The sequence below is a fragment of the Buteo buteo genome, chromosome 8 (assembly GCF_964188355.1).
Source record: "Buteo buteo chromosome 8, bButBut1.hap1.1, whole genome shotgun sequence".
NCBI lineage: Eukaryota > Metazoa > Chordata > Aves > Accipitriformes > Accipitridae > Buteo > Buteo buteo.
Window position 1 is genome coordinate 19,927,802 of NC_134178.1, and position 72,089 is coordinate 19,999,890.

Sequence of the window (72,089 nt, forward strand, 5' to 3'; positions counted from 1 at the left end):
CTTTTCTAAAGCATTTTGAAACCCATTAGTGGATGGTGCTCATTAATACTTGGATTTTATTTCAGAAATCCTGGGAGTTATGTATGAAAGGAGAACACAGCTCAGAGCTCTCTATGCCACCTTCTATGCCACCTTCTGATTCTTTCCTAGATGTGTCCCCAGCATCACAATAACAAGGAAGAACAGAAAGCCAGGTTTGGTCTCTGGCACAGAAGAAACTACACAGAGATCAAGGAAGACTCAGGTCAACCTCCCTTACAGATTAAGTCCCATGACTTTCATATACCAGGAAGCCCATTGTTTCACTGGGGATGACAGTATCATGCTATAAACTGATTGCAAGAGTAGTGTCTTGTTCTGCTTCTTTTGATGTCTGGGATACTCTAATAATCTGAGCAGGATTAAAGAGAGTGCTGTCCCAGAAATCTATGAATGGGAAAATAAACTCCATGGGCTTTCTTACTAACAGTTGGGTGGAGTTTGTGGGTTAGAGGTTAATTTGGTACAGAAAGGAATATTTCTTTTACTGATTGGACAATACTTTTCAGTCTTCACCCATCTGCCTATTGAGTCTGATCAGTATGCATTTTGAAAAATACAATGAAAAGTACAGAATGATAATGCTATATCCTGATATCCTAGATCCTGCAACAGCAGTGGTATTAGTGGAAGATGGAAACAGTAACTGTTTATATGCATCTTGTTAGAAATTAAAAAATGCATATTGGTTTAACATAAGATATAGCCAAGGAAATTTGAATCACTATTTGGCAAATCTAGTATAGGCACAAACCACTTTACTGTAAAAAACTGACATAGAATATTTTAATAACTTTTTTTTAAATTTGGCATTGCCTCTAGTCAGCTGGGGGACTTATAGAATCATAGAATCATAAAATCGTTTAGGTTGGAAAAGACCTTTAAGATCATTGAGTCCAACCGTCAAACCAACACCACCATGCCCACTAAGCCATGGCCTGAAGTGCCTTGTCTACACATTTCTTGAACACCTCCAGGGATGGTGACACCACCACTTCCCTGGACTTGCTTAATTTTTAAATATAATAAATGTTCCTTTTAGTAGCTGCTATTTCTATTTTTACTAATAAATACACACATTTTTTTTTAATCCAACACTGAATGTTTGAATAAAGGCAGGTTTTACCAGGACAATAGATAAAATTTTTTTGCATTCTAGTAAGATGACATGAAGACACAGAGAATGTTTCACTGATAGACTCATATTCATCTATTTTCAGTTGTACTTTAGTATCTTGGCTGATATTTATTATCTTTTATTTCTGCAGAATCAAATTTGCATCCTCCATATATTAACACTTTTTATTACTTTTCTGCTGTGAAGTACCTGAAAATATCTCTATTCTTCTATTAAAAATGTAATCACTGGATATGAAACTGTAGTCTAGGATAGGAGTTCAAAGGTTTCTTTTTTTCATACCAAACAATAAGTAACTCAGGCAAAATTTGCCCTGTAACAGAGCTGAGGCAAAGTCTTCTGACTTTACTCAGAATTCAGCACATCTTTGGACAGAATGTAAAGTTAACAATCCTCCACTGCTAGTGTGAAATCTATTGTTATTGAGCATGGAAACTATCCAAAGATATTCCCACATAGTTCTGAGCCATAAAGTTCACTAGTTGCAAGGGCAACCTAGCACATCATAGGGTTGGATTATATGTGCTTAGAATAAAGTGTTAGATAACATGTGAAAAATCATCATCCTCTAAAGTTCTCTGAAAATACTGTCAGCTACTTAAAGGTACTTCAGAGTTAATAAAGTATTTAGTTTCTGAGCATTATTTACCTAGAATGCTTCATGGTGTGCATAATTTTTTTCTTTCTCTCTATTTTTCTGCCAAACTCCAGCTGAAACTATATCTTTAGCATTTTAGTAAGCCAACAAAATTTCCGTGGCCAGAGCTGTCATATAAAGTAAAGTCACAGAGGAAACTCTACTCATGTAATCTACATGCTACTCAGCATTTAGTAGTAAAATGCAGGTGCCTTGGGATTTTTCTAAAACAGTTAATTCTGAACCCTGATAGGCAAACACTACAAAAAATATGTTTATTTTATGATACAGCTCAGAACATAGCAAATAATTCTTCTATTACTATAGAATGGATACTGAAATGCGAATGTGCTGATAACACGTTTGGAAGACATTGAATGGTATGGATAGAAATGGATGGTCCTGATGACACAGCTATGGTTTTATAATAAGGATGAATAGCAAGAGTTTCTGTACAAACTGGGGTGCTTATTGAAGACACTTTAGAGAGAAAGATGAGGGCTTATTTAATGTTACAAGATAAGTCTGGGTCACCAGTGTGATGTTACATGGGAAAAAAGACAAATGCAAAAGATGCAAGTGCAGAAAAGAAGGACAAATGTAAAATCTTTATGGCTAAAATCAAGAAAATAGTAATTCTTTTGTAAAAGTTGCTGCTATGTTCATCTAGAATGCTGTGGACAATTCTGTTCATCCATGTTCAAGAACAATGTAAAACTACAAACACAAACAATGGGTATGAGGATTTCGGAAACAGAGAGCCTATTCGACATGAGGATGCTACATGAGTTTGGCAAGATGAAAGCTGAAAGGAGATGTTTATCTTGTAAAGGTACATGAAGGCAGGTAAAGATTACAGAAGTAGAAGGACTATTTAAACTAAAGGTCAATGTTAGTGCAAGAAGTGGGTGAAAACCAGCCACTGTTAAAACTCACATTTGGAATTTGATTAAAATTTATAACTCCCAGAGGAACTCTGTTTTGAAATAGCCTTTCTGTATTGGGAGAAGACGTCTGAGTTAGACTTAGTACCTTTGTACCTCATGTATTTATGGACGGAACTGCAGTAAGGTGACCTCTGTAACATCAGAGAACAAGACTGAGTGGCTTGGGAAATTGTTCCAGCTCTAAGTCCTGCCCACACAAGCAGTGTCAGTTAACTCTCATCTTAGACTCTTAGCTTAGAGTCTCCTGTCTGTCCTGACATACATGGTCAGACACCAAAATGTGTTTTGTTTCTTTGCTTGATTTTGATGCTTTGACAAATATGCTGTCTAGTAGTTCAGCATCTCACAGAAATTTCTGGTGAGTTTTTGATTGTGAGGGTGACTGCTGCAAAAGCTGCAATACTGAGATTGACAAATGTATATTAATATAATTTTGATAGATTTCCCAAAATTAACCAGAAATGGTTTTGAGGTTTGGGGCTGATGATGCTGTGACTCACATTAATGACAAATGGCAGTAATACAGTTCTTTCAAGCAATTTTCAGGCCAGGCAGAGCACACAAAAGCCTTTTGGAGAACCTTAAAGTAGATGAAGACATGCATAAACAGGAAAATCCTGAGAGCAAACAATAAAAAAGAAAGTACACAGAAGGTAGAAGCAGGGATGGGCTTCCTAGGAGGAATGTAAAGACGTTGCTCCAGTGTATTGGAATGGAATCAAGAAACTCAAAGCTCAGCTAAAGTTGAAATCAGGGACCAATGTGAAGGGCAACAAGATGGACTACTGTAAGAACAGAGGGCGAGGAGAAGACTGAGGCACTCAGTGCTTTTTTTGCTTGCTGGTAAGGCCTGCTGGTTCTCTGGGCTGACACAGAACCTGTGGGAATGCAGCATTGCACCTTGTGGAGGAAGAAAGACTTAGGGAATACATCAGCTGGTAAATTGGGTGTAGGTGGCCAGGTTTTGGTAGCTGGGGGGCTGCAGGGCGGCCTCTGTGAGGAGAGGCCGGGGCTGCCCTGAGCCGGACACAGCCGGTTCCAGCCGGCTCCCACCGACCCCCCGCAGGGCACGGCTCAGCCCCGCAGCCACCACGGCGGAGCCGCGGGGAAAGCCTGTGTAAGAAAGGGCAAAAAATGCCAGAGAGAGGGAAGAGGGAACAAAAATAGTGAGAAGCAAGACAGGGAACACCAAGGTGAGAGAAAGAGGAGGGGGTGCTCCATGGTGATGGAGCAGATATTCACTGTGGCCTGTGGAAAACCCATGCTAGAGGAGACAGATATTCCTGAAGGAGATGCAGCTCCTGTGGAGACCCCACACTGGAGCAGGGGAAAAGTGTGAGAAGAAAGGAGCAGCAGAGAGAAACACCTTTGTACTGATGGTAACCAGTGCCCCACAACCCCCAGCTGGCTTCTCCTTGCCTTACTGAATGGACTGAGTGTAACCTGTGCTGATAACAAGGGGGGAGGAGAGGACTCTGGAGTGAAGGAATGTAGTAAAGCCTGGGAAAAGGCAGAGGGAAGTGTTTTCCCTAAGTGTGTAAATATTTTCCCTAAGTGTGTGTAAAAGCCAGGTTTCTTTTACAAGGCTGCAGAACAGGCCTTAACATGTTTGTGATGGAGAAAAGTTCATAAAAGTGGCGTGGGGGGGCATGAGCCCACTGGAATATGACCCACAGGTATGGACCTGCCCCAGGAGGCCACCAGAGATAAAATGGGAAATGTGGTGGCCATGACATAGTGGGCAGCAGGTCAGTGGTAGCCATGTCACAGTGGGGTCCATGACATGGGTGGCACAGGTACGTCAGGCTGCGGAGGTTGGGAAGGAGCACTTTTGAGCTGGTGAGGGCAGGGGAGGGGAGGGCAGGGCAGGACAGAGGAAGGGACAACAGGGCAGAGAAGGACAGGGAAGGGCAGGGGTTAATGCTATCCCTTGGGAGGTTGTGCTCGGGTGCTGCTCCAGCCCTGCTCAAGGGCTGTCAGTCCCTGCTGCCTCCGTCCCTGCCCCTTTCCTGGCTATGGAGGAGATGTGGGGACTGGCAGCCTCTGTGGGCAACTGGCAGAGCACTGGGCAGAGAGTGCAGAGCTTGGTCAGGACTGCCAAAGGAGAAGCAGGTCTCTGTGCCCCAGGGTCTGGGTCTGTGCTGGAAAGTCATCTTCTCCTGCTTCTCCCTCAGAGCTGGCAGAGGTGAGTCTGGAGGAGAAGTCCCAGTGCTGCTGCAGCTCACTGTTGTCCCATGCTGTTTCAGCCATGAAGTGAAAGGCCTGCAACATCAGTGAGGAGTGTGAGAGTGAAGTGATCCCACAGCTCCGGTGGTCAGGTAAAGGATTTGTCAGGGCATCTGTGTATGGCCATGTGGAGGGGGAGGCAGGAGCCTGCTCAACTGCCTGGTGAGGGCCTGTCCTCTCTGCAACAAGAGGCCTGGGGCGAGGAGAGGGAAGGTGCTGCCCAGGGCTGCCTGGGAGCAAGGGGGTCCAAGGTGAAAGGGTAAAGTGGGGCAGGAGAGGAGAGGGGAGGAGTGGGAGTCACTGAGCCTGGGAAAAGAGCCTACCTTTGGGTCAGTGTTGGCTGTCTTGGGCAGTGGGGCAGGAATCAGCACGCAGAGGGGATTTCAGCAGAAGCAGGATGTGCTATGGGGACTGGCTGTGAAGGCAGTGCCCCAGGCCACGGAGGAGGCTAGACACCTCTAAAGGTAAATCTGCACAGCATGAGGCTGCAATATGTTAGAGACACACAACCTTCAACAGGTATTTTCTGCTTTCCATCTTGCATGCTTTGCTGCCAGTGTGAAATGCAATGTATGATGACGTGACGGCAATGGTTCTGGAGTAGAGCATGATCAGCACCAGCTGGGGAGTGTCTCTGTGCTCAACCGAATGGTGCAGCTCTCCTCATGCTCAGAGCTGCTCAGCATTGACTTTGTTCGAGAAAAAAATGCACTTGTCTTGAAACATAAGTGTAGTCTTTTTGAAATCCGTGAGACTCAACCTACTCCAGCAACCATATGATCATACACATAAAGCTGAAGAATGCAGCATCCTACACATTCTATGGTGTTTTTAAGATGTTCAGTAGTTGAAAATAGAGCTATTTTAAAAGTTATCACACTTGTGAACAGTCTGATGTTTTGGGGGCAGAACTGGATGAGACACACAAGAAAGATGTTTATTTCTGGGTCTGCTAGTATGTTTTTACTTCTTTACCCACTCTACAAGGTCTTTTCTCAATCTTATTGTGGCCCTAATTCACACCTTTGCTGATGCCATGGTTTCACCCAGTTTATTCTGAGCAGAAACTGAGTAAAAGCTTAGTGAAAAACTTAATGGTTTTGAACTAGATTGAATAAGAAAAGATTTTTTAAAACAGAGCAACCAAGCTTTCTGCATAATACCTGTAGTTTTGGCCTTCCTGGGAAAATTATATATTCACATTCATTAGTTCCACTTGTTGTCACCTTGACAAATGTCAAATGTTTTTTACTTGAAAATAGCCTTTTGCAGTACTGAAAATTTTAATGGATGTGTTAATGAAGAAAATTTCCCTTTTTTGGCTTTATATAAAAAGTTGTATTTTAAATCAGTGGCAAAATGAAACTGCTATTCTTCCTACACCTTTCAGTCCCCTGCAGCTGATTATTCTGCACATTGCTGTCGATATTTTGCCTCTGTTGGAGAGAGGAGGATTTAGAAAAAGAAAACCAGGCTTCCTCCAAACAAAGATGACACTTGTTTTTGGAAAAAAAAAATCAGGGGGAAAGAAATTTAAAAAAGCTTCTTAAAAGTTTGAGTGAAATGATTTTAGATAAACCCCTTGGAAATCGTGTATGTTTTACCATATCTTTTTTATAAATAACTGACCTACTTCTGACCAGTACTGACCTGCCTACCTCCTACTGAACTTCAGTGCAAGTTAGGGGAATTCAGTGTTCTGTGTAGAATTACACATCAACAAAGTGCACTGCTTTTCCCTTCTTGACCATTTTTAGAGGAAGATAAAAAACCCCTTTTTTTACAACTGAATAAACAAACAAAAAGCCTATGGCTGTTTAGGTCTGGTGGTTGGACAAGTGGGTTGTTTTACCCTCTGGAGCACAAAGTGATATATAGCAATCTTTTGTTTTGACACAACAGCTAAAGTAGTGGCTTACCTGGCTCTGAAGATTGTTTCCATTGCAACATTTTCCTAAAGATTAGGTCCTATTTATGTTCTTTTTTGAGCTATAACATAATATTTTGAGCTATAACTGTAGCATAAACCTGAGTTTTATCATCTTAGAAATACTTGGAAAGTCAGATCTAGTATTCTCTGATTTCTTTGTCAGGTTTCTGAATTGTCCAGTATCTCTATTAAAGCTGTAATTAAGTGGCAATTATTAAGCTTTCTTTTCTATACAAAGCTAGTTACTGGTGTAAGTGGGTGCTAGTTAAAAAGAGAGAAAACAATGCTCCCAACAACCTCCTCTCAGAACTAATCCTCTCTCACCTTAGTAAAATTCTTATATCTTCACAAATGCTCAGCTTGCATTCTCCTAAAGTCAGTTTTGATTAGCATTATCTTGCATGTTTATCTTTTTTAACCCTTACATTATAAACTTTTACCTTTTCTCTAATACATGCTTATATGCTTTTAAATCTATAGGATTTCTTTCTTGATTTGAAAAAAATTGCCTTGCTGTATGATTATTTGCTTGTGAAACAAATATTGGGAATTTATGGAGAACTGTGGATTTATGTTAGAAGATTATTGGATATGTCCTCACGGCCAGCTTAGTATCCATCTAAGCAGAAATTGCACTTGCACTTTGGAGTGTGGGAAGGACCTTCTAGCTCAAACTGCAATTGCAGCTAATATATGGCTGGCAGATTTTGAGAATAGCAGAAACCCCAATTAATTCTTCATGAGAGCATGCATATGCTTATTAGTTCCTTTGATGTCATTGCTGTAATTCTCCAGTCATCATGGAATTCTTACATTTAGTCAGGTCCTATATTTCTAAAGCAAAGCATTAGGCAAGCAAAAGATAAAAAAAAAGGAAAGAAGTCTTCATCAAAAGTGAAATTCCTCCTACCCCATCCCAAAGCCTGAGTGTCTTTTTCCTTTGAAGGTCACATTTAAAATAGTTCACTGGGATATTATTAAAAAATGCAGCAACTGCATCAGATCTTGTTCCACATATAATTTTTGAGCCTGTTTGCATTGCATTTGATTTCCCTTTCTTTGTTACTTTGCTGTGCTTCCTTTTAATGAAAAGAAAATTAGGAAATAGCTGATGAAAGACAGACATGCAGTGTTTTATACACAGTGCACAAGGCTGCAGTGCAAATGAAAGCAGCAGATGCTGATTTTTCTATAGTTAAAGGTTTAAGTAATTTCTTTTCCAGTTCATTATCTGATGTTTCAAAGTTAATCAGTCTTAAAAGTTGGCACAAGTTGCTGGTCCATAGGCAAGCTCTTTTAGTCAAAACAATCAGCATACTATATTTTTCATTTTACTATCTTTGTTACAGAATGGCAAAAAAAATCAGAGCTTAGACATGACTATGGATTCCTTTTTCTGCATTTTAGGAGCTTTTTGATTCTGATTTTCCCCTCTGTTTTTATCTCTTTCTCCCTCTCCCTTCTACCCTTGGTGTTCTCAGTTTTAATCAAATTCTTAAAGTTACTTTAATGCAATTTATATTTAATAGATATAGGCTTCAGTTAAATACCTCTCAGTTATCAGAACTCAGTGATTTGGAGAAGTGCTGTACTAAAGCTTTTGATATTGAAGGCTTAGAGAAAGCTCCAGGGCTTAACAGCTCTGAAATGGAGCTGCTCAGTGTGGAAAATGGCAGCTTGCTTTCCATTAAAAAATGCCTCCCTGTTTTGAATAATTATATGCACTTTGTCTTAAAGCAATTGTGTTTCATGTAAGATAATACTTGGAAAAGGTCAGATCATTACTCTGACTCAATTGCTCATTTGAACTAGACACTTTCAAAAGGCATTAGGAAGACAGTTGTGTCTGGGGAGGGAAAGTAGGGACTGAGAAACAATTTGGTTTCTTTCCCAGATATGCTTTGCATCCTCCTCCTTCTCATATTAATAACACTTGGTTTTGTCTATGGTCAGCTACTGCATTTTTTGATAGACAAGGGGACTGCTCCAAAGTTTGTGAAGCAAAATGATGGGTCACTGACTTAGAAAGCTTGGGGTCCAGCTTGTGACAAGAATTTGTGCTATCTCTTTGGATAAAATATTTTTGTCAGAAATGCAGTCTCAACACTTTCTGAAGGTGTCAGATACTCTCTATTGATGCCAATGCACCTTGCAGTAAAGTTGAAGAAGCAATGGTCAGTTATTCTGTGTTTACCAGCAATAGCAAACATCTGGGCACGACAGGTCACCCTGTCTGACTGCAATACTTTTTAACTGTGCACTTGCCCCAGAGTCCCAATCAGATTCAGTGGTGTGGGAGTCTTGGATCAGCAACAAATGTGCCCAAAGGTTGCAGAGAGTTTGTCAGCAAAAAACCTGGAAACAAAAGAAGAAGCAAGAGGGAATATAAGAGCTAAATTGGGTGTAAAATAGAAAGTGCAGTGAAGAAAGACTCTACCTGATAATTATCACACATTCAGCTCTTGGTTGGTAGTGCTGCCAGAAGACTAAGGTTGCCAGAGCATTTTCATTATAACGCCTTATTTTCTGCTGCCTAACTTTGCCTACTGATGTGGACATTTTTCCCCATTTGGTATACAATTAGGCTGAGTGTTTTGGGACAATTTCAGCAAAAATGGCTCAACCATTTCAGAGGAATGAAATTAGGGGAAAAAAACATTGCTTGCCAACATTTTTACAGCCCTTTAATTGCAAAGTTCTAGCAGACCTATAGGCTAAAGCAGAGATGCAACATTTGGGATGTAAGTTGGTTTTATAACAAATATCTGCCTTTTTCTACTTTTAAAAAAAAATCTGTCCAGATTGGAGAAATTACATGGCTTTGGAAAAGTAATTGTTTGCCTGTGTTCTACAGAGTCTAGTGTACACATGGTGGGCAAATGCATTATAATTCATATGCAGAGATCTTTATACCAAGCATGCTGGATCTGAAAATTTCGTAGAGAGTTACTTTTCCTTATTTCCAAAGCTGTGGTGTGACTGAATAAAAAAACACAAAGCAAGGAGATTTGTTCTTTTTCTTTTTTTTCTTTTTCTTTTCTTTCTTTTTTTCTCTTTTCTCTTTCCATTCATAGGAATGCAGCAGATGTAGCCCTGATATAGTTATATGGACAATTATTGTTTTAGGTTAGAACAAAAGCCTGTAATATATAGGAGGGAAGAGCAGGAGACAGTTTGTGCCTCCATCATGTGGAAAAATGTAAGAACTGGGTAAAGAATCTGAGGATGTGATAAGTTGGCTGTGCTGTAAGAGTGGAAGGCTGGTGGACTCTGTGATGGTACAGAGAAACTGAGTTTGAATGTAAATTTGAGGGCAGCAGAGGGACGGAGTTTAAAGCCTTCAAGGAGAAGCTAAGAATTGGAGTCAATTTTTTATGAAAGACTAGGATTCAGATCCCAAAATAGACCAAGAAAGAGTGATGAGATTGCGGATGAAATAAGGGACTGGATGGGTAGAGAGAGGAAACAGGTGAATTCAAGTACAGACAATTTAAGAATGGGAAGCAAGTGTAGTAGGTGATGTATGCATGGCAATATGGCTACTTCATGGATTGGAAAAGTGAGGGGACAAAAAGAAGGTAGGGAGGACAACATGGAGTGTGTGTGCAAGCCCTACAGACAGCTTTGCTGATCTTGTTGATAGGGCTGTGAAGAGTGGTACTACTATTTGTTGACTGTTGGACAGATTTTCCCTCTCTGCTGCCATATAATTTCTCCCCACCCTTGCAGCAGCTAGCTTGGATTTTTGAAGTGCTTGTGTAGGCAAAATAGGTAAGAGAGTGCTGTCACTGTTGTGTCATGCTGGGTAATGTCCTGGGCCAGCCTGATGAGTATGATAAGTGTTGTTTCCTAATTCTGTGCAGTAATAAGATCTTATATTGGTATTTCCCCAATGTGGAAATAAAGATAACACAGCCACTGATTTAGTGAGACACTATTAAATTTACAAATGTATTATCTGCGGAGCTGGTTTCCATAATTCTGTGAAAAATACAATGCCATTCCTTTCTTCCCTAGGGTTTGATTTATATTTTTATTACATACATTCATGAGACTGAACAAATGAGAGCAAATCTAGGAAACCAGCTATATCTCCCTGTGCTTCTTGGCTTGTGATGGAACAGATGTAATGACCATTTACCTAAACTGTAGTTAAAACTGAAAATGTGCTCAGAACACTCTGAGTTTTTATTTTAAATGTGCTGTCCTTTTTTCTGGAAAAGAAAGAAAACCTATTGAAGGTAGGGATTCAAAGGATTAGTCAGACTCATCAATCTTTATGTACACAGCACAGTCTTTGAAGAAGTTTGCTTAAGTTATTCTCAATAGCAGAGATATACAACTACTCTGCTGACTTGCTATTATCTCCAATTTTGAAAGAAGTAGCTTGATTTCCTGCAATTGTAATTTAAAGCCAGGTGGGAAATTCCTCCCATTGCTCTTTCTTCCTGTCTGAACCTTATTCCCAAATTGCAACAACTTTACATCATTTAAAAAAAAAAAAAATCTACTTCTTTTACACTCTATGTGCCCTTTAAGAATATTTATGGTGCACATGTAACTCCCATTAATTTTAATGGGGTTTTAGGTGCGTGTATGAAGGAATGAATATAGAGTTACTATGTTTGGAGGAAAGAGGACCAGTCCCTTATTCATTAGAATTTCAGATGCCAGTCTTTAAGAGGAGGGTGGTGCTCATGGGGCCTGCATTTCGTAAAGTGCCTAGGGCAAAATAAGTACTTAATCTGGCTGGTGCTATTTCTTATTTTTGACGGTGATGTTCAAAATTGAGGTTGTGCTTCTACTACCTGTGCATTGAATATATCTCTTTTACTTTCTGGTAACTGGGGAAAAACCCTATTTCATTCTTGGCTTTTTTGTCTGCTAAAGTCATTATAAAATGTAAATGAATACATTGTAAACCAAATCTGAATTACAAATATTCTGTCTGGAGTTTTGTGCGAATACTATGCAAATTTTGTTCATCTTTAACAGCTATGGGCATGGATAGGATTTTGTAATAAGGCATCTGCTAAAGTCTCCTGGTTTTCTTAAACTGAAAAGCTTTCACAGTTCAAATTTGAAACAGTTGTATATACACACATATACGTGTATATATATGTATATGTGCATGGCAGTACTTCAGGATTAGTTCTTTTATTCCAAAATCATCTAAGTTTGAGCAATAAATTTATACATTTGTGAGGGTGAAGTTTTTTCAATACACTACGTTATCAGAGAATTGTAGGGCACCCAAATGTAGGTTTGCCAAGAGTCTAGCTAAATCTCTATTGTGAAGTTTTTCTAGTAGTTCCTAATTTAGTGTAGAGTAGTTCATTAGTTTTGTACGTGTATACATAGACCCTCCTTTTGGGAGGACACTTGAAATCTATAGTTGACAAATTCTATGATTCCTAAATTGTTACTCTAACAGCTATGAAAAGCCCAAGAGTGAGTCTGTCATGCTTTCCAACAGAATGGAGGGAGGGTAGCAGAAATAAAGTTCTTCTTCTTCTTCCCACAGAAGTATTGACTGCAGCTGTGTCAGCCAGTATGAGGCTATTTTACCACCTAACAGCTAATCATATTCTGTGCCAAGGGTTTTAAGTGAAATGGTGAATGTGTTTTGTTAATCACCTTCTTTTACTTGGTTACTGCTCAGTTTGGTCCTGAAAAGAAAAAAGAATCAATCAAAGTTTGCAGCTCTCAATACTAAAGGGTGATTTAGTTTCAGCAGCACAGTATCTTGGAAAGGATATCAGGAAACAGATCTGTCAGTTGTCATATTGTACTCAGTGAAGCTCAGTGATTCGCAGTCTTCTTAAGACAGTCATGTGACAAGTACCCTTGGCAATTGTGCAATTATGACCTTTTAGTTATCTGGTTACCTCAGCACTAAGCAGCTAGAACAGCTACCTTGGCAGTTTAGCTCATGAAGGTTGTGGTAGTGGGAGGTGTTTGATTGTTTGTTTTTTAAAATCTACTTTGTATCTTGGGTATATTCATTGATGTTTATATGGTGTCCTAATTACAGACTGCTTTGGTATTTGATACAATCCTCTAGAATAACTTATACTGCCCTCATAGCTGCTTACAGCAACCTAGCTGCTGTTATACCCATTGCAGTCCTGCCTAGGTAATTGAGCATCATCAGACCGTTCACAGGTACATAAATCCTGCCTCAGGTACCTTTTTTTACTTGCATCTGTGCTAATCTAACCATTTTGTATTACTGAAGATATTCAGATGTAGATGCTGTAGGTGGAAGAATTCCTCCTAGATCCCTCACCAATGAAGTTACAGTTTAATTTCAAGTTTACAGTCAAATTAACTTTCATTGTATGTAGGATTTCTACATTTTTTGACAGGGACAGCTGAGTTTCTCAGGTGTTGTGTAATTTAAGAGTTATTTTTCATCTTAACACAAGGCAAAACATAAACATTGATTTAGCAACAATTTCAAGACTATGTAGGTCATATTATGTGTGTGGTTTTTTTTTTTTTTTTTTTTTTTTTTTTCCCCTGTGCATTTCACTTACAGAAGTTACAGAAAAAGCAGGTTTAGAATATCTGCCATTCTGCCTTCTGGTATAATCATGTTTATATTTTTACAAAAGGTAATTTTAATGGGAAATCTGAAAAACAGAAAAAAAGCCCTTAAAACCTGTATTTTGAGAAGTAATACTGCCTTTCAGAGACTTCTGAAAATGAAGTAAAATCTGGCACTTCTATGATGCAGAGGTGCAGATAAATCATCGAAACAGGAATTGTTTGACCCAAAGTGGTTAAATAAGTAGAAATTTTTGTTTCAAAATTAAAGGCCATGAATTCTTCCAGTCTTTCAGTTACTGTTATTTTTTGCTTAGAAAACATTGTAACAGATGACTTTGGCATTTGATTGAAGTACTCTATTGTTCAGCTTCACATTCTGACATCTTTTGCAGATCAATTAAAATGTGCCAGTGTGGAAGAAATAAAAATGAAGATATTGTTTTATCCTTATTTTAGAATAAAAAGAAACATATTTGAAGAAAAAGATGAAAGGTAAATGAGCTGTGTTTGAACATAGTGAGCATAACTTTTATGTGTACATGGTACATGAAGTTGTCTGATACTACTCCACGAAGTAAAAATAAATGAACAAGTAGGTAGAAATAATTTACAAAATAAAGGAGGAAGTGCAGAATGATAAGATAATATGTGTAGAATCTAAGCCGTCTGCCAGAAGGGACCATGAATTTGATTTAGAAATGAGAAACTGAAAAAAACAATCTTAAAAATGAAGAGTGAAGTAAATGAACAAGTTATTGACATTTCTGAAAGAAAAAACTTGCTGGGACAGAACTGCTGCCTCTGAAGATGAAATCCCCAATCCTGCATGTGCATGTAATTATATAATCAACCATAAGCTTGTCAGTGGCTTTCATGAGAATACAGATCCAGTGACTGTAAGAAGTTACGGTTAAAAATAGGTTTAAAAATTGGAAGACTTCGTGATTGTTGTATGAGCAATTGATGATAAAATATGAAGGATTTTTACTAAGTTCCTTCTGTCATTTTTAGAGTACATAACTGATGGAAATACTTATGTACTGTTTTGTTTTCCTTAAAATTAAAGACCTTTAGAAACAGTAGATGAATGTGAAGGTTTTTGATATTTCGGTAGAAGAGATTGATGTGCTGAATTTTCAGACGTTCCTCCAGAATGCCAAGTCGTTAAGGGGATTAATATTAGAAAAAACAAATATAAAATTAGTCTGATAAAAGTTGTAGGTTCACCTGCAAATGACAAGAAACAACAACATAATCCTTTCTTTTCAAGTCTACAAAAAAATGTGTGTGCTTTGAAACACTGCATAATCCTATTGTACCCAGTTACACTATAACACGTCACTAATTAAGGTTGATCATTGAGGAAGTACATTTTTGTAGTAGCATGTTCCAGGAGACAGGATTTAGTTGGGACCATAGGAAAAAACTTCAATTTGATTTATATATTTTGTTTTATATTTTTCCTAATAGAAGGTTCAAGTCTTTTGAAAGGTTTTCAATACAGACAGAGAGTGACTTGGAGGAAGAACCTGAAATGACGTTATATATGCAGGTGAAAAAAGGAGACAACAAGGAGATGAAATGGGGAAGATGAGGCACTGCATAATAGACAACTTTAAATCACAGTGAAGACTAAGTCTGCACAGTCAAATCAGTGACCTTTGGACATCAATACAACTAAGCCTTGTTCAGTGCTAGTGTAGGCTCTGAGAAGGCTGATATTAAATTCTTGATTTGTCCTCATATCCTACTTGACAGGGATTGTTTCTGTTCCCCATCCATTAAACTATGATAGCACAGAGAAATTGCAAGCATAGCCTTGTGAGTGCATGTGTTTGTTTCTGTTCTTCATTTTTATCACAAACTGCTTCTTTTCTGCCTCCTATCTATGAAGAAGCATACAACTTGGAAGTACTCCCAAACTGGCAGCTTCCAGGCAGCTGTGGGTGCTTTGGTTTCCATTTTAGCTCTGAGACAGATTACAGGTCCTTGCTTTCTGTAGAGATTTTACAGATGATTTTAATATCATGCAGGTTTGCAGGCTTTAAAATACAAAAAATTTGAAAAAAATTAAATTACTGTTGTCTATCCAGGTCCAGAGGGCTGCAATATGAACACAGAAAAAGGACCATTCTTATTTCCATGATAAAAGTGCAATAGGGAGATTACTAGAGTGAGCATGTATAACTTTACACTTACTGCAAGAAGTTTTCCTGAGACCTGTGATACTTCTTTAAAATTCACTGATTTCATCTCAACTATGTAGTTTGTGGGATCAGATCCTAATGACAGAAGCTGAACTAGATTCTGCCCTAACAATTTGATTTACATTTTATGGAAGTTGTCAAAGTTCTTACAGTGAAACCTCTCAAGGTGTGTCTCTGTGGATGTATCTGTGTGTTTGGGTATTTCTGTGTGTGTACACCTTGATTTAGTAGCCTTTTAATACCAAATACTCTTTTAAGGAGATACATTCAAATGTAAAACTTTTTTTTACATGAACATGCAGCCCATACATAAGCAAGAAGCAAAAAAGTCAGTGAAACCTTTACCTTAGAGCCAAAGTTATAATCAACCTCCTCTCCTCCCACCAACAAGCCTCTCGAAGTAGTTTTCTGTCCACCCAAAGGTAAAATCTTTGAGGCATGTCAAGTCAGTATTCCTCTATATATCCTCTTTATCCTAATTATGTTGAAATAACTGTTATAAAAGCAAGTACAGGAGCTGATTTCAAAAGATCCCAATAGCAGAGGAATCGTGATTCCACACAACAATGTACCAACTCACTTTCTTCTTGCTATATGTTAAGTAGTCTGCAGGATGCCTGCCTGTGCAATATAGACATTGCTTCTACCATACTTGGCTCATAGATATTTCCATAGGAACTTTATAAAGTTCTGTAACTTTTTGCTTGTAAGGATAATTTTTACTTCCCTTCAAAACATACATGAGTTCACCATAATTTCAAATACTTTTCAAAGCATGTAAGTTTGTTAAAAACAATCATTATGACTGTTTAAAATAGAACTGTAATATTGTAACGCATTACCTAGAAGTATTAAGGACCTTAGGTTACAGACCTGAATGTTTTTTGAACAAAACCCAGCTTGATTCTTTTTTCCTTCTTTAAACTATCCTGATTGAACACAAATTGGCTCAAACTAATGGGTGGTAGGATATAATGGTGGGAGGGAAGAGTATTGCCTTAGGAGAGCTAGGTCAGCAAAGGGACTGTTTGCTCTGACCACAGTCTGCAGAGCAGCACAGAGCTGCAGAGTCACTCAGGTGGGAAGGGCCCTCAAGAGGTCACTAGTCCAACCTACTGTCAAAGCAAGATCAAATCAGGCTGCTAATGACTGTCTCCACTTGGGTCTGGAAAACCTCAGAAGGCGGAGATTACACAACCTTCCTTGGCAACCTATTCTTGGGATTTTTTTTCCTTTATATCCAGTCTGACCCTCTTTAGCCTGAGGCACTTTCCCTCTTGTTCCTTATCATGCATTGCTGTGAAGATCCCAGCTCCATTGTCTCGATAACCTGCCTATAGGTTCAGATAGATGGCTATTAGGTGTCCCTGAAACCATCTCTTCTGCAGGCTGAATAAGCCCTGGTCCCTCAGCCTCTCCTTGTAGAGCAAGAGCTCCAGCCTCTGACCAGGCTGGTGGCAGTTGGCCGTCTTTGCTGCCAGGGCATGCTGCTGGCTCATGTTCAGCTTGTTGTCAGCCCAACTTTCCAGGGTCTTTTCCACAGAGCTGCTCACAATTCAGTCAGTTCCCAGCCTGCACTATTGCCAAGGGCTCGTCCTCTGCAGTTGGAGGACCTTCCATTTGTCCTAGTTTAATTTCATGAAGTTCTTGTTGGCCAGTTCCTCCAACCTATCTAAGCCCCTCTGAATGGCAGTCCTCTTTATAATGTATGAACTCCCTGGTTTGGGGTCATCTGCAAACTTGCTCTAGGTGCACTCTACCACCTCCTCCAGGCCACTTGATAAAGATTTTAAACACGGCAGTTCCCAGGATAGACTCCTGCAGCACTCCACTGTGGTTATGTGCTGGGAGAAAAAGCGGAGACTGAATGAACTCTGACATGTGAGCAAGAGGTTAAGGCTATGGTTTCTCAGTAGCAGCAATTATTATTTTTTTTTCCTGTTTGGCTATTCTTTTTTCCTTCTTCTTCTTTTTTTAATATGCTCACACTATTTCCTAAATCCTAATCTGTGAACTTTGTACCTCAGTTTATTAGGTAAGACTTGCTGCTGTTGCATCTGCAGTCCTACAGATTTTAGTTTATCACCTGGCACTTGTGCAGAATATTGAGTTGCCAACCTATTACCTGTTCCTGACTGATCTCAGTCCTCTGCAGCCAAAAAGGCAGAATAAATGCCTGTAAACTTGTATAAAAATAAAGGACAGAGTTGTCTAAGTTACTGTGATACTTCCTGTCTGGATCAGTTTTACTGCATGCAGAGACTCTGCTAGTAGCATATACAAGTCTTAAAAGTGTATCACAACTTCCTGCTATAGACCTAGTAAATAGTAACAACCTATGAGCAACTCTGCTGAGCATTAGTATGCTCACCAGTCCTGCTTAGGCACCTGAAAAGTCCCTGCCGACAAGGCAGTTGGGCAGCTTTTAGTCAGGTGGGGAGGAGTAGACTTCTACTGCTCCCTGGAATGAGTTGGTCCTCAAGGTTACTGAGTTGCTGTCAGTTCCCTGTTTTTCCCTTTAGGATCGTATACCTCTCATGTTGCTGTCTTTCCCCTTGAATCTTTGAGCTACTACTTATCTTCATCTCAGCAGTCTTACCTCTGCAATTTTATCTTGCTTATCTTGCACGGCTCCACTATACAGATTTTTTCACATCTTGGGCAATTTCATCAGAAGATTGGGCTGAGGTCTCACAGCTGGGCTGTATCAGAGCTGGACCCAGGATCATGGGGAGCTGACCCTCTGCGCTGGTGTAACACAGCAAACATGCCCTTCCCTCCTTCCTCCCTCACCTTTTCTTTTCCCATTGGCTCTAAAATCAGCCAAGCAAAGGTCAGTCTCAGTGCTGATGTTCAGAGAGGAGAAGAACTTCTCCTTTTCTTCTGCTCTTAGGATGAGGAACAAACAGGCTGAGACGTGGAAATAGCTTTTAATAGTGTATGTCTGTTGTAACCTTGTCTTTCATTCCAGTGTTGGAGTAGAAGATGTAAAAGATTTAGTGCTGGGCCATGGCAAGTAGAAGAAATGACAATGCTTTAAGCCAGAGTTCGGATTCAGGTTTATGTGTAAACTTAGCATGAATCACACAGTTCTTTATTGGTAACAGTATCACCTGGCTTAAACCAAAGTGGATTACATTGGTCATATTGAACCTGAACTAAACCCCACATTTTACTTGTTTATTTCCATAGTTAAGTACAAAAACTGACTGTAGGAAGACAGATTTCAGGAGTGGATGTACCAATAATGAGAAGGTTCTAGGAGGGACAAGTAGTTGTTAATATTAAGAACAAATAAAGAAGGAAAACTGGATTATTCCAGAAGAGAAGATGAAGAAGTTGAAAGAGTTGATAGGAAAATCAATTTCATAAAATAAACTGTGGTGGGAAAGAGAAGAGCGATTGAATGTAGGGTTACAAACTCGGTGGTAAAGGATTATTTTATAATCACATGGCACCTAGATTTTTAATATGAAGGTGTAGGGTTGACAGATAAGACACAACTCTTACTAACATATCAACTCCCCAGCCCCCCAAAATACTATTGACTACTAGTAGAAACAACAGTCTAAACTCCCATTGGTACCAATACAGAATGAAGTTCTGTTTACTGTACTTACCTGATCATCCCAGCGTTTTTAAGTATGACATTATTGAATGGCCCTTTTCAATGTGTTACTAGATAGTCTGGCATGAAACTAATGCAGGAAAAGAAAGCTGTAAAAATTCTTTTGGTCTGTGTAAATGATTTGTACTAAAATCCCATTTTCTTCTAGAGTGGGTGTCTCTAGCTACCATTACATTTCTCTTGTACTTTTTCCTCTTATAATGACATGGCATGCTCCTCTGGAAACTGACAGATTAAGGCAGCTGTTAATTAAAAGATGAAGCATATTGTAAATTGACCAGTGCATGGAATGTAGTATGCATACTGTAACAAAAATAACACATATGTATTATGTCTTTGGCTGTATGATCATGCATGGAAATTCCTGAGTTAAACTAGTAAGAGCAATAATGCAGAGCATTTAAAAACACTTTAATTCTTAATTTTTATATTTTACCCCCAAAATATAGGTTACTACCTCTAAATGAGTGACATATTCTCTCAGTGGTAAGATCAGGTTGCAACACTGCAATGACACTGTCCTGAGACATCTTTTCCCCATTGGCAGGGGTGTATGCTTCTTTGGAAGAACTGATTTTATTATATTTAATAATATATATAATAATATAGTATTTATTATGTTATATGGAAGAATTTATTCTAACTTAGTGGGGGAATGTGGCTTATTGCCTCCAGTGAGGGATAAAGGAGGTTGTATTGGCAAAGGAATAGTACCTTCTACATATTTTAAATTACAGGGGAAATTGGCTGTTGTCAGAATAAAGCCTCACTCATTTTGTTTGTACTTTCCTGAATGTTTTCAGGCATCCAAATTAAGAAGATGACATGTTAAAATACTCACTTTGCTTTTGTTCAAGCTACTTAAGCTAATCATTGACAAAAAGTCTTTTAGCAGGATAGGCATATTTTTCACGATGCGTTTCCATTTTGCTTTCTGTTATTCTGGCAAAGGTTTGGAGTAGTATATCTCTGTTAAACAGAGGGTCTATTATTCAAAGAGCTGGTCTCTGTAGTTTTGCCGTTTTATTGCCTCAGCAGCATGATCCTACCTGGTCAGAGCATGAAGGAGAGCAGCTGTTGTGAAGGGGCTTACAGCCTAGCAGTGCTGTAAAAGTGTATGTGCTTAAGGCATAAAATCTTTTCCAGCTATTTCTGAGTAGCTTTCCTCTCCATTGCTGTAAAACAGATTTTCCTCCAGAGGAAATACTGGAGTCTTCCCCTTGAACATTTTGTGTTTATCTGAGTGAGTGAGACTAAACAGCAACTCCAAAACCTGAGAAAAGTCAGGTCTATACATATCTCTTTCATCTTGCTATGAATGAACAGGAACTACCTTCCCCTTTTCCTTCCCCTTTCCCTACCCAAAAAAGACCTTGATACCTTAATTTGATTTTTAACCTTAAAAGTAGTAATAATATGAACTTCATAATGGTTATTTTTCCTGGAGGATTCTGTGGGGATCCTAATGAGTTTTCCTCGGAGCAGAGCTGAGGTGTTGAACTTTTTCAGAGAGAGCTATCACCTCATGGTTTGTCATGCTTTTGAACTAAATAGCTGTTGGTAAAAGCATAGTTTTGCACAAAGTTTAAATTATTTCTCCCTTTTCACAGATGACATTGCAATTCCACTGTCTGTGTATCTGTCCTGTAGGAATGTGTCTATCCAAGCCCTGGAGGCCAAATTCCCTGAGTATATTCCTATGTACTGAAGTTGTCTGGGTCTTAGATACTCAAGGGAAGACTGCACAAGATACTGCGTACCAAGGTCCCCTTATTGCATCCTTCAGCACACTCTCTGCCTGACAACATGCATTTTCAAAGGATGTGCAGCTACTCTCACAGCATTTCCTAGGGATGGCATGCACAGCACAACTCCTAAAAGGGCTGTGTGGGAGAGCTCACTCCTTTAGCAGTACCACAGTAAAAAAGGGTGCCTGCTAGAGGGTATGGCCCTTGTCCCTTGCAGAGATAACTCTGTGTCAAACTGTCCCTGAAGGAAGATGAGGAATGAAGCAAGAACCTGCTTCACCCCCACAGTGAAAAGGAGCAATCTGCTACAACATCTGCAAGCCCCTGGCTTAATACCTTTCATGGAAAATCTGGTTGCCCACCTAGGATTCCTGCTCTGATGTTTCTGGCTGTGATCCAAGACCAGGGTTGATAGATGTTCTGAATCTGCATAGCAACTATCTGTTTAGAGCCTAGGAGGCCATCACCAAGCACAGAGGTAGTGTGGAGTAGTAGTAGACCTTATATGCACAGCAGATGCCATTTTGTCCTTCAGCAGCTGCTATGCACATTAACTGTAGTTTCTGTCAGCTTGGCCACCCTCTTGCCAACACAAATTATACCTTTTCAAGCTATCTCCAGTGCTGTCACAGCCAGGCTATGTGAATATGCAAAGAGAAGAAGGAACGGTTTTTACTTAGTGACAAAATGATGTCTAAGGAAGACCAGACTGAACAAGGTTGCCCTTCCTACCCCCTCCCTGGCAACCTTGCATTTGTGTAGCAATGAATATATAAAATTATTTTTGGCTAACATAATTCACAAAAGCTGTTTCACTCTTCCAAAAGAATGACCCCAAGGGATGGGTCGTAATGTGGTCAGGAGAGAATTACTCTTGGTCTACCAAAGCTGTTCCTGAGAAACATTCTTCCTGTGTGGAATTGCTGGAACCCAGACAGTGTGAACATTTGTGAACAAAGAAATAAAACATTTTTTTATTGTGTTCAGCACAGATTTACATGAGATGGCCTTTGTAGGAAGAGACCATGCACAGCAGAGGGCAGGCCTCGGAGGCCCTGGAGTTCAGGTTCTGGACACCTGCTTCAACAGCCCCAAATATGTTAGAGGAGACTGGGCATAACTATTTTGTAAAGCCCTCTCTTCTCAGGAGTTCAGGTGGTCTCTAGGTAGCTGTGCTGAGGACCAAGGAGAGCTGTTCTGGAAGGGCTGAATCATTCTGTGCAAGTGAAGAAAATAATATCTTTTCCTGAACAAGAATGATATTTTTCATGTCTTGCCAGAAATAAGGCTTGAAAATTGTATCTCTGACTGTAGAGCAGAGGAGCCTTAACTCCCAGTCACCTCTACATGCCCACATGCCAAGAAGATTTCTGCCTTCTTCCTTTCTATTTGTGACCTTAAACTTGATCTTAGACCCAGGGTTGGTAATACACCTTGGCCTCAGAGTTCTTTACAGGGGATCACCTTTTCAATATCAGACAGGTTACTTTCCATTTTGTAGCACAGACAGGCCCTGGGAAAGCTGTGGGGAAAACTGCGTGAAAAGCTGTGAAGCAGGGGTGGGTGATAGCATGAATCGGGCAGAGCAAACCATGTAGCACCATATGGTAGTGTTATGGGACATGGCTGGTACAGATGAACAAGAAGCCAGACTAGAGAGGCATCATGGTTCAAAGTTACAATCTTTCTTAAGTTGGGCTGTGTGTGCTCCAAGAATCTGCATTGTGAATGCCAACAGAATATTCTAGCCTGCATACTTTTGTTCAGATAGCTTTTGGGAGTGATCCAGAAAAGCAAAGAGGCATAGTTTATTTTTCTGGTCCTCTATGAAAAAAAATAATTCAAAAAAATCAAAACAAATTTAGGACTTAATTCACGTATAATACATAATACTATGCAGAGCTCCCACAGCCTTTAAGTCAGCTTGTTTGTAATACATTGCAGGAGAAGAATCTGTCAAGATTCAGCAGAGGAAAACATATGCTTAATTTTACACTTTTGAAATACAGGCTTTCAGCTGCCTTTTTACATTATAAAATTAAAAAAAGAGAGGTGGGCATTTATTTTCCACTGCAATTTATTTGATAGAAAATTCTCTCCTGTTTGGTGGGAGACAGATGTGAAAATGTGAACAAAATAGCTGAGTGGAAAGTAAAAATAAAACTATATAAATACCTACATACAGACATTTTTCCATTACAGAGCCTTTAGAAAGGATGTTAAAACAGGGAATATGCAAATAAGAAATTACTTTCAAAAGAAAAAAGCTGCATATTTTTGGATTTCTTTCTTTTTCTTTTCTTTCTTTTTTTTTTTTTTGTGTCATTTTTTGGAGGGGAAGTTGGGAGGAAGATTAAAAGGACTCTGGACTATGACTATGGCCACAGACGTGATGGTGTTTTGAATTTAGTCATGTTTTTCTCCTTGTAACAGAAGAGGAAGCTTTGAAAAGTTAAAAAAAATTTATTATTTTTTTCTCCCAAAGGCTCCCATCCCAGATAGGTCTTCTGCTTGTAATGTAGGTTTTGAGAAATAGCCCACACAGTAAAGCTGAACTCTACTGCATGCTGTTCAGCTGTTAAAAAACTTGGGGTTTGTATGTAAGCATGGAAAGTTCTTTTAGCGTCCACAGAATTTGGAATTGATGTGGTTATCCTGCTCTACATTTAGATCTTGCCAATGTCATAAATCAATGACAAATCAAATATCCCAACCTTTTGGGTATGTTCAGCGAAGGCAATCTTTACTGCTTTTTGAAAGCTTGGGAGTCTTATATCACATGCAACTTAGGCACTCTCAGATTCTTATGCATTCCTCTTAAAAGGAAATACTTAGTGTTGGATTTAGATTCTAATTTAATGTTAATTTTTTTCTTTATTTCATAATAAGGGTTACTTACCTTTGCTTTCTTTTTTAGAATTGCCTATTGTATTGTGTGATGAACACCTAAGGAGATTGCACTACTATTTATCTTGGGAAAAATAATTTGAAAGATGGTATCTTGGGCTTCCTAAAGTGAGGTAGGAATACCAGGGGCAATAGTTTCAAACACTTACACCTGACCTACTGAAGGGTCAAATAAATCCAACCACTTGAATATGTATATTATGAAAATAGTGGCTGTACTTTAACACAGAGGAAATGAAGAGTCCATCTGAAGTCTCATGTTGATATAACTTTACGTAGTTGCAGAGACAGATTACATGGTATTATCACAGATATTTAGTATCTTCATCAATAGTATATGTTACACGTGTTATTTGCAGTTATCTAACTCATTTCTTCAAAGACAACTTCAGACCATAACAGCTTTTACTCTCACAGTTTATTTTTTTTCCTTTGTTACACTTAGTATGAAAAGATTCCAACTGAAATAAAATAGATTTCTGGCCATCAAAATGTTTCTATATCATATACTCATTTCATTATTATTGGCAGTAAGTCATTTGTCGGAGTGGGGGTCGGTACCAGAGTAACGATGAAATCTCAATATGAGTATAGTCGTTCTCCTTTATTAAAGGTTTTTACAGGGTTTATATAGAAAAAGGTGATAACACGCGCTAACTACAGTGTTATTATTGGCTAAGCTTCTATGTCCACGCGCCTTGATCATTACTCTAATTGGTACAATACCCCGTTTCACGCGACACTATCTTATCCTCTATTGGCTCTGAAAACTTCTTCATGAGGTGTCCAGCAGTTACTGATCTCATCCTTCAGCATCCAGGTGTTGTTAATCAGGCTCTTCTTATCTTCCTTTTTCCCAGCATACAAGGACACAGCGTCCTTGTCCGTTTCAGCACTTTGTAAACTTATGCTTCGCTCCCAAATACCTGCTGGATTGCTCATATGCCCTTGCCCAGCCAAGAAATCCTCAACAGTCATTTTGTATAAAAATAAAGTATATATGTAACAACCATTTGAGAATGGAAATTTACAGGGGAATGGTCACTGTTTCTACAGTCATGTTTTCACTGGGATACAAAAAAGTTGGATTAGCAGTAATTTATAACAACATTGTATTTGGGACTGCAGGAACAAAAATTCTGGGAATTCACATCCTTTCTGAATGTTAATATTTCTGCCACTCGTGATACAGTTCATGTGGTATAGGGTTGAAGAGTTTAAGCCAATACCATTTCATTAATGGCACTGTATTCTAAAATGCTGGACAATAAACCTCCACTCCTTCCAATGGTAACTTAGGAATGTCACTTTCTTCATGTAAGTAGTTGCAATTAAGTGAAAAGATGCCAATTGTATGCTTGCAAGATCAGACTTGGCTATCTTGATACACATTCCATTATCTTATTTATCTTCTATTTTTCTTGGCAGTGAAGGAAATGAGACCTACTAAATTACTATCTTCATGTTTGCTTTCTCTTTCCCTTAATAACTTCTGAATCTATTGGCTAATTTGAAAGTGGGTGGGAGAAGGTATGAGAGATAATTACTTTTTTACCTGCTTTATGAAAGTCAGCAGCTGAATAGATGAGAGATCCAAATTAATGTCCTTGTTGAGAGGAAGGCAGGGGAAGAACTGAGCTGTGGTGTATTCTTTGGCTTTAACAGTCTGGCTAGTCATGCCCACAGTTACATGCAATTGCAACATCTGTTTTCTTTTGTTAGGTTTCATAGGGCAAGTGACCATGTGCTGAGCTTATAAGCAGGGAGATGGAAAGCTTACAGGACAAAGGGCATAAAACTAGCAAAATGCAAAGGGCATAAAGCTAGCAATTTATGGAACCACTTGCTTGATTCTTGTATGGGGCTATTTCATTGCTAATGTGTTGACAACAGTAATTTATTAAAAACATCAAAGTAATAAGGCTTGAGAGTCAATAGGATTTGGGCATCGAAGACTTGTTGGTAAATGACATTTTTAATCACACTTGTGAAATTATTAGTAATTTTAGCACTCTGCATTATTTGGATGCTTATCTTTGAGAACGTCTAGCTTTCAGAGGACAAGATGGTGTATGTTGCAGTGACCTAACCCTATTTCAGTTACACTAGCGGGTTACAAATATTTAAAGTTTATGGCTAGAATATTACTCACACATACAGAATTGTTATTGTGAAAATTTGTTATTTGGTTTCAGCTGACTGACTTTCTGTAGTATTTCCCACAGCCTTTTCTTCAGTGCCAGGCATCACACAGAATGCAAATTATGCATGTTCAATATGGTTGGCTTGCATCAAAATTGATAATGTTGCAAGCACTTGAACAAGCAAAATAAGTACAAGTATTTCTTGAGGAATTTCATATCTGGACTTTGTTGTGTTCCAGGAAAATGCCTTGTGGATAGATACTTATCTATGCAGGTTCTTTTCAGACTGGGTAGCTCCCTGAAGGTTAATTGGGAGAAACTTTAGTAGATATGGCTTTGTGTTCAAGCTCCACAGTTCATATCTTCTCTTTGATCCAGAGAGGTGTAATTAATGTCTTTACAGAGGATGTGAATGAGTCTAGAGGGTTCAGCAGTCTATGGGTATGAGTTTTCATTTTTATCTGGTGTTTTTGTGTTTTCTGGGCAAGAATGGCTGCTTCTAAAGATAACATACAGATCCTCATTGCATGCTGTGCCACATTATGGTGATTGATATAAACTTCTTTTTTAACTTTGCTTGGCTCAGAACTATCTAGAATATATATAAAATCATCATCACATATATATGACATGTATATGATTCTCTCTAATCAATAGGATTATTGATTACAATTATCAAAATTAAAAATTAAATTTTTAATTACATTGTACTGTAATTAGTGTATTACAGTGAGATTAAAAATATGCAAACAAGTTTGAATTCAAAAGAGAATATCTTCTCAGAATACAGAATGATAGAAATTGTATCACATATACTTATGGTAAAATATGTGTACATTATCTAATGAAATTTTTGTTAATATTAATTTTGATTATGTTTCTGGTAGAAATGTTCAAATGAAAAACAGAAATCTGAAAGCTTGACTTAGGAAAATCAACAGAAGTATGTGCTTAGGAAAGAAGAAATTAAATTAGTGTTCAGGTAAAGAAAAGATCGTACCTGTGTATTTCACAAATGACAAGTAATTTCTAAAGAACTGTGATTTTTCTCTTAGAAATGAGATATTATGGATTTATGTATGATGTGTAGCCTTCTGGTTCAGGATATCTCCAAAAAATTTACTGAACTTCCTGTTGCAGTTGTGGAGAGGGCTTTTTCAGCCAAGAACTCTGATTGGAAATAGAAAAAAACCATGTATTTTTCATTCTTGTGACTAAAACTATTGATTAATAGCATCACGTGTTCTTAGCTGCATTACATCCATCACCAGAGGAAGCAGTAGAATGGCAGTTATCCTTGATTAAATCTGAACTCAGAAGCTGCGATGCTCTTAGATTTTTCAGATGATAGTCTCTACACCCACAAGTGTGGTAAGCAGACACTTTAAACACCTAAAAATACTGTAAAATATGCTATCACAACAGAACAATGGTACTTCAGGAAATTCCTCTGTGGGGAAAGGAAGCTGAAAAAATTAATTTGTTTGACTGAAGTTTCCAGTTTTAAAATCTTGTAGTTGAGTATTTGAAGCTGGGAATGAACTTCCATCAATTGCATTAGTAGAAACTCTATCAGTGTTGACATCAAAAGAAAATATGCTGTATTTCAACCACTGTACGCTTCAGAATAGCATTATGACTTCCATAATGCTGTATTTTAATAGAAATGTCCCCACTTTGTCAACAAAATTGCAGTATTTCAATATGCCACAGATATAGTCCTCCTGTTGAATTTGTATTATGTTGAAGCAAATGCCTATTTTATAGCTGTTGTGTTGACTGGATCAACATCAGTGTACGTGTGTTGACTTTCACCTGTCTACTTTTATTACTAAGCAATACTTTTCTTTGAGAACACCACAACCACTCTACTATTGATCTTCATATTCATTTAAGATTTCCTCCAGAGATTATTGATATATGTTGACCTAAGTCAATATGTTTTCCAAAACATTTTCAAAGCTTTTTAACACTGAATGGATGAAAACTGTAGAAGAGATTTCACTAGTCACTGCCAGTAACTGTTTTATTCTAATACTATTACTTTTCTCCTGAAACTAGATGACCATCATGACTTCAGATTTCTATAGCATTGCCCACATTACTGTGAGGGGAGTGTGTGTTGTATGGATGTTAGCTAGTTACCTTTCAAGTTTTGTAGGGCACAAGTCTGTATTAAAAAAGGAGACAGGGAAAGAAAAGGAAGAGAGCAATAGCCTGTCTGTAGACAAAAGCATGCTTCAAAATATGAGCTGCTGTCAGCACATCTGCAGACAGGCTGAAACTGTAGCTCCAAAAGGTATGAAATGCTACCTTTAATTAAGAGGGTATTAATTCTGAAGTGTAATTTCTGACAATTTAGGTGTTAAACATTTTTCTTTATTAGGTGATATTTTATTAGAAAAAAAGAGCATATTGGAGATTAACCAGAGAAAAGATGAGGAGTGTACCACCTGTATTTCTTTCCAGTGTGAACTCTGAGAGAATTTAATTCACTATTATGAAAGAAAATCTCTCTGAGAGTATTGCATTTTCATGCAGAAGGGGTAGTAAAAAGTACTTTAAAAAAAATATTCAAAAATATTCAATCAGTTAAGTGCTGAACTGTGTTCAGTGATATTCACCATTATTTTACATTCACTTCCACAAATGAATATAAATTCATTCAGATGAATTCAGTCCCTGAAGTAACAGTGGAATGCAAAAATTCCTCAAGCCTCCTTGCAGGTTCATGTGAGTGCTGATGCAGAAACCATTTGCATGGATATTTTGGTCATGCTTAGTAGTCATTCAGGAAGCAGAAACAATTGGCCCATGAGTCAAAATGTTCAAATGCAGTGAAGTACAGAAATGGAGTCAGGCTGATATCTGTGATCAATAGCTTGCATCCACCAGACCTGATCCTGCAATCAGGGCACTTGCGTGTGTTTATGAAACCACAAAGTCCAACTGACTTTAATGGGGTACGTTGGTTCATGGGATGGTCACCAATATTGAATTGCAGGATCAAGGTTTATGGGATGAAATAGTCATTTCTATGAAACTTACTTCAGAAAAAAAAATGATTATGCCATTTCAAATAAGCTAGGCTTTGTTTCATAGACAATGTATGAACAGAAACAGGTGATGGAAATCTGCATTGTTCCTTTTTGCTTAGCAGCTATAAGTTAAAGGTAACCAGTTGGGATGCTGCTAATGCATTTAAAGTAAATGAAGAGGTGATTAAATGAAAACAGTCTATAATGGTGAGAACTACCTAATATATGGTGTTAGATTGCCGTATATCTATAATGGAAAGTGCTCTTTGAACTGTGGTGGAGCAACATTAATTCTGTCCAAGTTTGTAATTTCTGTGGCATGTGTAAAAACATAAATGAACCTAAAAACATTTTGGTAGTATGCTGTTTCAGGATTGTCTGCTTTCAAGAGAAGGCCAGTTGTTTGGACCAGTATTCTGAACACCCCAATTATGCAGTGGATGAAATGACCTCCTGAGCTTGCCAACTTCCACTTCTGCATTTAAAGAGAGTGTGTTTGAAGAATAAAATATGGGGAACTACTGGCTGTTTCTGCAATAAATATTGAAAGGGTTTCCAGCTTAAACTAATAATATGTAAGAGCAACACCTCTGGCTTAAGTTTTCTCATAAATATTTCAAACCTATCTGTCACTGGTGGTAGTAGTTTCTTGAGGCACAGAGCTCATTCTCTGCATGCTAGGCTTAGTTAGTAGTAAGACTTTCCTTCAGAAAATACACCCTCCAGAAAGTGCGCAGAATTAAATTATCACCATTGCCGCAGAGCTTAGAAAAAAGTTCTTGTATAAAGCAATAAAGGTAGACCTCAAAACCAGTTTCTGTGATGTTTTGCAAGACAGAGCTTTTCATCCTTGGATGAATATTAAAAGGAAATATGGTGTCTTATTTCTGTTTGTTTGTGCTTTTAAATGAAAACTACCAGATCTAATTCTCTTGTATGTTTCACAGTTTTTACATCTGTATTGTGGTATTAAATTGAAGAGAGTTTTTTCAGCTTAAGTCAGGAGTAAGAACATAGCATCTTATCTGGCTTTGACTCACTTTTCTGTCTTGCTGTCAGTGTTGATGGCCATCTTTTGGTGAATATGTTACCAAAACACTAACAACTGCTTGAGAAAATAGATTTTTATTTAGCACTGGAGATTTGTATTACTAGTAAGAAAATAACATGCAAGAGTAAAAACTTACAGAGTGTCAGTGGATGTATGAAAGTGAGGCAGAGAAGTTTCACCTGTTTGCAGGAAGCTTCACTCTGGATTCTTTTGCATTTACAGTAAGAAAGTGTCTTTAATTATATTAGCCAAAATGAGTATTCAAGACATTTCTGCTGAAGATAGAGTGCTAGTGAGTGTTGTTGATCAACAAGATCTGGCACACAGCCTAGCTGCTGTTTGCAGTAAAAAACGGGCTACAGAGTCCAACAGCAGAAAATCAGAACTCTGACGGATCTTGTTGAAAAAGTATCTTAAAATACTGTGTTCTTCCCTAGTGAAAATATAATGGTGAAACCAAAGGTGGTATTGCTGCTTGTTCTTAGAATCCAAATAGATATCTGATTGTCTGGCTTTTTATGAACAGGTATCTGGGTATTAAATTGAGATGAGCCAGCGATTTTACCAACAAAGCTTATGCATTATTTAAATGAAGACTGCCACTCTATCACTAGTTTCTTTCATTGCTTCACTTGAATGGCAATTGTATTTATCTTTTACTGTCACTATAAAATCCCTTTAACACAAAGCTGCAAACACCACAAGGGAAATATCTCCTCTCTGGTAACAACATTTTTATTATTTTTACTTTAACTATCATGGTATATAAGAAGGAGGCTTTATGATAAAGGGCCTCATGTCTAGAATAATTATGTCCTCTTGTATTATATTTATTATGAGAATTATAAAATTTGTTTATTGTTGCTAGTAAAAGCAAATGATCTATTCAGCTACATTTAATCAACTAAAATGAGTTCATTTTCCAGTGCATAATGCTGAGATTCTACTTTCAACAGATTACAGAGGGTTTTATGCAGGATTTTCTTCTGTTTCAAAAAGAATAGAGATGGCCACTCTTACAATAAGTTCTCATGAAGGGCTCATATCTACCTTGCAGCCTCATGAATATGATTATATTTATGAAGCTTTATATGATGACTGTAAGACCCTTTTTAGAATATATAACATGTTTGGTTTTTTTTTGGGGGGGACATATATGTAAATTTGTATTAGGAAAGTTGCTTACCAAGCGTTCTTTTCTTTCCATTATAACCTTTATTTCTTTCATCCAAAATAGCAAAACTAAAAAAGTCTGCTGTAAGATTTGCCTGATTTTTTTTTTTTAATGATTGTGAACATCGTGCACTAAGAACTCAAATAATGCTATGTTTAAAATAGGCTGGTGGGAAAGAATACCACCGCAAAGTTAAAAAAAAAAAAGCATCAGCAATTTGATCAGTTCAGCACCCTCCCAGCCAAACCTTAGGCTAAGGTTTGTTACAATGTTGAAAGGAAATGTAGCCATTTAAATTTATTAATTCAGGGATTTAACTGAGGCTGGCTGGGAGCAGTGCTAGGGGATGGACTGCACTTAGCTGTGTGGGCTGGGGAGACCCATGGCCATAAGGTACTCGTAGCCCCGCCACCACCCACTGTGGAGGTTGCAGACATCATCTGGAGCCCCACACAACCACTGCCAATTGCCAGGCCCTGAGGGGATTTGAATGGACCAAGCAGTATGGGGTATCTCCTGCTGGTCCTGTAACTGACCCCTATATGGGGGTGGCTGGGGGAGAGGCCTCAGGGGCACATGAGGGACAGCCCAAGGGACTGGAGGAGGGAGACGACCTGTAGGGCGAGACCCCAGGGCCCTCACTCACCCTCTGCCCTCTTTCCCACTGTGGGGCATGGAGGTCTGATCATAATTTGAAAAAACCCAGCATGTACCTGTGATTAAAGTGTTTTGGTATCTCTGCACTATCAATCAGCTTGATCTTAAACTATGACAACCGTTTGTCTAACTTTCCTCATCCTGATGTATGGTTTAAGGTGTTCTCGTACCTTCCCAGAGTATCATATCTGGATTTTGAGAAGAGTAGTGTAAAGAGTAAATTTGAGTTTTTGTTTTCATCATCAACTGAAAAGATTTTTTTAATAATGGAAACACGGATGGTGGTTGAGGTATCAGAGTGCTGCCTTTCTTACAGTACAAATTAACAATAATCAGAAATTAATCACATCAGTATTTTTTTTCTGTTTCTTTACAGAAGGCTGATTAGAGGCTGTAACACTCCTGTGCCATTTTTATCCAGGTTTCCTAAGGAATTAGATGTGTATGATGACACTGTCTTTTTCTTTTACCACAAATAGTTTTTGAACCAGTTTCTTAATTGCAAGGAAATTTGACAGATGGGTGAAAGTTTAAAAGTGATCAGGTTATTATGACAATATTCTACCGAGTAAAGGAGAGAGACCTAAATTGGTGTCCTACAAAGTATGAGATGACTGCAGTATTAAGTACCAGAACATGACAGCAGGCATTCCTCAATCACGAGGAGAACTGTGTGTGTTGCATGGAATGACCCAAACGTAAGACAAAGCCACAGGAGCTGAGGCTTTGTTAGCTCTGCTGTCACAGACCTGTGTATTCTGCTGATAGAGTTCACCACTTTTCTTGTCCCTGTTTTGTAAGATGTAGGCCACTTGTACGTATTTTCGATGAATTATCTCCTTATGATTAACTGTAAAACATTCTCATTAAGTTAGTAATTTTTCCAGCAATTTGATTCTTGATGTGGCTGACCTAATGATTAATAAAAAAATGAACTTTCACTGTGGTAATGAATTTGCTGAGAACCCCTAAGCATTTGAAATTTCTCTTTCAGCAAGAATAGCTCATAATTTGTAATAATTTAAGGTATCTGTTTTGTCAGTTATTTATGTTTCTGGCTTGAATTAGCTCTATCTTTGCCAATGCTTTGCCTTAACCAGAGCAGTGTTTGCCAGCTCAGTGTTGGTGGTCTCTTATGTGCAAGTCCAGTGTTCTGAGCATTATGGATTCATTTTTTCAGTCAAAACATGGAAAAATCATCAAAAATTCATTTTTGTAAACATTTTCAATGTGGCTTTTTTCACCATAATGTAGGATGAACGTGAATGTCAAAATCTTGAATGCTTTCTCAGTACCAAATAATTGTCCTCCAGACTACAACACTGAAGTAAGATCTTATTCAGTTCAGCGTGGAACAGTATTTTCAGAAGAAGCAAGCATAATGTAAGGGGGATCTCTAATCCAATTGCATTTCCAGTGAAGACTGACGGTAACATTTTAGTATCCTGTAAAATGTTAACTTTTAAGAGATTAAAAGATTTGTCCCCAGCAATTTCAATACTGATTTAAAAAATAAAAAAAGAATGGAATGACATGGTCAAGCCTTGTGGCTGTTTTGCCTTTGACCCATACTCTACATTATAGATAATTGTGGTGTAGTTGTACATTATCTCAAGAGAAATCCCTGAGGGGAGGAAGAAGAAATGGACATTCACTCAAGTAATGTATACATCTACAAGATGCTTGTGTTTTAAATTAAATTTTGAGATTCTGGTCATAAATGAGCAGAGGTCATGGATATATTGTCACTATTGTGAAGGTTTTCTTGTTGACACATTTTCTCAATCCATGTTGACCTTGGTATTTCAGGTGTGATCATGTTGAAAGATAAAGTGGCAAGCTGATAAGTATTAACTGTAACACGTGAGTGTTCAGATCAGAAAATAAAGTGCATTCAGTACTGTGGGAGTTGATGGTTTTCAAATACCATGTACTTCCATGTTCAAAAATGTGTGCCAAATTATGCCAGCTGGGAGGACGTGTTGCCACACACCAAATGTAAATTCAGGCTGTAAATTAATTAAGCTTCTTATTTTAGTCTAACAGAACAAAAAGAAGCCTGCTCTGTTGCTAAGACTGTAACAGATTTTTCTTAACATATTGTCCATTGACAATTTAATATGAGTACTACAAATGGTTGTGCAACCAACATCACAGGTTGTTTCAATAGAGCTTTTCTTGGTGTCCTTATTCTGAAAAGCTAGTATTGCAGTTCTAAAGTAGTGGTCACCTTCATTTCCCTCCATAAAACCGCAACTATATGTAGACTGGAAGCAGGGAAGGTAGGGAGGAAAGATTCTTTTTGGACCACCATCATCATCCTCTCACTTCATGAAACTTAATCGCATAAACTTTCTCCACCCATTTTGAGGTCCTTTGTAATTTTCCTATATAAATGAGTTTATTAAATGAAACAGTGTAGAAACTATGGGAAAATCAGATAGAAATTGAGTAGAACTGAGTAGAGAGAAGAAAAATGGATGTATTGAAAAGCTAAGGACATCTTGTGGATGAAAGGTAGAAAGAAAATGGAGCCCAATGGTACATGCAATTAGATGTTCACAGACCACTTTGATTTCCAGTAAATTTACTGATGCTGATCATAAATTTCTATTAGAAAGTAATCATAAATAAGCCCATTACTTTCATCTGAATGCCTGAAAAAGCATGCATAATGAAGTGTTAGGTCAACACTGTTAAAAATGGCTGTTTATCTTGGAACTAGATTTTGAAATGTTTTTAGGTATTTTGAGGCTATGTGCAAGAAGGTGCTCAGCACTTTCTCAAAATCAGGTCCTTTTTTAAGGATTCTCAAGCTGAGGGGTAAAACAATAGCATTTTCAGAAGCACTGGTTTTGAGTAACACTACTTACACTGAAGCAGATGTGAAGTTTTGCCACGTTCTTTAGCAGAACAGGTGAGGTTCTATATCATCAGTAAACACTAGCTGGAAAGTATTTTCATAGGTGCATTTTGAGTTTTGTTCTTGTTTCTTTTACTTTGCATTCACTAAAGGATCAGGGCTGTATTGTATGTGTGTACCACAGTGACAATAATCAGTGATTTTTATTTTCCTGTTGTGATGGATGAATCAAAAAAAAGGTCTTCAGTCTGTCTTTGGAGAGTCAAAGACGATAGTTCATGCTCAATCTGACACATAGTGAAAAATTATTTTCTTATCAGCTTTGGAAAATAATGATTTACTGAAATTAATAAGACTTCAGCAATTCAGCAGTATTTTCATACATTTGCATGAATTCATATGAGAATAAATTTCTGAAGTCATAATAAATTCACTTATGGTTTCTGTTAAGAAATGTACTTCTATTGCATTTTCCGCTCTTTCAACATTTCAAAGTATTGGTCTGACTTTTTCAGGCTCATTGTCTAGATATTCCAGCCAGCCTGACTATTGTTTAGACTACTGGATCACATGCAGAGTTTGAACCTGCATCTTTATGGCTAGGCCAAAATATTCTGCTGCTTAGAACCAGCTTTTCTAATTAGACAGGAGCTTGATTGCTCTGAAATACTAAACAGAATCTCAGTTTTACAGTTGTTTCCACATACACTGACCTAAAATTCTAGTAATGATCATCTTGTTTGAGAATGGTGTTACTGAGAAAGTCTTTTACAGGTAATATTCTCAAAACCCATAGGTAGCCTAAAATGACAAACATTTCCTAAGACAGTATTTGGAGAAAATGCAATACATGGATCAGTGGAGGATTCAGCTGAGCATTTCTCTTGGTTTGTGTCCAGGAACCATAATGTCTTTTTTTACCCCCAAGGCAAGAAATTTTAGGCTGCCAAAGGGAGCATTTTCTGAAGCTCAGTCCCATTTATTTCCTGGTATAATTATTCACAACTCAGTTTTTATTAATTTTTATATATAATCTCTGAAACAAGAGATACCTAACAGAGAACTCAGCCATAAATTTATACAAAACTGTGGTGTCATACGGCTTTCCTGCTTGTGTCTCTATTTATGGTGCATTAAAGCTGAGTCACAAGAAAATAATGGGTTTATGAAGCTTCTTTCATAAACCAGAAAATGTAAAGTTTTATTGCTCTTTAGGCACAGATTATTAATGCTGTAATGACATTAAAGTCTATTAAATGCAAATTTGCAAAGCTCCAAAGAGCTTTATTAGGATAAGCAACATTTTTATTGAGTCACTGTTTTAATGAAAATCTGGCAAAGTAAATCTAAGGGAAGGCCACCACAGATGTCCTGTTATGCTTCATCAGGGAGTAAGCTGCTGAGTGCTTAGGGGTAGAGAATAAAGCTTGAATGCACCCAGTCTTTATGTACATTTACCCTAGTTGATTTATAGTGTGTGCTGCTTATAAAACACAAGAGAGCATTCAGTAACAAAATAGAAAAAGGAAAGGATCAGAATCTGTATAATACTGTAATGAACATGCCAGATAAAGCAAATGAAAGAGATTCTAGTCTTCCTGGTGCTTTAACTGAGTATGGAGGTTTTCTAGGGTGCTGGGAGAAATGGCACTCTTGATTCTGTAGACAACACTCAATCACTGTGAATTTTAATAAGAAATAAATCTAATTGTGAATTAGTTCTGCTCATGGTGACAGAGTTATGATAGCAATATGATTATATTGTTCACTAAAAATTACAGGCTTGTACAAGTGCACTTGTTGTATCATGGGTTATACTTATATGATTTTTACTTAGACAAGAATCTAGAACTATCTCACAGATAACACACTGTGGTGCCTTTGAAGTATAATACACTATTCTGGAGGTGTGACAGAAGCTATTTAATATCATTTCAGAAGGCTAGATATAATGTGGAAGCCTGTTTCCTGTGTAGTTATTTAAGCATATAATAAGTAGAAAATATTGAATTAATTTATAAGCATGGAGGCTGTATATTTCTGACAATTATTGCCTGACTGTGTCATACATCATTAATACATGAGACTTTCATAGGGGCCAGATTTTCATATAAAATTTTTGTAATTACTCAATCCTGTGTTTTAAGAAATGGAAAGGAGTAAGGTAGAGGATCATAAGGTGCATTTCTGATTCTGTTAGGACTACCTCTGTTACTATTGCCCACACTCTGGCAGTTTTCATATTGTAAAGCCTTTGTCTCAAGTTTTCATAACTTGCTTGGGTAATATGCTTCTTTGTAAAACCTGGGTGCTGAGTCATAGTACACGGTCCATCAGCTTTTTGTACATGGGTGAAGAGTGCTTATGCACCTTACTGATGTTGAAGAACTGATGTGAAGCTCTCTGGGACAAAATCCTGCAACACAGACTAGAATCTTAGAGTCCAACAATGAAGTACATTTGTAGTGTAAAAAGGGCCTGCTTGTGACTGTCCACATGTAGAAAAGGAAACAATCTTCAGACCACTTCTGCAGTGCAAGAAACTAGATGAGAAAGTGATTTACCCCTCTGCTGTGTAGTATCCCCAGATTTCTTGTATCTTTTTTCAAGTGGTGAACAGGGTCCCTGAGATAGTGTTTTTAATCTGCCTGTTGATAGAAGAACCTGTTTTATGTCCTGCTTTTTTTGAGACATGAATTGAAGCAAAACTGTAGCTCTTGAATTTTGGTGAAAATAAGTGTTTCTGTAAGGTTTTTTGTTGGTTTTTTTTCAATCTTTAACCAGAAGAAAATTTTAAGTGTGGGCCAGTGGTGTGTGTGTGTTAACTTTGAAAGGATTTATGCAATTTAGTGCAAACCTTATTAATTTTCAGTCTAACTTGTTCTCTATTTATTTCACAAGATGTTTTTTGTAGGTTTCTGTACACACTAATTAATACATGTTATGGACTAAGATGTAGAAGAAAGACTGATGAAATGGCCCAGGACTATTACCTTGCTCTCATCAAATAATTCTGGATGAGCGTTAATTAGATTAAAAGCCATTTAGATATGTGCTTCAAAGTAACCAAAGTGGCTTTTAAAAGCTGAACTAGCTTTAGAATGGAGTAAACCATCTAACCAATCAAATAAAGATCCCATTGTAACAGTCAGATATAATTTGACTGATGATAACATAATGGCTCCAAAGAATTTGTTAATAGATTCTATCATTTCAAAATGAAACATATAGTTAATACTAGGAAATAGCTGTAGCAACTCAGCCATTCCTATTAGTTTCAGCTATGGAAGATCATGGTGTTCCCACTACATATATGTACACTCTATTGTATCAAAGATTACTTCTTTTATTTAGGCTAAAATTAAGCCATTGACCTTTATAAGGATCTGTTTCCCTAGAGTCCAGGGAAACATGATGGGTCTTGCACTGTTCTTGCAGACTCAGGATGATAAGCTCTTGCTTTGCAAAACAGTTTTCCCATGTGAATTTTTAATATGATACTTACATTTATGCCCTCCTATTATGACTTAGAAAATAGAAATGGTGTTGTTATATTTCCAGTCTTTAAAAGTGTGATGGGTTAACCCTGGCTGGATGCCAGGTGCCCACCAAAGCCGCTCTATCACTCACCAAAGCCATTCTATCACTCCCCCTCCTCAGCTGGACAAGGGGAGAGAAAATACAACAGAGCTTGTGGGTTGAGATAAGGACAGGAGAGATCACTCACCAATTACTGTCATGGGCAAAACAGACTCAGCTTGGGGAAAATTAACTCAATTTATTACAAATCAACCAGAGTAAGGTAATGAGAAATAACCCCAAATCTCAGAACACTTTCCCTCCACCCCTCCCTTCTTCCTGGGCACAACTTCACTCCCGGATTCTCTACCAAGTCCCTGCAGTGGCACAGGGGGATGGGGTTTATGGCCATTTCATTACACATTATTTTCTACCGCTTCATCCTCCTCAGGGGGAGGGCTCATCACACTCTTCCCCTGCTCCAGCGTGGGGTCCCTCCCATGGGAGACAGTCCTCCATGAACTTCTCCAACGTGGGCCATTCCCACGGGCTGCAGTTCTTCACGAACTGCTCCAGCATGGGTCCTTTCCACGGTGTGCAGTCCTTCAGGAGCACACTGCTCCAGCGTGGGTCCCCCACGGGGTCACAAGTCCTGCCAGAAAACCTGCTCCGTGGGCTCCTCTCTCCACAGATCCGCAAGTCCTGCCAGGAGCCTGCTCCATCGCGGGGTTCCCACGGGGTCACAGCCTCCTTCAGGAACCCACCTGCTCCGGCGTGGGGTCTTCCACGGGCTGCAGGTGGAGATCTGCTCCACCGTGGACCTCCCTGGGCTGCAGGGGGACAGCCTGCCTCACCAGGGTCTTCACCACGGGCTGCAGGGGAATCTCTGCTCCGGCGCATGGAGCATCTCCTCCCCCTCCTTCTTCACTGACCTGGGGGTCCACAGGGTTGTTTCTCTTACATGTTCTCACTCCTCTCTCTGGTGGCTGTTTCCGTCTGTCCTAACTTTTTTTTCCTTCTTAAAAAATGTTATCACAGAGGCGTTACCACTATTGCTGATTGGCTCAGCCTTGGCCGGCGGCGGGTCCGTCTTAGAGCCGGCTGGTTCGGTCTCTCAAACACAGGGGAAGCTTCCAGCAGCTTCTTACAGAAGCCACCCCTGTAACCCCCCCCCGCTACCAAAACCTTGCCACACAAAGCCAATACAAAAAGTTTGAACTTTAATTCAGTAACAGCTTGAGTTAGAAAATGTGTGGACTGGATGCAACTTGTCTTGAATTCACCTCATGTATTCCCACATGAGCAGCCCCTGAGTAACTCACTTTTGACTGCAAATTCCTTACTGAAATTAGGGGTCTCTTGACTTTAAGACTATACCATGAAAAACAACGTTCATGGCACTAAAAACACCTGGATATTGGAAAAACATTGCTACTTCTTTATAATATGATTAATACATTTTAATAACTGTCTCTTAATGTTTTATGTGAATCAAAAACATGTTTGGGAACCAGATGCATATCAAAGCCATTATGAGAAGCTGAGACCCAAATACCTATGAAAAGATCAGAATCTTCTCAAAAAGAACCATGACAAGTCAGGAAAAAAACCAAACGCAAAAGGAACCAATCCAAAACCACTTACCATTAGACCAGATGAGCTATGGTAGAGAAAATTGTAAGCAGTGCTTGCCAGGAGAATTAGTTGTTAGCTTAAAAGGTAACTGAATCTCAATTGTTTTAGGGTCCATCATAGCATTCTGTGATGCACCCTTGCTTTATTTTGAAAAGTGGCAAACTTAAATCTTGTTGCCATGGAGAGTACTCACAATTATGAAATTCAGGTATTTAATTAAGACGTTTGCATTAGGAAACCAGGCTTTCCATATGGAGCATACATAAAATCAGTTGGAAATCCAGAGTGTGGTCAGAATGCCTAAACTGTATGCTTGAACACTTTAACTCTGCCTTTACTATGTAGGCAGCATTGGCTTTTAACTCCTAAATTCGTTTCCCCAGTTTAAATGTGAGAATTTTCTCTTGTTGATATACTAAATTATATACATTTACCAGAAAAAAACCCTAACCCTCTAGAATTCTAAGTGCTTTTTTTTTTTTTTTTTAAACTTTTGTATTCCTGTCAAACTACATGGCCTTAAAGAATGAACTGGTCTCCATTCTTTTTCATTTTCCTTTAACAACTGCCAAACAGCAGAGCAATATGATACTCCTATTAAAATGACAATTGGTAATTTGACAAAGAACTCCTGCTGGATGGATGAAGTGGTGCTAGAGAAGTAAGAGGGTGTTATTTTGTTATTTAGACCCCAGATATATTAGTATATATCACACTTGTACAATGCAGCAAAGTTACCTGTGAAATAATAGGCAAACAATAAATTTAATGGATCTGCACAGTTGAATGTCTGTTTGTAATTCTTCAGTGCTTATTTGCACTTCATAGAAGAAATGGTAACTTGCCTTCTGTCACAGAGTAATGACGGTTTGTTTGTAAAGGGCACCATAGTCAGAAAGATAGTGGCTATAGAGAAAATATGCTGGAAACCATGGCTTTGTTTTTAAAAACAATATTTATGTTTTAGGATGTTGTTATTTAAGCTTATTAACTAAATGTTTATAATACTAGTGAAAACAAATTGATACTAAATTTAACTAGTCAGGATTGTCTCTATCTTTCATTCCTTGCCTGAACAGCCTAATGTAGTCAAGCTATCAATACTTTGCTGGCTCTTAACATTTGCAAATGTGTGCGTGTATATTTCTGTCTTCGAAAACATTGTTTAAAGAAAATTCACAAACAATTCAGAAAGCACCAGCTGCTTGCATTACCAGTCCATGTTACATAATTACATCTTATAAATTAACCGAAATTTTTAGAGCTCTGTAATGGTGATAGTTGCAAGAGTAAGATATATGTACTGTTTGAAAATAAACAGGAAGAAACAGATAGCTACAGAGTATAAAGTTATTTCTAAACTATACTCTAAAGAGACCTAACCAGCTACATAGGCAAACAGAATAGCCTAGAAAATTGACAAAGAAAGTTGCTCTGGCTTGACCAAAAGTGAATTGTAACAGAGTGGGTTGAAGCAGTCTGAAGACATCTTATTTTCCAGGTGGTCTTTTCCATGGTCAAGATAGAAAATCAGGGCCAATACTGAATTTTGATTCTTCACAGTTGATTAATAGCTTATTTACCCCTCAGAAGTCTGTGTTGCTCTTTATGCCTTTGGTTGGAAGGGTAATGGTTGGAACTGGGACCTCCATTTCGGTATTACTTTACTGTATTTCCTATAATCTCTTAATATGCATGAACTGTCACATTGAATGAATTCGGATGTAGTTAAGGGCTTTCAGGACTGGAGCTTGTTTATGCTGATATATCAAAATATTTTTCCTCTCTGTGTCTTCTGTCCTGCCCCCCCTCTTTATTTTTACCACTGATATATATTTTCTTTGTTATCAGTTAACATAAAAATAAACACAGAATGTTGTACTGTAAACATAAACACAAAAATTATTTACTGTTTGATCTTTTCTTGTTTAGCCTCATCGATGAAGCAGCACAGCAAGTAAGGTAATGCAGCATGTACTAAGAAGTCCTGCTAGTGTCAGAAATGCTTACCACTGCACCACAGACAGAAACGCTTTAGAAAGGGTCACCATTAACAAATGAAAGTTTGCATTTACTGCTAGATCAAGCATGTGTGGGAATATGCATAAATGACTGAAGCTGTCCTGTTTTAGTCTGGTCTCTTTTTTTATATATAGCAATATAGCTATAGAGATATAGCAATAAGCATCAAGCAGCCAAATATTTTGCACTGGTGAGTAAATGAAAATCCGTGATAATAAGAAAGTATAAAGTAATTCTAATTTGAATTCGTGGGGATCAGGCACTGTCCTTACTATCTTACTACACATCATCCCCCTACCTGGGACATGTTTTTCCAAATAATTTCCTGCAACACCAACTCCCAGCCCTGTGGATCACTGGCTACTCACACTTTAAATGCCCTCACATTTCTCATTGAGTAGCTGAGCACCCTCAAGACTGGCACTTTCTTGAGAATGGAGTACCTGTGGCTTTGGCAGCTTTCCTTGAAATAATTTTTAATATCTGCCAAACCTCTGAATAAGGTCAACATGAATTTATTATAATAAAAAGCAAGATTTAAGAAATCTTACTTTTACTGTATTCAGAGAGCAGTATGTGACCATAAATGAACTCTGTGCATAACTACTTTTAATTTCATTTAGCACCAGATGACTTTCTCTGTTTCACTCAGTTAAAAAGCTGACAGTATGCTAACGTAACTGTGTCAGCCAAGATCCAGTCCTTTAACAAACATTGCCCTCAGACTTCCCTTCTCTGAAACAGACACTGATCAAGGGCAAAATTGTTAAGTTCTCAGTTTCCTCCTATTCAGACAAGGATTTCCTTTGAAGGGTCTGCTGTAAGTTATAAACGTAATACTTTATCAGCAGGTCATTTTAAAAACTCCCAGAGAACAGCTAATTTGCTGATGACTCTTGGGACATCTTGTGTCTCTTGGAGTTATCACTTGGCCACATAACATAAAACCTCCAACCCACTCAACAAAGGCAAACACAACACTTACTTAACAATGGCTTTGACACTTGACATGACTATAAACAAATTGTTTACCTCCTTGAATGAAATTCTACTTCTCCCTGTGGTCTGCTAGGAGAGAGTTTAAGCTTAATATGTAACCCTTTGCAACTTGCATATTGAAAACTATTTTATGGTGAGATTAAGGAATGGAGTTCATCTTAATTTCTGATTGATATGATAGAAAACAAATCCCTAAACTTGCAGTGATAGTGTCATAGGACTGCTGGTTTTGGAGTAGGTTGACACCTATCCCTGGTTTACTTGGGCTAGGAACACTATTGCAAAGCTTTTTGCTGTTTGCCTGCATGAAATTCAGGCTGCTGCCTATACAAACTTCAGTAAAATGCTTATTATTGGGCTATTTTTAATTCAATGAGGATTTAAAAATACCTAAGCTGATAGGGTAATTTCTTTATAGAATTCTGCATGACATTAATATTGGCTGCCTTGAGCAAATTTAAAAATCACTGCAGATGGCTTCCAACAGGCAAATGCCGTGTGATGTTGCAACAGGGAGCATTTAGTTTGTGGTTGCCAATGGAGTAATAAGGTTTTAAAAATAACTACAGTGTGCATAATTACTACTATATAGACATGTAGTAATTTTCAAAAAACTTCTGTATACTAAATAAGAAGTAAAATGTACTAAATTAAATTTCTGACCCTTCAAGTTTCTAGGGTAGCCATATATAAAGGAGTGTCACAATAATTCTGAAGATATAAAATATTTAGTCTCTTTCTGCTTTTGAATTATCTTTTCCTGTCTTGTGGATACTGACTAAAATGAATCATTGTGCAAATGATATGAATATTTATAACAAAAAAAAGAGAAACAAATTATAAAAAACTTGTAATGAAACCCAAAATTTAATACTGCAACTACAAAAATATACAATATAAACACACAGGTTCTGTTTCTACTTATATTAGTGCACATTCACCATGAAATAAATGGGCTCATTATAAACTCTTGTTGGTGGAAATTGGACAAGAATCTAATCTAACAACCCATGTAAAACAATAGTATTAGCTAATTATCCTTCCAACCTCTTGAAATTTAATTATTTAGATTGTGATTGCCCCTAAACACTATCTTTTTGTCCTGTAATTGTAGAGTATCTGGAATGAAGAGGTGAGGGTTCATAAATAAGGCTTAGGACAACTAAAAATAGTTATCGTGTCAATCTCTGTGAGAGATAAAACAAAAATGTATGATGATGTTCTATGAACATGAAATACTCCTTTCGCTGAAACATAAATACGAAAGAAAAAAATTTATAATAATTGATCTTATCTCATATTGAAGCAGATTAAAATGTCACTCCTATTATTGGAATGATAACATATATAGAATACAAAGACATAGGTGAAAATAATGTTTCTGGTCTTCAAAAAATAAGCACATGAAAAACTTAATTATTTGATTATGAGAAATTTGAAATTCACAGTTCAGTAAGGTATTTAATAATGTCATTAACTTTTAAGCATGCTGAGTACTTATCTGTTTAAAGATTAGTTCCTAAGTACCTTGGTGACTATGAACTGTACATCTCTGCAAACTGACACCTACTGACTGTCCTCAGATTAATCTTCATTCTTGATTTGCTTCGTGCTTTTAGCTGATGTTAACAAGAATGAACATTAATGCTCCTTGTAATGGCAATCAGTGAAACTCTGAGAGATCATAACTCTACACCATTCAGTATGGATCAAATTCGCAAGGAAGAGAGGTGAATATAGGTGCAGGGTTGATTGTAAATCTGTACCTGCACTGATAAATACCAAAAGGCAATTTCTTAACAATGGTTACTGAGAGTAGTTTTCTATTTGTACTGTACTTCCCTGCAGAGTTTTTCTCATGAAATGATTTTAAATTTATCATAGTATTGTATGATAATACTATGATACAATCATACCATAATTCTACAGTATGCTATGCTATGAGTAGTATATATTGAAAAGATTTAGTGACTATTTTTGTAGATTCAAGATTTTGTAGATTCACCTTTGTGATCTTATTGAAATCATCTCTGTGATCTAATTGAAATTGCATTTTTTAGCAGAGGAAGTAATATTTAATACTTTTTGAGCCTTATATAAATACATTTTATATAGGTTTTGTGTGTTCCTATAACGAACTACTATATGTTGTATAGTAAAAGTGCTGAAACTATTAGATGGCTGCTACTTGCTTGCATAATTGAAAGCATGCACTGCACAGTGACCATTTCTGCTTTCCTATGTACTTATAAAATGCATGAGATTGGGAATTTTCCAACATGAGACACAACACACACAATAGAGAGCATTTCTGAAGATGTAGAACTGGCAAAGATTTGAATGCAAAAGAAACCCATGGAGGTATAGGACAACAAATTCACCAGTCCTTTCTTCTACTATAACAACTGGTGGGATTGTAAAATTCGATTTTTGAACCAGTGAGTCAAGTCTTGTGTTATGACAAGCAATCACATCATGATTCATAACTTTATCAAGTTTCATCTTAAACTCTATTTTTAGATTTTTTCCTGCTACACTATAACTTACCAGAAAGAAAATTTTTGTTCCAGAGACTTATGCTAATAGTAGCTAGAAGCCTTAATCTAATTTTCATCCTGTATTTAACATGAACAGTTCTCATATTTGCTTTTGTTTTCTAATGTTTGCTGTATTCATACATAAAAGACTTAGTCCCTCTCAAACTAGGGCCAAATCAAATTACATCATCAAGTCAGTACTAGAACATAGATGAGACTAGAGATGGGGCAGTCAGCCAAATAAAGACCTCTTAAAATAAAATTTTAGCTTTTTGTTATGTATTAGAAAAGTGTCTGGTCTGATCAATTTGTCAGAATTAGCTATAGAATGAAGTGCTGACATGAATAGAGAGGAAAATATATCATCCTGAGGAAAACAGTGTAATGTGTACTAGGAGAACAAGGAAAACTTAAAATGAAGAGTCTTAGAATGAAGAGACAGGTACCTTATACAGACATCCAGATAAATCAGACAGACATAAAAGTAAAATATTTCTGTTAGTACTGTTTTTCTCTAAAAGACCCTAGAACTAGTAAATACAGAGACTTGAATGGGAAGATCATGCTGGCAGAAGGCAATACGTAAGCATGAATTCTTTAATCTTTTCTTATCTAATCTCAGTATTCATTCATGTAGGCCCAAAGCCACCAAGAATCTAGCTGTTCAGCAATGCCTCTTAATTATATTCTCTGTCACTCTGGCCTCAAAATGTAGTATTTTAAGCTACGTTATGTTCAACCAAAGGCTAGTCTGAATAAAAGTAAGAGAACTTTTTGTTTTTAATTTTTTTTTGAGCAAGAATAAGTTTTAGCAAGTTTAGTGGGATATATAAATCCAGCTTGGGTATTTGAAGGACCTTGAATGCCTGGGATAGGTATAAAATTGCTGTAGACAATGTACCAAAGAGGAAGAATTATTCTAAGGGCATAAATACCTGTCTTGGCAAAATAGATCTGGAAATATAGCCCATATCTTTTATCTGTCACACTAAAGCAAGAAGCCTATGTTCTTCCTTTAAAAATGTACTGAAAGACCTATACTTGACTACCCATAGAAACCTGTCAGATCCAACAATGAAGAAGCTTGATAAAAATCCTGCAAAATAAGGAAGGAAAAAGAGAGCTGAAATATGGCACCTTCTCTGTTACACAGAAAATACTGCCTGTATCAATCAGTTAGATTTCCATGAGAATTAGGAGGCTGAATACTTGGGATGATCTAGGCCAGGAGTTTTAACAAGCCCACATGGAGAGGTGAAACAGTCAATCAGATCTATACAACTTTGCAGACAAATACTAGTTTCTAGGGAAATGTGGTAATATTTCTTAATTGATAATGTGTTGATTTTTAAGGACAGGTGACTGCTTAGGTAGCATAACTCGTCAATGCTAACGTAATGAGAGGGGTGAATAAACATTTAGTTATTGCATTTCTTTAGGTGAAAGTACAGATGATCTTTTTTTGCCCTTCAGGAATGGTAGTTCTGCAAACAACTTAAACCTCAGATAGGCAAGTAAAGGAAGATCTAATCTATAGCTGCCTGTGAAGGACCTGCTCGAGAATTTGAATTATAGTCCTAATTTAGTTCTCCTTGTTCAGGCTGGGGTTTTTAAATGGTTTAAGGGAAATAGATATTAGCTTCCACTAAAAGCTCAAACCTCTTTGCAAAAGCTCATTTAAATTTGTCTTTATGGTGTTACAGGTACCTATTCCTATGTTTAATGCTGGTTTTCCACCTTTTAAAGCTATCAAATTTACTATGTTAGATTAATCCTTGGATTGTAACTATTACAAACTTCATAAAAAAGAGATGAAATTAGTAAAGTTTGCAACCTGATATTTCTAAGATCATGGGATGAAATCCTGCTCCCACAGAAACTAGGAGGAATTTTACCACTGACTTCAATGGGATCCACAGCTGTTATCCATGTAATAGAGTTATTGACAGAATTGACCTACCTGTTTCTTCGTAGTGATTCAATTCATGACAACACTGCTTACAAGATCAATACTTATGGCAATTATAAATGTCAAGCAATTGCCCATATAATAAAGTCTGCTGAATGCCTGACAAGAATTTGATGATGTTTATATCTGTGAATTGCCTGAAGACATTTATAGAATCTACCAAGTGCTTCACTATATTTATAATTACCATCAAGTACCTCAAAGTATTTTAATGCTCCTGGACAACCACACAAAACTTCAACATTGTGGAATTTTAGTAAGTTCAGTATTTTTCGTTTAAATATAATAGATAGTACTGTTCTAAGGTTTTGTTGAAATCTGGCTTACTAATACATGATGAAATTTGTAGGCCATGCCACTTCTGAATCATGGATGAGCTAAAAATGACTAAATTCAAAATGAAAAGCTTCTTTTTTCTTTTTCCTTTTCTTTTTCTTTCTCTTTCTCTTTTTGTTTCTCTTTTTCCTTTTCTTTATTTTTTATAGTATAACTTCATGAAAGGGTGATTTCTACTTGCTCACTCTGTCCCTCTTTCATTCCTATCCTTCCTCAAGGAAAAGAATGCCGTCAAGAACCAAGAAAAAAAAGCAAAATCATACACTGATTTGAGATTTATTACAAAACATTCTTTGCCGTAAGACATTATTATAAACATTGGAGGCATTAGAGGTGGATATATGAATCCATTCTACTAGAAACTGTGTGGGAGCTTTACAGATACTATATTTCTGTTTTGAAAACTGCTTGTTTAAACAAGAGAGATTAAAATTATTCATCAATGAAAATGCTAAGCATAGGGTTGAGACAGCAAAGTATGTGTGTGGTTGGTATCTCTGGTACGTCTTCCTAACTGCCATGTATAGGCTGTAGCACTTGGGATAAAGCTCTGTGGAACTGTGCTTGGTTGGAAGATTTTTTTTTCCCACATTAACATGAGCAGAATTTTTCATGGTGCTACTTGGCATCATGCAGCATCTCCTTTGGGGATATTAAATAGTTGTTATATTCTTTATAAAAACTAAATCTAGTTCAGGGGGCTCAAAAAGGAAAGACAATATGAGCTGTGCAACATTTTGCTCGATAGTAAAACAGTCTTTAAATACTAAAATTTGTACAGAGCACTAATCAGGCAGGGGAGAAAAATGCTTGAATTATTTAAGCTAATTTATCTAACAGAAAAAAATAACTCCACTGCAGGACTTCCATCTGTCTGCAATGGTAAACAGCTACCACCTGCTTCCTGTAAATGGCGGTATAAGATTATTACTTAGTAAATGTCACAATTTCCATTTCAAAACCCCTTTCAGCTGTCTGTTTCTGCAGCAACAAAATAATAAATCACCTGCTACTATGGTCAGAATAAATCCCCTATCTCTGTAATAATGGCTGTGGGAAAGAGAGCCAGAAAAATGTTCTTTTTTTGCTTTTTGCTTTCAGTTATGTAGAATTGTACCTAGATGATGATGTGAGAGAGATATGTTCCATTGCATACTTTAGCAAATAGGACATTTTTTAGCCTTAATGATCTATTAACATAAAAGGGCAAAAGTTACTCATTTGTATATGCAATGGAATCCATCAGTGACCTCTAAATCCATGCAAATATATTGTAAAATATTTGCATTAGTACAAGGAAGTAAAATATGCTTTAGGAAGAAACATTTCTTTTCTAGAATTGCCTTTCCTTTGTTAAATAGTTCCTGAGGTTAAGATACTCTTCCAGCTCTGCAGAAACTGTAAAGATGCATATTCACCATGATTTATTTTGAGGGGCTGTAAGTTAACAGTCAGGCTCAAGTGGATGTGGGCAGAAGAATATTTTAGTGCCTGGGTAGTCAGGGCCTGCAATTTCAAGTCAATGATCTGGCAATCATCAGCAATCAAATAAAGCAAATTCCTGTATGATATTACATGCTCTACTGATATTTTGGTTTCTGACCAAAAGGCAGTGAGCTTTCAGTATCATAAAAGAATCATTCAGTGGACTATGGTCATACTGTCACTTGTGCTGCTGTTGGCACAGGCTAACACTTCTTAATATATGTCTTAATACAACACATAACTTTCTGTATTTTTTGCATTGTTATTAAAATACTCAGTACAGTTCAACCTCATTTATAGGGAGCACTTGATACCTGTGGCTTCTGCTTTGTATCTCCTTTCTTTTCAAATTCATCATGTTTACTTTATGACTCAGTCATTCTTAAGATGCAGATCATAAGGCAATCTGCTTGAGGAAAGTATCTTTTGATATAACAGCAGTTTCTTTCTCTCAGGTTCCAGAACTGGGTGTACTTTGTGTCTTCTTCCTCCTCCCTCCCCTCCAATTCAGAGTCTGTCTAGGATTTTTTTCTGGCCCATTTCTGTGCACCCAAACTCTCTGTCTCGAGAGCCCATTTTCTGCATTTTACCTGCTTAGAGAAACTTGTTTCCATATATGTCCATCTATGTGTCATGTTCTAATGATGCGTAATACAGGCAACAGTTTGTCTTCTGGGTAGAAGCCGATGCTGTTTGTTTTGTATGGATCTAAAGGTATATTTACTAAATAAAGGAAGATGAAGAAACAAAACCAGTTAATTATTTTACTATAAAATTAAGATTTTTTAAGTCTGTGCTTTTCTCAGAAAACCTTGATATTTTGAAAAGGTGTCTAACTTCAGACATGCTCACTGTATTTCCCTTCTGTGACAAAGATAGGAATTTCTAGAGTGTGAGCCAGATGTTGGTGGGTGGATACCCTTTAGAGATGACTATTCTTTTCTATTTGTTATAGTCAGAACTGTGAACAGCTTTGCTTTTAGATTGGGTGCTCCTGTTTGATCCCTAAATTGAGATAGGATGAACCAGGGCCCTTCCTTCATAGTTCTGTGCTCCTTTGCTCCTAGAAAAAGAGGAATTTCCTTTATAGGAGCAAAGTGAACATTTTATGCACAACATGAACAATTACTAAAGAATATGATTACAGAAACACATCAGAGAACGAAAGAACAGTTTAGATTTGTGTATCTATTGATGGATCATTCCCAGTGTTCTGAACATAACGATGGGAAATGATCACAAATTAAACAATTCATATTAAATCTCTGCCAAACAATCTGCTGTTAGAAAGCAGTTAAAGAAGTCCTCTGTATTTTGTGTCCCTCTAGTACAAGGGATATATTGATGAATGTGCTAGAGTACAGGGGAGGACCACTATGGCAGTTAGGTGCCTGAGGCATACATCATACAAGAAAACGCTGAGACGAGAACGCTACAGGGGGATCTAATAGCAGTCTTCAACTACCTAGTGGAGTAGATGGATCCTGGCTTTTCTCAGAGGTGCACATTGAAAGGATGAGAGGCAAACAGTCATAGGCTGCAACACAGAAAATTTGAATCAAACCTAAAAATAGTATATTCACAATGTGAATGGTCAATCACCAGAAAATGTTGCCCTAGCAGGCTCCTAGGAACAGCCTCTGAGGACAAAGCTCTTGGCAACCTGATCTAAGACAATTTAACTCCGTTTTGACTAGAAGGTTGTATGAGATGACATCTATAGGTCCCTTCCAACCTAATTTTTTCTATCTGCTCTTTCCCCTAAATTTACAGGAGAACTTTCTAGTTTGCAGTGAAGCAGGAACTCTTGGTATGTGTGCCTCTGCTCTGGGGAATCCAGTGTCCTCCTGGTGGTAATCACATAGCCTATGCTGACTTGCTAGCAGCTTAAGTGGTTTATAGCTCAAGATTTTGTGGGGATATTATTGGATAATGCTAAGGTGTGGACAGCCAAAGGTGCTCGAAAAAATTGGCTTTGGTCAAATAAAAGGTTGTTATTCTCTCCCTTTTCCTGTCAAGTGCTACTGGTACAACTAGCAATATGAGGGAAAGGGTCAGGCCTTATAGTCTGACTAAACTGGAACACTGGGGAACAGGGAATGTTGTAGCCCTGGGCTGGTATTACTGCATAAGCTTTCCTACATGGAAGTAAACTTAACTATATACCTCTAAATTCACAAGTGTTCTTGTGAAAAAAGATGACATACCTATTTAAAGGACAAATATGAAGTGAATCGAATGTATACAAGAAGATAGTTTCTAGGTCACATATATTTTTGGTTCCTTATTTATAAACAAGAAATTGTTGCTCTTGTTTTGTACTTTACCATTCTACTTCTATTTGATATGAAATGTTCTAACTTTTCTGTAGCAGTCTGTCATAATTAAAATGAACCCTAGTGGTAACATAATTACATGATGGTAGAAAATGACTTAATCTAGTTCTAAAACTGGCTTTATTAAGTATGTTTGATCATTTTAATTTCATAAGGATAAATCATGAATTTTAATAATTGAAGTACAAACCAAATTAACTAAACTATACAATGTAATTAGGGATGCAATACATGGGGTTATATTACAATCTGATTAAATACATCTCAGAAGACTCTTTTCTAAAAAACTAATTATTAAGGTTTTGTAATATCATCACCCGCAAATTAACTGCTTCTTCCATAGCTTCATTCTGAGGTCATTTGAATAAATTTCTTTAAAATAAATATGCAAGAAGTAAGTTTGTGTTGCAAAAAATTCATCAATTTTTAAGAAAGATGAAAGAGGCAACATTAAAGTGAAAAGTGGTGATATTAGAATAGAATTCAACAGAATAATTTTGCAGTGCAAAATCTGTATTTTTGGAGAAATTGTTAGAAAAAAGGAGCAGAGCTACCTTACATGGACCATCACAAACTGTACATTACTGGTGATCTTAGCTTCCTTGAGAAGCTCTCTTGCAGCTAAAGTTGTAAATGCCAAAATCCTAGGGGTCAAATTAATGTGCTCATATTAATATTTTTATTGTTGCCATTATTTCTGAGTATCTTATAACCATTCTCCTTCTGTTTTATAGCCAAATTCCTTAGATGTTTTTTTAAAAAAAGTATAGGGAGTCTTCTCTTGCAATCCCTTTTCCCCACAGCATATTGCGTTGAAAATATTTCTCAGTAAACGATTTCCTGAGGAAGAAGAATCCCCTGCTGTCAGTTTGTTATCATTGTTCACATTTCAGAGTACAGGATCTTGAAGAAAGATGAGACATCTTAGCCAAGCAGAAGGGCTTAGTTAGGGAGCTCTGTAGTGGCTCTTTGAATTGCTTTATGGAATGCATCCAGATTTGCCATTGCATTCACAGATGTTGGCATAAATTATCATAGTGGCACTGAAATGAATAGTTCTTCATAATGTTACAGCAGTTGATATTCAGCATTTGGGTTTGTATTGCCTACTTCACCAGGAACTGTCCTGATCATGACGTTAGTGCTTATTGTGGGGTGTGTGACTTAGTGCCTTTTGCTGCTCTGATAATGTAGGGACTAGACCCTGCTCAGTGGAGGTAACTTAGCTAATAGGTTAGAAAGGCATCCTTTGTTTTTTCTCAGTCTTTCTCTCAGAATATATAATATACCATGCAAAATAAATATCAACAAGAGACTTTGGCATTATATCATAATGTCTGATAGTCTGGCAAAGGTATTCTTTGACAGGGTAGAAAATGTTGATACGGACTCTTTCAGACAGAAGAGAGAAGTGAAAATGAATCCACAAGAATTTATGAATGATTTGCTAATGGTCCACCTTCTAACAAAAAGAAATTTTGTAGGTTTTTTAGTGAAAGTTTTTTAAAGTAGAATTTAAAAAAACTAAATGGAATTAATAAATGAGTTGTGATGTAAATTATTATTAGTTTCAAAAAAAATCCTAATTGGCAATCAGTGCTGAATACTGATTACTTATATATACATTACAGGTAAGCTATGTGCAGCTGGCCAGAACACTTTTATAGGAGAGTTTACCAGCTGTAAAAGGCAACACTTGAAAAACCTCAAACGTTACCCACACATGGAGCAGACTTCTCTATTGAGAATGGGGGGGGGTGAGGGAACAGGGTGAAAATAACGCTCTGTGATGTTTAGATGCAGAATAATATTTCAGTTTATTTTGTTTCATATTCTGTGCTGTAACAGACGTCATTATACAAAAGATGACATGCCCACAGTTCACAGCAGCTGCAATACATTAGCCTAATGGGTTGGAATTATAGGTTGCCTTAGGAATTGTCTATTTTATGCCAAATCCAAATGTAAATCCTACTGTGAAAAGTCTTGATACTATTAAATGGGATAAAATATGATGTCTTTGGAAAGAAAAAAAACCCAAACCTAGAAGAATGATAAGGAAGAATAATAAAGATACGGCTAAAAGTTTAAAACCAGTAGTTGGTCAAATGAAGAAATGTGACCAAATAAAAATAATATATAATTTTTTATTAAACATATGACATTTCTTAAAAGACTTTTGACCTCATGACTTAATATTCATAAGATAGAAATGCAAAAATTCAGTACTAACTAGATACTGGGAAAATATCTCCATATGTTTGAATGGCACTACTTAGCACCAGTTCAGAGACCCTGAATTATCTTTGTACAGGCTGGAATGTTAGCAAAACTCACTGCAGTGTTGTCAAGAGAAATATTAGAAACTTAACTGACATTGACAAAGCAATTTTTTTTGTTCTGAAACTTTTTTGGTACCAGTTTGGAGAATTGTCTGCACTGCTTTGCACTACATACTATGGGTACAGTTCAAAGACTTGAGGCAAAGCAGGAGACAAAGAAAGTGCTAAAGCACTTACAAACTGGGTGTGCTCTAATTTTGGGGGATAAATTATGACCTCAATAAATTTGCATATGTATGCTGAGCAAATGACTGGCTTTGGAGTGTGGATGGAGAATCATGGACCTCAATTTAGAGAAGATAAAAAGAATTTCTACCGGTTGTGTGGAGCACTATATCATAATTTGGAAAGGTTAAAGGGTAACTTAAAGTTTCCTAATTTACACCCTGATTTCCAATAAAAATAAATTAAACAATTTAGAATTTCATGTATGGTCTTGTTTTCATAAATTGTTGGGCTGCAAGGAAAGAAAAGAACACTAAAATTATTCAGTTCAATCTTCACCTATACCTCTACTCAGTGATTCTTACATACAGTCTATTATAATATCCTATCTTGCTTGAAAGACAAATATTTCAAGTGAAAGAGAACTCATTATGTTCCTGGGTAGGTAGCAGTTTTATAAAAAAAAATAAAAAATTCAATCTTTCCACAATGAATTTTGCTAGCTTCGCTTTTCAGATGTTGTAACGCATTACAATGTGTTCAATAGATTAGACTCCCCTAGTGTCTGCTGTTGTTTGGCATTAATATAGATGATGAAATCTTGTCTCTACTGCTGCCAGTAAGAATTTTACCTTTTACTTCGACAGGACAAGGGAGACTGAAATGTATTGACTAGGACTACACTGATTTGAAAGGGTGCTGTCAGTACCATGATCTGATCTCATTTGAGTTATGTCCTTATGGCTACTTCACAGGTGGTCGTAAGGATTCACTTGTGTGTATTGGCCTGAGGGAAAAGCACTGCATGTTTTGAAGTGATGCTTGATGTATGTGGGAGACAGGCAGCTCTGGAGCTTCTTTTCATGAGGCAGAAGGACTTCTTTAGTTCCCCCATTGTAACGTGTTTTTTGCACTTGAGGTGTTTGCAGCTTTTGTTCTGAGCCTGGTCTTGTAGTCAATCTTTTTTGAGTCTTTTAGTCTCCTGACTGTGGTCTTTCTTAATGCATGTCCCAAATAATATTGTTTGTCTTGTAGACATTCTGGAGATGTTGGATCACTTAACTAACCTCTAAGTATTTATTCTTAAAGTAGCCTACTTAGAATTTATATGTTTACAAAATACCTCTGAATTCGTATGTATTACTCATATCTTTCCAGTTCATGTGCTTATATGTTAAAGAAGAAATAATTTCTGAGATGAAGATCATAATTTGGTTATTAAATTTTAGTCTTACAATAAACTTTTTTTTTTTAATGATGAGAAATGCAGCTATATATTTACCAAGTTGTAAAATAATTTCCATCTAGACTTCTCTGTTAGATTACAAGTCGCTGTCAGGTTTGTAATTTGGTTCATTCTTGTTTTTCTTTACAGCAATGGAATTGCAGAAGTTTTGATTAGGTGTTTTTTGGTTTAGCAATTTTATTGATGAGCTCCTCATCACAAGCTTTCAACATTTCTATGCTGATTTAATTGTCATTTGCAGTTTCCTCATGTCATAATGTTCCCTCTCTCACCTTTTTTTTATTTGTGATAGAAAAAATTATGATGTCTGCCTCTTTACATAGGGAAGATCAGCTGTAATCAGTTGACCTTCATGAGTAACGCCAATGACAAAACAGCAAAAACTCAGCCTTGGAATAAGGCAGAACAGGTTACAGGATATTTAAATATGTTGATGTTTTCAAATCCCCAGGATTGAATGAGTGGCATGTTATGAAATGGAAAGACCTGTTTGATTGAATTGCAGAGCCATTACTTGTTGCCTTTCAAAACTTGTGTAGATCTGGTGAAGCAGAAAAAGCACAGAAAAGGATAAATATATGGCTTGGCTTACCTTTGAAAAAGGAGAAAAAGAAGGTTCTAGGGACTTATAGACTTAACTAAGCTACAGGAAAATTATTTCTGTATGAAAGTAACTAAGAAAATGATTGAGACAAATAAGATATAACACAGTCTTTCATGAGCAAATCCCACAAAACAATAGGTCTTCTGTATGACAACATGGGAGTGTAGGAAAGGTTGTAGAGGTGACACATCTTGAGCTTTGATGTGCTTAAATGCAACTTAGGAAAGCAGAACATTTTTGAAAATACATCAAAACTAGTAGGACAATCATACATAGAAGGCAAGAAACAATGGGTCACCATGAAACAGAGAAAAATACTGAGGTATGTGTCCTGGGTCAGGTATTAGTCACTGTTTTCATGAATGAGAGGGGTGACATTTATTACATATGCTGATGACAGGAGAGAATGTAAAAACATTGTACAACAGGATGTGAATTGAGTATAATTTTACCTGAAGCAGCAGTCTGAAAAAAGATGTTTTTCAAAAGAACAAATGCACAGTATTCCTAGTTAGGAAAGACTGAGCTCACAGGATTGATGAGTTAATTATATAGAATAGTTAGTTCAAAAAACTGGCAGAAAGAGTGGTGGGTTACAGAGAACCATAATTGGGGTACGAGTCATCAGTTCTATAAACTGCTTTAAGAAGGGCAGACATCTGAAAAATAGATAAAAAGAGTATAAATAACAAGATGGAAGTAATCCTTCTGCTTTACCGAAACTCAGATGGAATACTTGGTCAAGATTCAGCTGTATGTAAGATCAGGAGTAAAGAGAGGTCTACTGAGCACAACCTATGAAGAACTCTGAACAAACTGAGACTGTTTTTCTTCAGAAGAGATAAGTAAGGTCTATCTTTTTTACAGTCTTTTACAACAGACTTACAATATATAAACTGATTGCAAACAAGATAGACTATTCTCTTTATGTCACTAATGATAGGTTTAAACTGCAGCCAAGATGACTGAGAATAGATGCTATCTCTCTATAGCTAAAGTTAGACAAGGATAGTCTGTGGAGGTAGTAGAGTGCTAAGGATTGGTAGTGATTAACAGCTGGCTAGAAAAATACCTACAATGAGATGGATTTGACCATGCCTTGGGCATATCGACTAGATAAGACCTGTGGTTGATTCCTTGATTTCTAATTCTGGGTATTTAATTAACTTTATTTGTCGAAGTCAAGAGTTTCTTCTGTACATGCTCCATCTTCCCAACTTGAATAGTAGCATAAAGAATACAAAAATGTTGTGGCGATTTTATCTTTTTATTTAAAAAACTCCACTAAGACAGTTTTGTCGCATACTACTGGGAACCAGAGAGTAAAAAGTGCTAAAGCAAACTTATGCGAACAATCTGTAGCAAATCTGATATCTAATTATTTTTCTTTTATGGAAAAAATTATGCATTCTCATTTAATGCTGAAATATATTCACAAGGTAAGTCTTAAAATTGAAGGGACTTGAATAAACAGTAGCTTTCTCTTTTTAATCTGGAAAAAAGTATATTAATTCCTACTAAAATGTTATCTGTAAAAAACCACAAATGTTTAACTTTTATCTTATATAACACCCACCTAGGAAAACAAATTACAGAAAGAAAGAAATAGGACATCATTTTAGATGCTCTTTCCTTCATCTGAATTTCTTGTTCATTATTAGAGATACAAAGTACTATGATTGTACCTGTTTAATTTAGAAAAAATGAGATTTATGATCAATTGTTTATTCTGCCTTTGATATCATTAAGGAAACTTTTTAACTGCTGGTGAATCAAATATAACTAATTGATTAAATACACTTTGAATGTATGAATGATTAAGCAACATATGTTTTGCATACAAATCACTTTGCACTGCTCGTGTTCATTTAGGGAATCTCAATGTGGTTCATAAATGAACATTGACATTTCAATATTGCTGCAGTTTCCTAGATAATTATCTGGTTAACAGCACAAATAAACAAATGGTCTTAAAAACTCTGCAGTTTAATGTTGAAAATGTAAGCATCACTGCAGTTTGAAGTGGTTTGCTCTTTATAACAGTGGTTTGCAATGGCATGAAGAAAGGTGCTTTTCTAGAAGTACAGCAGTGTAATGATGGCCAGGGCAGTTGATTATAGACAGAAACAAAAAAATGGTTACCATCATCCAGAATGAATGACAGGAATGAGTTGCTTGAAAGCAAGTTATAAAATCAGAAGGCAAAAGCATCTGAAGAATAAGAATTAGGATGTTGGAAAGAATGGCAGAGTACAACCACTGAACTGCACAATTATTGCAGTCAAATTTAATTCAATTCTAACTGCCTCCTTCTTCAAGTCATTTTCCTTTGCTACCTCCTTTGCAGCTCTTCTATTATCTGCACTACTGCTGGCCCTGAATACCAGTGCCTGTTCTTTGCAGACAGGAGCAAATATATATTTCATGTCTTTAAAGCCAGCCTAAATCACAATGGCTTCTTGTGATGTACTGATCCTTTTAAGTCCCAATGGAGGTGCATTTTGCCAGTTTTACATAGGAAATGAGGCAGCAGCAGGAATGTAAAATGCTTGTGTTAACCATACATACCCACTCACTACCATCTTCAGGCTGGTTTGTATGATTTTATAATTTTTTATCATGTCTAGCACTTCACAGAGCGAAGAAAATTTCTTCCCCTTCCATTATTCAGCCTATGCATCTGCATCGTGGAAGGTAACCCAAAGAGTCTATGACACCACATATTACCTCTAAATTCTGAGGGATGCCAGTTAACAGCAAAAGAGATAAGAGTTGGTGGCTCTTATTTAGGCCTAGATAGCTTGAAAAAATTAGGCTGTTCCAGTGGAAACTATATTTGACAAACATCAGGTAGGAAGTTCAAAACATCAAATAACAGGAAAAAGGACTGTAAGATGGGAAAGGATGGAAAAAAATAAAAGCAAAAAGGGAACCAAAGGGGATTTAAGATGTGACTTACTGTACAGCAGCAAGAAATTAGAGTGGAAATGTTGACAGGCAACTTCAGATCACCAGTCTGAAGCAGATCTGAAGAAAATGGTGAATTGACTACAGTGGTCAGAGGAGTAGACAGAATAGCCATATATATAGAGTCCACCACAGCAGAAATGACTCCAGCTAAGGTCAAGGTGATAAATGGGTAGAGAGACAGAGAGAAATTAGTGACATTACAGAGCTATGCTCTCCTATCTGCCATCTATGGCAAGATGGTCATGCTCAGTAGATCTCAGGTTAGTCAAAGGAAGTAGTGACTTCACTTGAAAGATTAATGAAGAGGATATTTCACAAACTCATGGAATTTTCTGAGTTGGGAGTGGACTGTTTGTCTGTCTTTATAATATGTATTCCTAAACTACTCAGTTTAGATTTTAGGAGACACATGAATAAATAATAACACTTTTTATTCATGCTTATGTAAATAGAAAGAAATTTGTATTGGGAGAAGATTATAAAGAAATTGCTTGTCCTTTAATTCTTAATTAGAATTTAAATATCTGTCAGTCCTGAAAAGCAGAGTAACTGTGCAATTTTTTTTCCCAAGAAGGGGGAAGAGGATCATCTGAATCTGGAAAGGCTGACTTCAAATCAGCCAACTTTGCCTTCCCTCTACTCTTGCTCCCACTTCTTTTAAAAGCAAAAGCAAAGGTAGCAAGTTGAAATATAATAAATAAGAAGTTACAGCAGGAAATAAATAAGAAAAAAACCAAAGTTTTTGAATAATGGAATCTAAAAAACATGGGAATTTCAAATGTGTTCTTTAAGGAATGAATCTGAACTGGTCATTGTCTTGCTTTTGAATCTGTCTCCCATTCAAAAAATTGTTGATTTTGCATTAAAGTCTATCAAGGTTTATAGAAATTGTGCTCCTCTCTCCTGGATATATGTAAGGTACATTACAAGTGCATTTTCTAGTATGCAATGAAGCTTGACTTGCAGGAACATTTTCATGGCCTATTCTAGGGCTTATTTTATAGTCCCTGCAAACTGTTTGCCAAGGCAGTATAAACTCTATGTAATACAGTCAATAAAACTAACAAGCATTTACATGGTAGGACAAATTGGAAGATGGTTAATTTTAGTCTGGTTTACAGTTATGGTTGAGAAGTTATAAAAGATTGGAGAAATGAGCAATACATAAATATTATCAATGCAGTGAGTTCCACAAAATGAATGGAAAGTGAGTGTATCATATTTGGGTTCAATGGAAAGTAAAAGCCTGGTCTGCAAGATTATAAATGACCGCTTTCTCTCTAGCTGCCTCTCATCCTATCTATATACCCTTCCCCTTCAAATTAAAGTGAAGATTCAAATTTCTGAATGACTCTCAACGATGTGGTTTAAAATACAACCATGTTTTCCAAACATAATAACAGCATGTAACTGCCAGCTCCTTTTCACACTTTTATGAAAAAAATCAAGTTTAGAAAGGTTAAGTGTCTTCTAGACCAAGGAAAAGCTATCACAAAGGCATTACAAGGGTTTGTTTTATGAAGTAAGAAGTATTCAAAAAATTTGTTAGGAGGGTTGAAATGAGACATTAGAAATGAAAGGTAAAATCTTCAAGTGTTAAGGGTCTCAAAGATTCATAGATGATCCGGACTTCTTTAAAATATCAGATGACTTCCCGTTAAGTAGGATAGTTTTCTCAATACTTTCCTTAAAATGGGCAATAACTAGCTTTTCCTGATCTTTTAAAATGACAGTACAAATGAAAATCCTAAAAACTAAGGAGGCACTAGTGAATATGCTTACTTCTCTTGCTTGCTTTCTGAAAGAACAAAAGGTCAGGCTACACACCAATAGTGTAATTTTACTTACTGTATTTAAAGAAAGTATTAAAAGGAAAGTATAAAGTGTGCTAGGATTGAAAACCAATATTAATTAAATTAGAAAAAAAATGCAGTAACATCTTATAGATTGGCGCAATCTTTGATAGGTTACTTTTCTTGTTGCCAAGCAAAAATGATGATTGTAAAGCATTCAACCTTGATAGTATAGATGAAGTGTGTCTTCACCAAAACATACTGCTATGGGGGAGCAAGGAAAGGTGAAATTTGACTTAAGCTCAAAAGTTTGGATGTAGACAAAGCAAGGAGAGAGAGGAGGAAGTTTGCAAATACAGTGGGAAATACTTGTTAATGTTTATATAGATAGGCATGATGGATCGGTTTCTCACTAGGAGTTAAAAGTAGTTTGAGCTAGCTTTTGGATTGCAGGGAGTTCATTAGTGCCTGCAGGAAGTTTTACTGCCTGTTGGTCAATGAATGAAATTCTGATTCTGCTACTGAGAGACTACAGCAAGTGTTCTCTTGAGAAACATGTAATCAGTCTATCCTGCATGAAGGCACTTGGGCAACCAAAGAAATTTTAAAATCCTAAGGACGTGGGCTTTTCAATGGATAATGGTTACTGACTTTCACCAGTGGTAAAAATTAGATGGAGACAGAGGCCTGCTCCCTTTTGAGCTGTGCATCCAGCTGAAATGGACAGGGGTTGTAAGCTAATAAATGGGCAGATTTTTATTGCTTTAACCCGAATATCTATACCATTTAATACTTCTAATGATGATACATTATAACCCCCTTGGGAAAAAAAAACCCAAGTGTCTCCTTTCCCTGCTTCTCAGAGGCTCCTGAAGAGAGATCCTATCATTTGGTACTACCAAATGTCAGGCCCTGAGTGGACTAATAAGCCTTAGTGGCCCTGACCAGCCTCACCTGAAGCCCTCACCCACACCTATGGGTCAGGGAGCACTATTTAAGCTCAATCCTGAAGTTTTCAGTCTCTGTCTGGCCTGGTGAGTGTATTGGTTTTCAGCCTGGCTACAGCTGCATCCTTGTCTGTCCATGGGTCCTGCTGAGTTGCGCTTCAGCATGTGGACTGACTTACTGGCCTCTGGTACTGCCTTGTGCATGATACTGCTTTATGATCTGGACTCTTGGTTGGACCTGTCTACCATTTTCTGCTCACCTTGCTTGGGTATGGTACCTGCCAGGAAGATACTTTCCAATCCTCCTTTTCCCACTTTCCTTTTTTATGACATCTGAAGTACTAATATCTAAAGAGGAAGACTGTGTGTATGTCGCCAGAGATGATGATAACCTTGTGTTTTAATCCATTTGAGTCCAGTTTAAACAGCTTCCAAGTTATACTGACTGATCTGGTAGAATCTGCTCACAAATGCTGATATGATTAATATATAAAGGTCTACTGTAAAACAGATGGCTAACCTGTGAAAGTAGACTTTTTATTTTTTTAATTTTTTTTTTTAAGGAAAGTGAGGATTGTTTTCTTGCTTACTGGTTTCTTTCCTACAATACTAATACTTAGCACTGATGTAATGCTTGCTCTCCATACTTATTAAAGGCAGGTAAGTGTTAAGCAGTTTCCCCAAGGTGGGGGGGGAGGTGGGAGATGGGATGTGAAACAGGAAAAAAACATGCCCAAATTAATGCAGTGGATTGAGAGAAGAAGTTGGAGTAAAATGGAGATCTGGAAAAGGGCAGCATTTCAGTGCCAGCTGAACTAACTTTGTGGTTTCTGAAAAGTCTTCCAAATATTGTTCCCAACCCCCAAAAACTTATCTTTTGTATATTTGACCAATTCTGAAAAGAATTGCACAGAAGTGAAATTATTCATCACATTGGGGATTTGTTGCATGTGTCCATATCCTTTTGTAGTTTATCTATTATTCAGCCACTACTGAAATGGTTTTGATATGAAACATGAACATATCTGTAAATAATAAAACACTTAAAATATATTATTATTTCTCATGAAATATCTACCTGATGTATCAGTCTATGCATAAGGGAATGAAAGTAAATATTCTGTGTAACCTGCTAGAGCTTTAGAAATCTTTAACTCTTAAAATGGAGTCCTATTATGACAACCTAACAGGAAAAAAAATATATAATGCTAGTCTGTGGCTCAGAGATTGGAGAATGTTTTTCTAAGTACTCTTTTTGCTTCCACTGCTGTGCTTCAGTCTTAAATGTAAAACAGAATAGCCCTTTCAGGGTAGCGCTTCTGCTCTCATCAAATGCCATGACAACTCCATGTAGAACAGTTTTATTGCTAGGGAAAAAAAAATGTTGCATATTAAAAATGTAAACTTTAATTATTTTGCCAGTTTATACCACACTTTATTTTTGAAAAAATGAAGCTTTTAGTTTCCTCAGTGCTCACTTAGATGTTAAATGGCTCAAGTGTCCTGACTACTATGATGCCAAACCAAAAACTACATCCATTTTATACTATAATTGCAGTCTCGGGTAAAGTGAAGTTACTCAGTGAATTATTCCACACAACCAAATGTATTTATATTTCTGAATATGAATCCACAAAAATTGTGTAATCTTCAGTACAGGGTAAACAAAAATAATAATAAAAAAAATCCACCCCCACTCTTTTTATGGAACCTAATTATTCTTATGAATAAATGGAAATTTAATGTCTCTTATACTGCTTAGTGCAGTCAACTGTTTTGTTATTAATTATAGAACTGTTACTAATGCCCAGGAATGATATTTTAATAAGGTTTAATCTTCTTTTTCCACACTCTAGTGTATTTTATAATTATGTTTTTGTTCATTACTTTGCCTCTGTAGTCTTTATTTACAAACTAAAGTGAGCTCTATTTCCACTAAGTTAGGCATTTATGGTGGGTCTGGACTATGAAAAGTTATTCTGTGGGTTGATACTGCTTGGAAGTTCAGCTAGTTAATGCAACAACAACAACAAAATGCAGCTTATTCTCTGATCAAGTCTAGAACCTTTCTGAAATACTGTTTCTTTGACAATCCCCAGTTTTACCTGACATCATCCTTGTGGTTTTTAAAATATTCACTTGGGCTCCTAATGTCCCTTGTCTTATGAGAACAGCAGTTTTAAAGCCAAGAGGAAGGACTATGCATGACTTGGTTGCTCTTATTCAGGGCTAATGCTCTTTAGATAGTCACTCAAGAACACTGGGATAGGACAGATAGTTCGCTTCTTCTCATAGGCTTCTGTTGTTATCATTGCAAGTTGCTATGCTGCAATACCTGTATTTACCTGCAATACCTGTATTTACTAGACCTAAATCTTTTAAAAGAAGTTACAGCCAAAGCCACAGTCCGAAGACTTAGTTCAATATGAACAGAAACTAGCAAAATATCAATGAAAAAAAACACCTCTGTTCAAACACTGTAGTTTACCTACTGCTGCAGTACTGGGGCAGTACACTGCTCTTGGGGCAGTAAAAGCAAGGAGAGGGATTTTGAGTCAGAGATGACAAGTTGCTTCCCAAGCTTTCTACGTACTTAAAAGAATCTGTATCTTGTTTATTTGGAGTAACCTATGTCTACAGCCTGTATAGATTTGCAGGCTGGTGCAGTGAGATAGCAGATCTAATTCCATGGCAAAGCTAGTGGCGTCTTTCCAGAAGCTGTTTTCTGCATTAAGAATAAGGGCAGTAAGGGGATACTTTATGTTTTCTTAGGTTCATGTTAAAACAAACATCAAAACAGCCTTTGCATGGATTATGCCTAGATTTAGGGATTTTCTGCTATGAATATTTAATGTTTTTATTTTAAGCACTGTCATTTATTGATGTCTTTCCCTTTAAATATCCAGTCAAAAGGAAGATCTAGTCACAGAGGAATGTGTTGCTGCTATCTGCTAATCCCCCACCAGAAAAGGGAGGAAAAGTAATGGTCTGCTTTTGTCTCAGATCCTTTGTGTAGTCATTAAGTAGCATAAGAATCCCAGGAGAAGGTAACTAAGGTAGGGTTTAACCCACTCAAGTTTTTATCTGTTAATAGTGTTTATAATGAGATCTAAGATTTGAGATTCTGTGAACCAGCCTCTTCCAGTTTGCTTTCAAAGGCTTCTGTTTTATCTTGTCTTTTTTAGAAGCTGCCGCAGGAACTGGGCTGAAACCCACCAAGTTACTCTAACTGCTGCAAAAGGGAAGAACAAGGGCACTCATGTACGACCAGGCAAATGTTTTAAGGAACTGAACCCGAATGCTTCCTGTTCACTGCCTGTAGGTTATGGCTGCCTGGAGAATGGGAGGGACTGCAAGGAAGCCACTGACCACACTCTCCCTGTTGCCCGTGGGCCAGTGCTGAGCAGGCTGCAGGCTCTTGCCTGTGCAGGTGCTCCTGGTGGCAGCTGCTGCAAGGGGACAGATGATGGGAACTGATTAGGCTGCCATTTGTCAAACACTGGCAGTCTCTTATCCACATTCAGGCAGCAGATATTAGTAATTTAAATTTTGGCATTACATAATGCTATTTACAGATGCCTGAAAATCTTTGTCGTAATCACCCCTTAAGCTGCACTATAGAATGATTTGGTCATATCTTCACTCGTGTTGAATTAACAGGAAAAAAATGAAGTAAGGTAAAAGGTCTGAGGAATTAGGAATTTCCCATTCAAGGAACAAGAACTTGGAGTTGCAAATGCAGAGAAACGCTTTACAAAACAGGAAGGATTAGCAGCTGGTGATTGCTCTGTGACCAGCCCACAGTCTCAGGGTACTTCCTAGTGGACAGATGTGTTTGTAAAATGAGCATGGCCACAGTTAGCAGGTGTGTTGGTAGTCTAGTGGAATAGTCAGGGAATACTTATGTAGGTAGGTGATCAATTCAGATAATGAATGGTTTTATTAATCAATAATGTAGAATTTACTGAGTTAAACCTAGCAGAAGCACATTGACAAAAAAAGCACACAGAGTTGATACTGCTGCTGATGTTGCAGGGCTTGCTTTGTGCAGAGAATAAGGACTTAATTCTTCATTACTGCTAAATCAATGTAATTCAAAGAAGAAGGGAAAACCTTAAGTATAACACAGATAGCAGCTAACACCAGACAGAATCAGACTTCAGAGACTCCATTTGAAAAAATTAAGGTATTGTCAATATGTCCTCTGCAGGATAAAAATAATACTTTTAAAATAAGAGTAATAAGTATTTAATATATTGTAACTTTTAATATCATAATTTTATTAGTAAACATATCTAGCTGTTTAATTTATTGGTCTCAGGCTTTCCTCCTTTATGCCCCTGTTCCCCTGGTACAGATTTATCTTCCATAACAAGAAAAATACTGTAAATAAATTCAGTCATAAGAGAATAAATGGAAAGTAACTTGAGCTTCCAAGAATACACTGCAGATTAGGTTCTGCATTTTAGGAATAGTTACAAGTGTTATATACCTTGCTGTGTAAGGATTTTTGTACTAGGAAAGGCAGTTCTCCTAGGTTGTTCCATATGTATATTTTGTATGTTAATTTGTGAGTCTTCTTTATTTTGGATGGGTTTTTACTTTTGTTTCTCAAATCAATTCCACTTAGTGACATGGCTAATGAGCCTGGGATACTGAAACAGATGTGTTTATTAAAAGGGGAAATACTTCCTCTGCTTTCTGTTAAGGCTTTGGTGTTTTAGGCTTTCTTTTGCTACAACTGTTGCCACAGACTTGTGGTCCCTCTACCACAGGGGAGACAGCAGAAGTGATTGCTGTCATCACGGCAGCTGGTTTACATCCCAGTCAGCATGAGATGAGTCTTTCTTGTCCTGCCTTAGCTATAACTCCAATTATCTGGATCATTTTCCTGCATAAGCACACACACACTGTGGGCTTTCTGTCCTTAACACCAGCTGAAGGTGTTGCAAGGGAATTGTATGCTCCAGTGCATGAGGGAGAGGCAGTGTCTCGTTGAATATCTCTATAGCTTTCCAGAAAATGCATGAATATACGTCATGAGGAAATGCAAGTGAATTTAAGAGTATTGTCATGCCTTACCTGCTTCTTGCCTCATCTGAAGTCCTACATGTGGTCACAAGAAAAAGTTGCCATTTCCAGCCTTTGTAAGATCACCAGCTTGTGAATGTTGGTGCTTGCTAGCAAAGTGTGTGTGTTCCTATCTTTAATTGGTTAAGCCCTTAAAGTACACTCTAAGTATGGGTGGTAACTATGTTGCTGGTCAGCAATGGACTCACAGAGGAACTTTCCTGATTGTCTGCGTCTGCTATTAATCAAGTCCAGAGACAGTTTATAAATTTTCTTGATCAAGAGAGTAGATTAATCTTAGGCAGAAAAACTTAATGTGCATTTTGTGTTCCTGTAGCAGCTCTCATGACACTGTCAGTTCTTGTAAGCCACACTAAAAAGTCAAACATAATCCAGCTGTCAATAAGCAAGTTCCAGCTACTTGATCATAAATTATATTTTCCTTTGAAATGCTTTCTCTGAAACCCAAAGCTGTTTTCATTATCCAAATACACTTGGGTGTTAGTGGGGAAAAGAAAGATGATTTCATAATGTAATACCAGCAAAGCTGACTTGACAAAGTAGTAGCTTTTTTAATTCCATAGATATTTTAAAAATTAAACAAAATATATGTTAATCCTGCTTGTACAAACTCCAATTATGTTAGATGATATTTCCATTATTTGTATGTAGCATCTTACAAAAATGACTAAGCTTACTGGTTATGAAACTGAACATTTATTTCAGAAAAGGATTGTAATTTCATTCAAATATAAAGGGTGAGGTAAAAAAAAAAAATCCTTAACTAAAACTTGGCAGTAGAAACCATGTAACATGGTGTTAGAATACGGGCATGATATCTTTTTATTTAGCTTTTATTTGTTGCAAGTGTGAGCCCTGGAAAACATACCAAAAGAAATGCTTCATATCTTGATGTCCCCAACAAAGACGGGGTGCCTTTCAGACTAGCAATAGTAGTCTTGGGTATTTCTTGGCAATCACAGGATATTTGTTTCCATTCTCAGACAAACTGTAAATAACGTAATGAACTGTTGTTTGCAGGGAACCATGATTTAACTGTTTCAACCTTGAAATTCTATAAATACATGTAAAAAAGAAAAAGTGGAAGAGTTGTTCTTTACCTAAAATTGCTATAAAAGGAATGAGCTTTTACTCTTACATTAATAATTTGTGACAGGTGTATAAAAATACCTGTTTTCTGTTGCCTGAAGAAATTAAATTTAGAGTGCTTTCCTGTATAATACAGAGCTTGAGCACCTTTATGAAGTTTAATAAAGACTGTACAAGTGACTTCCATTATATAGCTGTGACGTTGAAAATGTCCATTGGATTTTTCATTAAGCAATCAAAAATAATTAAATTATGCATTATATGTATACATGGTGATGATTGAATCACTGAAAGCAGGATTCTAAATGAGCCTGACAAGTTGTGCATTAAGTATGCCGTTTAAGCTCTTTCATGAAAATTTACTCTTAATGAAAGTATTTTTACGTTCATAACACAGTGCGACAATGAAAGTCATATACAGTAATGAAATGGCAATACCAGGCAGTCTTGAAGGGACTAAACTGTTTTTATGCAACTAGGGCATATAACTATTTAACACTGGATACTAACTTTTAATATGGACTTCCTTGATGGGTGAGAGTAGCACTATCTCTTATTTGTGCATTTCTTTTGAGACCAGATCTGCAATAACTTCTGAATGTGTTATAGAGCTTGTGTCAGAAGCTGATTCAGCCCATGGAGACAAAAATGGAATCTGTATCCTTCAAGGAGGGGAAAAATTCGAACTAAAGGTAATAGGGTGAGCTGGTTAGATACCTCGTCAAGATCCTAGAAGAGGAGGCCGTGCTCTTGACTCCTTACAGTAATCCTGCTTAAAAATTCAAAGAATGAGCACTGACTCAGCCTATTGATATGACCAGTCTGAAAATCTTGCCTTAATGTGAGGATGTGCTTTTCCAGGTTTGTGGTGGAGAGACACCTTACAAAAAAAGATGAAGTTTATTGAAAAATAATTTACTTTATTGTGGGTATCTTATGTGGTCCATTTTAAGAGGAGAATTAGTAAGATTAAATAAAAACTGTATTTGTTTTCTCACTGATAGCCCTAATTTTTCAAAAAGCAAGTCAGTAATACTTACACTGTCTATCACTAATCTTGCCATGACTTATGTGAATCCATGCAAGGATCGTGTATCTTGTACAGTCAACAAATTTCAATCCTCTTCTCTGAGTAAGTTTGACTTAAATGATAAAAACAAGACAGTTTCCATATCTTTGGAGATGGCAAACATACTGTGGGTCTTGTTTCTGCCCTGCTTCATTTGGCTATGTTACAGGTTGAAAACTTTTGGGGTCTGCAATGCTGTTGCAGCTGGTAAACTATTACCTTCCTTGTTTTGCATAATGAGAAGTGGAGGAACAAATTTTGATGCAGGTGTCAGCCATTAGGATTCTTAAAGATCTGTGTCTCTGTAGTATCTCCACAGACAGCACACAGATTGCTGCTGCCTCTTCTGACGTTTCCCTAGAAAGTTACTGGATAAAATATTTGGATTGTGGAAGTATTATCTGACCATTTTCAAACAAATCCTTATTGTAATTGAGTTCTGAAACAGGATCTCTCCTTCCCTGTTTCATGTAATGGAAGCTTGTGGAGTTTGTAGCAGACACATTCAAATTTAGAAGGAAGAATTTTACTGAAAATTAAAGTTCAGATTTCATCAGGGAGTTTTACTCCTAGGTCAATGACACAGTATTGCCAAATTCAAAAGAAGTCATCAAGGCATTGCTAAATGCTAGGTCTGCTGTTAATAAACGTACTGGTCACATATTTGCTAGAAAGTAATAGTTTAACATTAGACTTTAGTTTTATGAGACTATTATTCACTGGCAGAAAAAGATATATCAGTAAAAACATGAAGACTGCAAACCCTTTGTACAGCTCACTAGTTAGGATATATTTGACAGTAACTTTTGAAAACATTTTGCTTTTAGAAAGAAAATGTATAAATGCCAGAGTCTCAACAAGATGGTGGCCATTGAAAAAGGATATGGCAGTTTGAGGTCCATCTTAGACTTGAAGGGAAATGGAAATGCTTTGTATCTTTCAAGTACATTACATGTATTCACTACACTGTGTGAGCCCAGCCAAAGAATGCAAAACCATGTAACTCTCACTCCTGCCTAATTCCTGTTACCAATATTTTTAAATCATCACATGCAGGCCCCAATCACAAAGTTTTCATGTGTGTACAAATCTCTTAGGAGATATTTGTAATGAATATAGGAGAAATTAATATATACCAAAAGTTTTTACTAACATTGATTTCACAAAGAAATTGCACTGCTTTGTTAACGGTCAGTCAACACCTTTACTCCTCTTTGGAGTATTGGAGTTGGAACATTTAAACTGATTCACCATCTAAAGTGTATTACTACTTATAACAAATAATATGTCATGGCTTTGGTCAGAATTGGGGAAGTAAGCAGAGAGGGTGGTTGAACACGTGAACCATCAATGGAACGTGTAACAGGGGAAAAACCAGAAATGAATGCAACAATTATAAGTGTGGAACATCTAAAAAAGTAACAACAAAATGGGTATTTTGTGCTGTCAGAATAAAAATAAATTAGTTCTTTTTTAGAATTGCAACATGGAACAACTGAGTTGCTATGCAATTCCAGAAGGAATTCAAAAGCATAAAACAAAAAATAGAAATTCAAACTTGCAATTTGAGTGACTAAAAATTCACAATCATATCCCAATAATAATCCAAAGGTATACTTTTGTACTGCGTTTTGTTGCCATGTTCTGTTGTTGCATGATATCGCAATCCTGTATTAGCACAGAAATTCCAGCAACCCTGGAGACTTTTTCTCTTAAAGTAAAAAAACAAAACAAAACAAAAAAAAGTTGTTTTCTTAAACATAAATATGCATAAACATGCATGTTGTAGTGGGTGTTCAAAAAAAGGGAGAGAGAAGGTAGTGTATGTAGATTATATACTCTGAGCTTTTGCTCTTGCCTTTGAAGCCATGCTCTTTTCCTTTCATTGTGGATAGTACAAGCAGACTCCATAGTGCTTGGTAATCTTGGCTGTCATTCTGTTGGCCTCATTAAAAGCCAGACTGTCTACAGAAATTATGCTTTTTTCTGAGCCTTGGTTGTCTCATTTGTTAGCTAATCTAAATTCCAACCCATTGCTCTTTATGCCTGCAAACACAGACTCTCCAGTTTATTCAAAATACTGCCTTTATTAGACATCATCTTGGTTTGTCCTGACTTTGTTAAAATGCACCCAGCACTCTTATTGCTTTCAGAGGCAACACAGTAACAGGAGAAGAGACACAATGGTCTGCTGCATATATTTCATAGTCTTTGTGAATACTCAGATCAGTGGATTGCATCAGATTTTGGGTTTTTTTTGAAGGAGAGGCATAGCCTGTCTTGACAATGATCAGAATATTCTTGAGAGGTCCCTCATTTGGCAGAATTTTTTCCAAGCGAGGAGATAGTCTAAACCTGTATATTGAATATTTCTACCTTTGAAGCGTATTTGAGGACAGAACATCTCTGTGCTTTTTTTATATTGTTCTTAGTTTTTGTAAATAAAAGCTATTTGTCTGAAATTAATTAAAAAACTTTTAAGAAAAAAAGTAGGTGAACTGCAGTGTAAATCTCCATTTAAAGAACTACAACTAAGGTAGTCATGTTTGTAGGGATTCCCCCTCTGAGAAGAAGTGCAGTGATATTTTTGTCCAGGATTAGTTGCCGATATAAGAGCGAAACAATTATTTTTACAACAGCAAACAAGAACACTGATTTCACCTATGTTCTACCCAGTTGGAAGACTAGGGGTTGCCTGTTTTCAAATCTTCTGTAGTGATTTAACACCTTTAGCAGACCTCGCTGTGGTTTGCTACTCTGTAAATAGAGAAGTTCAGGGTAGAGACTGACAAAAAAGATTTCATTCTCTGAATTCTCTACAAATCCCTGGTTGCTTCTAGCAAAAGACTTGAAGAATGTAAAATTAGGAGACTTTTTTGTTGAGCTTGGGAATACTTCAAGTTTTTTGTAAAAAGACATAAACCAATATACAGTGGTTTCTACAGTCATGCAGTACCGTCTATCCAAAATAATCATAAGTTGGACTATTTATTCTTTGATACAATGGCATAACAAGGATTTAACTCTCAGCCTCTAAATACAGCTAATG